General features: G+C 43.8%; 2 protein-coding genes across 3 annotated transcripts in view; one reads left to right on the top strand and one right to left on the bottom strand.

Annotated features, from left to right (window-relative positions):
• The window catches only part of KLHDC10 (kelch domain containing 10), a 62,560-nt gene extending 46,114 nt beyond the window's left edge, over window positions 1-16,446 (bottom strand). Inside the window, exon 1 of one of the 2 annotated variants that reach the window (XM_040343257.1) lies at window positions 16,323-16,446. In XM_040343257.1, the coding sequence (XP_040199191.1) occupies window positions 16,323-16,392 (70 nt within the window). In that variant the 5' untranslated portion in view covers window positions 16,393-16,446. The remainder of the gene's footprint in view (window positions 1-16,322) is intronic. The other variant, XM_040343258.1, reaches the window with a different exon arrangement.
• Window positions 16,447-25,801: 9,355 nt separating this feature from the next.
• ZC3HC1 (zinc finger C3HC-type containing 1) lies at window positions 25,802-63,487 on the top strand. Its single transcript, XM_040343256.1, has 10 exons — window positions 25,802-25,980; window positions 33,039-33,153; window positions 36,147-36,297; window positions 37,723-37,806; window positions 39,629-39,756; window positions 43,728-43,885; window positions 47,171-47,390; window positions 56,928-57,116; window positions 57,240-57,449; window positions 62,062-63,487. The coding sequence occupies exons 1-10, from the start codon at window positions 25,859-25,861 to the stop codon at window positions 62,128-62,130; spliced, it is 1,446 nt and encodes a 481-aa protein (XP_040199190.1). The 5' UTR covers window positions 25,802-25,858; the 3' UTR covers window positions 62,131-63,487.
• The last annotated feature ends 8,602 nt before the right edge of the window (window positions 63,488-72,089 follow it).

The raw sequence follows: 72,089 nt of genomic DNA, 5'->3' as shown, positions 1-72,089 counted from the left end.
GGAAGTGAGGATTTCTCAGAAGAAAGAAAAGGCAAAATTGAAGGATGAGGTAAGTGAAGGAGGACTGCACTAATGTAAAGGAAGCCATTTAAGGGAAACATTTTTATTTCCTTTACAACCCCTTTAATCCAGCTCTGAGCAATCCTTCTTTTTTGAGTGAGATAAACGGACAAACAGGAGAAAACTTTTGTCCGTTCTTTCCCCCTTGCTGTGAATGACAGTTTTTTTTTTTTTACACATCTCATGCACTAGCCTGAGACAGGCCTTATTTTTTAATTCCCACCCCCACTCCTTTTCTGAAGACATGTGGTTACTTTTCTGGATTTTGACTGGATGTTGGTGATCAAAGCAGAATTCAGTGTAAGGAATACACAGGAGAAAATGCATGTTGACAAGGGGAGTGTAGAGGTGGGCGGGGAGTCTACAGACATCACGACTCCACCCACCAAGCTCCAGACAACAGACCCACCCACAGAATCTGCAGTTTTTCAGTTTTGGAGGGGAGACATTTGACAGGTAAGGATACATGCAGGAGGCATGTATATCCTTATAGATCAGCACTATGGCAGGAGATTAGAAAGGATGAGAGTGGGATTACATCCACTTTAAATCAGGTGGTGAGGAAGCAACATATCTCCTCCTCAACATGTGCCAAACAGACTAGGATCCCTTTTTTGAGAGGAGCAGCAGCTTGTGAATGAGCATCTTAGTGCACTAAACTCGCAGGATATGATTGAAGACTATGGCTAAATGCAGCAAACCAGCAGGTACACTGCACCAGTAGTGTGGGGAAACCACAGCACGTCAGTGTGAAAGCAGCCCTATACGTATAGTATGCCCGGTGTATTGCTTCACACTGACCTAAGGATCTCTTCTTTCCTGCTGCTGGCACCACTCTGGAGAACTCTAGTAGGGATAAGAGGTGGAGTGCAGTTGGTATCGCTCCATATGGGACAGGAGCCAGCACTACAGAGGAGGCATCAATCAATGTGGCTCTTGCTCCCTACTACAAATTTACAAGTAGTGCCTCTGCATTGCACTCCGTTTGATGCTCTGGGATGGCGGGTCAGCAAGCCATGACAATAAGGAATAATGGCTTAGGTAGAGCAGTTCTTTAACCCCTTCCCTACCGGCGCATTGTAAAATGACACCGGCAGGAACCCTCCCTCGATTCGGGTGGACGTCATATGACGTCCTGTGTTCCTGGCGATCTAGGGCGCGCACGGCGGCATCGCTCGTGACCCGGCGCGGGTGCCCACGATTGCCGGTGATCACTGCAGGAGTGTGGATCTGTGTGTGTAAACACACAGATACACCTCCTGTCAGCGGTGAGGAGACCAAAGTGTGTTCCCAGTACAGAGGAACACACATCGGTCTCCTCCCCTTGTGAGACCCCTACAGTTAGAACACACCTTAGGGAACATATTAACCCTTCAGCGCCCCCTAGTGGTTAACCCCTTCCCTGCCAGTCCCATTTAATCAATGCATATTTATAGCACTAATTGCTGTATAAATGTGAATGGTCCCAAAAACGTCCGATGTGTTCGCCGCAATAAAAAAAAAAAAAAAAATTGCAAATCGCCGCCAATAGTAGTAAAAAAATTAATAAAATAAAAATGCCATAAATCTATCACCTATGTTGTAGACGCTATAACTGTTGTGCAAACCAATCAATATACGATTATTGCGATTTTATTTTTACCAAAAATATGTAGAAGAATACGTATTGGCCTAAACTGAGGAAAAAAAATGTTTTTTTTTTTTTAAAAAATTGATATTTATTAAATAAAAAATATTGTGTTTTTTTGTAAATTGTCGCTATTCTTTTGTTTATAGTGCAAAAAATTAAAAACCGCAGAGATGATCAAATACCAAACGAAAGCTCTATTTATGGGGGGGGAAAAAAACAAAGATTTAGTTTGGGTACAGTGTTGCATGACCACGCAATTGTCATTCAAAGTAACTAAAAATTGGTCTGGGCAGGAAGGGGTTGAAAATGCCCTGTATGGAAGGGGTTAAAACACATTTTATTGTATGCCTAAAAAAAAACATGCAGGAATATTACAGAATAAAAAATAAAAAAAAATACAATTCAATCCACTTGTTTTTAAAAATCTTCAGTGTGCTATTGTTGACTGATAAAAGGCAACCCCAAAGACATTCCCCCTGAAGCAACTGAACATAGGTTTTGCAATGACTATTCATTGCTTTTAGCAGAATAATAAGATCAACAATACAAGAGGGTACAAAAGTACAGCACTGTTGACACTAGCAGTCCACTAGACATACATTAAAAGTAAAAGCTTTTTTTTATATATACACACAGCGGCCCAAAAAAAAAAAAAGAAAAGGGGGGGGGGGGGGGGGGGGGTTTGTCATGAATAAAAGATGCCGCCAGGGTACTGAAAACACTGAAGGCATTTTACACCATTGCACAATGCAGACAACCCATTGGTTTATACCAGGCCTGATAGGCTTGCAATAAGATAAGCAATGTACAACATTCTACAACACCGTAACAGAAGCAGCGTCTGTATATCTAGTGAGCAAAATACACTGCACACAAAATGTTTGGGCTGGTCAAAATTAAAAATCCTTAGGTAGGTAAAGTAGGCATATATGCATCTTGCATTTACCTACTGCCTGGAGCCACGTTTACCTGAGCCCTATTCACACATACAATCTATAGTTTCTCGATAAAGCCCAATAACTCTATATTGCCTGTCACTTTAAAATAGTTTGTTATGGCCAAGCTGGCACAACCTATTTATTATCTCTGGTCGGTATGTTTAAATGTGCCCGGTACTGATCCGCCAGTTTACCAGGCAGGATGTGTATAGATGCACTGGTATCTGATAAGTATTGTGAATCAAAATTGTGCGGTGTCACAGCCGACGTATTGTGGCATGGAGACACGGGAAGCACGCAAGCGCATTAGTAATCCAGGTAGGAAGGCTGCGGCTCCAGGTGAGCACACTAGAACAATCAATGTCCACTCAGAAACCAATGGGTGCAGGCAATGCACGGGATATGCAAAAGAGGAAAGATATGGACAGCCGCACTCCAATTTCTTAAAAAGACGTGCCCTTTATTGGGTAAAGGAAAAATGCACTACAGGTATCAGCACACAATGGGAAAAACAGCTGACGCGTTTCGCATTGGATATCAATGCTTAGTCATAGCTACAAATGAAAATAAAAAATAATAAAATAACCAATATATACACACACACACACACACAATGGTTTATTCCCAATTTGACCCGCCCAGCATCTGATTGGCTCCGGCAAATTGCCGTTATTCAAAACACATGCGGGGGGGGGGGGGGGGGGGGGGGGGAGGATAAAGTGAAAAAGAATACACACAACAACCTTGCATGTAAAATAACAAAAATATATATATGCATTGTACAGGGCAACAATAAATGTTCCCAAAAGAATGACATTTTATGCATAAAAATAAGTATAAAATGAAATGACAATAGAAACATAATATATAATATATACGTGTGGCCCAAGAAAAGGGAGTAATAAGTATACATGTGGGTTTGAAAAAAATATGTGAATAATAATGTGTCATGGTGAAACGATATAAGTAAATATATATATGTGTTATACAAAAAAGTCATAAGAATCTCGACAATAATGTGAGATGCACGAGAAGTGAAAAAAACTCATATGTTTAGCATAGGAAAGTGAATAATTAAAGCGTTTTATTATGTTATGCTACATAAAACATGTGGATCCTTATCGTGGAGCATGTGATGTCATTTTGTCTTGAAGCAAGGACAAAATCGTGTGGCCAAAACAACAAGTCGCATTATACGTTATAATGTAGCAGAGTATAAGTGAATAAATGTAAAAAATGTGAAAATACATGTAAACGTATGTATAAAGTATAAAAATAACAAGTGTTTCATTATATAAATGCAAGATGGCGGTAATAATGTGTAATAAAGGAAAAAAGTAAAAATAACAAGATTTCGAAAGGTACATCACTAAGGGGATGTATGGCATCCCTCAATTATGTATATATATGTGTGTGTGTAGACATCCATTTCTGTGTGCTGTAAAAGAACCGACAAAGCGGTAAATAATGATGCACAAGACATATGAAGACTGTACATATATAAAAAAGAGGGGAAAGTGTACCAAAATAAATAAATCTTGAAACTGGTAAAATTACCATATATAAAAAAACTTTTTTTTCCATTTTAGAATTATGGGTAACATATACAAGTAGAACCCTCAAAATCCATATCTATAATAGGTGTACTTGGATATCATGATGTAATAGGGGAGTTATAGGGGTCATAACAAATGTACATATCTGTACAAAGTAAAAGGGTACCATGAAATGAGAAACCCCATAAAACATCAACTAATACCAAGACCCAAAAAGTGAATGGAGTAAGATCTAGTTTGCAAAAGTGTCCATCAACATGCATGCACGTGAAAGTATGCACCCATATGCCCATGATGCACATACATGTAGACACGCGTACGCATGCGGGGGGAGACAAAAGAAGATCAGGAATCTGGTTTGATCACACAAAAGCCCATAAACCCAGTAATGAAACATGTTTAATAATGAAGCATATGGGCATGCGAGCACATGAAAAGAAGGTGAAAAGTCATATATGAGAAATCGTGTATGGAAAGAACCATCATGTGTAAAATCACATGTGACAAATCGCATGCGAGGGGTCACAGAACATAATAGGTTGAACAAAGTTCATGGTCACAGAACATAATAGGTTGAACAAAGTTCATGAAGTGCGAGTATTGTATGAGGGACTAATTCACCACACATGGGAATACCAGCGCATGAATCACCTGTGGTGAATCGCTTGTGAAAAAAAATTACATTATCATAATGAACTAAGCAGACGTTTCATGAGGTGTGAATGTAATGAGCTGATTCGCCATGCAGTGTGATAGAGAAACCCGGTAGGCCGGTCAATCCAAAAAATGGGAAACATCCCATTCGAAGTTGAGTCCCCTGGGAATTCTTGTGTGAAGAGAGAATATCCAGAATACCTCTCTCCTACACAGGTTTCTGAATTTGTTCCCCCCCCCCCCCCTCTGATGGGTGTGATAATTTTTTCCATACCTTGCACAGCGAGGCTGGATATGTCTTTACAATGTGTGGTGTTCCAATGTCTCGCCACATTGGTATCATGATTTTTGTCAATGTCATATAGGTGATCGCGCAATCTGTCTTTCAGTCTGCGGGTGGTGCGACCCACGTACTGGGAGTTTACATATGCTGCAACCAATCGCATATATGACAAATTTATTATTACAATTTATGAAATGTTTGATTGGAAAGCTTTTCTCACTGGAACAAGAATGGATGTGTTGTCCAGTCTTAATCAGTTTACAATACCTGCATCCATTGGTGCCGCATTTAAAAGTACCCTGAAACTGGAGCCAATTCATGCTGGTATTATGACTTTGGAAAAGGCTTGGGGACAACTTGCTACCCAGGGTCGGAGCTCTACGGTCTTGATACCCTTCTCCAAAATATGTTGATAAGTAGTATTAGGAATCCCTTCCGCAAACGGGTGATGAGAGGGGTAGAAGGGGGGGGGGGCCGTGCCGTACAGCCAATCCCATGAGTAAGTCGGTATGGCAAAACATGTCGGGGCGTGGCTGTACGGCAACCATTTGTGACGTTGTTGGAGGGTGAGATTAACTGGCTACATCCTAGGTCCGCCGTGACCGCAATACACCGCTGCAAGCTTTTGTTGTCCTTAGAAGATTTGCCTTTGAAGTGATGCAAGTGCAATGGTTGAAGGTTACGTGTGCCTATTTTTACAATATATAGTTCTTGCAATACTTCACTATTGGAAGCACTTTTTCATTTTACAGAGCATTTCCTTTCTGGTGAACACCATTGGAATCGTTTATTTACCCTGGTGGGTTTATATAGCTTTTCTGCCGAGCAGGAGAATGCAATGCAGATCTTTCCGGTGAGTGGAATCACAGTCACAAGCGGTGTGGGGGAAGATTTGATCCAATGTTGTCTAAAGAAGATTATTTGTTTGCGTTAATCACTTGGAAACACATAAGAGCCCCATTCACACAGGGGCAACAAGACTTCTAGTACGACTTTGGGAGGCAACTTGGACACGACTTGAGTATGAATCATCAGGCAACCTACAAGGCAACTTCAAGTTGCCTCCAGGACAGTACAAGGCAACTTCAAGTCGCCTCCAGGACAGGAGGCTTTCCAGTAGCCAATCAAACAACAATCAGCTCTGTGGGAGGGAGGGGGAGGGAGGGGTTTGCCTGAGAAATGTATGTTCTCTTCCTGTATTGTTGCTTCAGTTAAGACAGTGATCCGACTTCTGAGGCGACTTCCATTGAAATCAATGGGTACAGGTCGCCTAGAAGTCAGATTGAAGTAGTACAGGAACCTTTTCTGAAGTCGGAGCAACTTCAGTAGTGTACATTAAGAGCCGGTTCACACTGGGGTGACTGGTCAGGCGGCTCAGCCGCCTGACGAGTCGCGTTCCATTCAATGCAATGGAACCATTCTAATAAGAGCGACGCAAGTCGCTCCGACTTAGAAAAGGTTCTTGCACGACTTCGGGGGCGGCCTGCATTGACTTCTATACAGAAGTCGTTTTGCAGGTCGCCTCTGAAGTAGTCTTCAGGATGACTTGCAGAGTCGCCCCCGAAGTCGTGCCGTGGAAAAGTGAACCAGCTCCAAGACGGCTCTCATTCACTTCCATTCATTTTCTAGACCGGGCAACTTGGGGGGGACTTAAAGTCGGATCCCAGGTCGCCCCAGTGTGAACCAGCTCTAACAGCTTATGGACTTGATTTTTTCACCCAATAAATGTTATGGATACTTTTTTTTGATTTTTAAAACATATACATGCAATTCAATTTCACGTGGTGTTTGATTTATGTGTTCATTTAGATTTGCTTAGACTTGATTGTATGAACATAGCGCTACTATTTTCTCATTTAAATGCACTATAGATATTTATTATCTCTACTAATTACTGTGGCCACCACCAGTGCTGTAGAATTTTATTTGTAGCATCAGCTATATAGAGTATGCAGGGCTGTGTTCCGGCAGTATGGGGTCTGCTGCAATTACAAAGTCAAGTTGTGGAGTTCTTCGTATACTTTCACTGGAAGCATTGTATTTTAATTATACACTTAGGGACCAAGCCCATTTCTAACACTTGTTGCTTACAAGTTAAAATAAGTATGGTTTTGGGAGAAAATTACTTAGAACCCCCAAACATGAGAGAAAAAAAAAAAAAAAAAAAAAAAAAAAAAGAGAAAAAGTATATATTCTATATATATATTTTTAAAGTGTATTTTGTGCGTGTACTCGAGAGAGGAGCCGGACTGCAGGAGTTGGGAGTAGGCAGGCTTCCCCCAGAGGCAATCTGCCACCTTTCTCCATGCCCCGGGTGGCAATGGCGGGTGTGTGAGGGGGTCCTCCCACACAGCCCGCCCTACCTGCTCCGCTTTGAAGCCCAACGGGGCAGAGGGACTCCCTATAAGGGAGTGAGAGGATCTAGCCCGCTCAACTAGCCCCGTTAGTCCTTCGCCTCTCTTTTTAGAGACCGCGTGGTCAAAGTGCGTGCATGTTAACCCAATTTCGAGTGCGTGTGTAGGTGTGGTGGTTTTTGTAGGAGGGGGGTGGGCATACTAAGCGCAGGCTTACCTCGCATAGCACACCCACCGGGAGCCGGGCTGAGACCACCAAACTCAATTCATATGTAGCCGAGACCGGGATCCGAACCCCTGGCTGCAGAGGTGAATGGCTTGTCAGCGCAGTGCCAATCGCGTTGAGCCACTGCAGCTCCCATATATATATATATATATATATATATATATATATATATATATATATATATATATATATATATATATATATATATATATATATAAACTCATATAGCAAAGACTTTGGATAATAAAATGTAAAATGGCGGTCATTGCAATATTTTAATGTCACATGGTACTTGCGTAGGGGTCTTTTAAAACACACACACACACACACACACACACACACACACACACATATTTAGCAGAGACCCTAGAGCATTTGCGGCCCGCGGACCAGTTATAAATGGCACGCAGGCAGGGTGTGAGGAGCAAAGAGCTGGTGCTATCTGGTGGTGAGCCGTTGGTATTACAAGTTATTACCACCAGATGTGAGCTGGCGCCATCTGGTGGTGGCCGTTGGTATTAGAAGTTAAGCATTACAAGTTAAACAGCAATTCTAATGTCATTTTACACTATTTTCACTGCCATCTTCTTCCCTCCAATTAGAACCCCCCAAACATTATATATATTTTTTATCCTAACACCCTAGAGAATAAAATGGCGATCGTTGCAATACTTTCTTACACGCCGTATTTGCGCAGCGGTCTTACAAGTGCACTTTTTTGGGACAAAATTACACTTTTAATTAAAAAATAAGACAACAGTAAAGTTATCCCCATTTTTTTTTTATATTATGAAAGATAATGTTACGCCGAGTAAATTCATACCCAACATGTCACGCTTCAAAATTGCGTCCGCTTGTGGAATGCCGACAAACTTTTTTACCCTTTAAAATCTTCATAGGCGACGTTTAAAAAAAATCTACAGGTTGCATGTTTTAAGTTACAGAGGAGGTCTAGTGCTAGAATTATTGCTCTCACTCTACCAATCGCAGCAATACCTCACATGTGTGGTTTGAACACCGTTTACATATGCGGGCGCTGCTCGCGTATGTTTTCGCTTCTGCGCGCAAGCCCGTCGGGACGGGGTGCGTTTTCTGGCTCCTAACTTTTTTAGCTGGCTCCTAGATTCCAAGCAAAATTTGTCAAACCCTGGCTTACACCAGTGCAGGTGGTAATAATGCGCTCACTGACACCAGTGCTGGGGGTTAATAATGTGTTCGCTGACACCAGTACTGTTGTTTTTGAAGTTTGAAAGTTTGCATGCGGCCCCCCATGGCATATGAAAACTTGTCTTGTGGCCCTCAGGTAATTTGAGTTTGAGACCCCTGCCCTAGAGAATAAAATGGTGGTTGTCACAATATTTTATGTCACACCATATTTGTGCATCGGTCTTTCAAAAGCAATTTTTTGGGGAAAAAGGTACACCTTCATTTATTTAAAAGAAAAACGAATCTGTAAAGTTAGTCTAATTTTTTTGTATAATGTGAAAGATGATGTCACGCCGTGGGAATCATGATCTTTATTCTAAGGAAGAAAAATAAATGTGATTCTCATTTTAGCCAGAATCATGCAGCTCTAGTGTAACTCTATACAAGGCATCTAACTGCTCTGGACAATGTTCCAGGTGATATTCAACTGTAAGCCATCTGTCTGCTATCAAAGTCTGAGTCACATAAACACTACAAAAAGATGTGTAAACAGAGGTGGTGTCTGTATACGCAAATCCCAAATTGTTCTACAAGGCTATCGACTTTTAACCCTTCACTCAGCACTAAAAACAAAAGTAACCGAGATCAGCTGAACTAAATGCAAGAAAACACGACCAATGTGTAATCATCACTGTACACCAGATCTGTGCAGGAACAAGTGCACACACCCTAGTAGATTGTATATCTGAAAACAAAAACTGGTTGCAACCAAAAAGCAATCCAAATACAAATCTAAAGAAATGGCATTGTATGTGTGTATGTTTAAGCTGCTTTCACACTGTTCTGCTGGAGAAAAAAAAATGCATATAAAACACAAATGCGTTTTCTGGGTGCCCATTACCCAGCATGCACCTGTTAAACATGGGCGTGCGACAAAAAACGCAACAGGTGTTTTTTGCCACATTTTTGGTGTTTTTTCCATTACAAAAGGAGGCTTTTCATCTTTGGTGCGGTTTTGAAAACCTGCACCAAATATGCTGCAAGCACGACTTTTCAAAAACGCACCACACCCGCAGCTCAGTGGTGTGAAGAATCCCGTAGGGAGGCAGATAAAATAAGCTTATGGATAAAATGATCAGTGAAAGGCTCATGGCGATCTGAACGGATTTACATTACAAATTCGGCAGCCATGGATATCACAGCTCCAACGATTTAAAGTGGTTGTAACCTAGAGTGCTTGTGCCGTGTAATTTGGACCTTTTCTATCATCTAAAATACTTGGCTGATCCGGCTTGGTGCTGCTCTCCCCTACTTTATAGATTTCCTCGATGATGTTATGTGCTATACATAAAAAATATGCTATATCCCTTATTTCACGTGACTGCCCACCGCTCCCTTCCTCCCCTTCTCTTGGTTGACATCAGAGGGATTCTTAGCCCCTCCCGCTGTGCTTCTCAGATCAGGGAGGAAAGCAGTGGGCAGTCACGTGAGCGCCGAGAGGCATTCTGAAATAAGAACATACATTGGGGCACAACATATCATTGAACAGATGGGGATCTATAAATACACAAATGGGGTCATTTACAAAAGGCACTTGGAAGTACAGTCGCTGTAAATCTGAGGGGAAGCTCTGCTGATTTTATCATCCAATCATGTGCAAGCTAAAATGCTGTTTTTTTTATTTTCCTTGCATGCCCCTCTCGGATCTACAGCGACTGCACTTTGAAGTGCACTTGTAGTGCAAAGTGAATTTTCCTTTAGCAAATAACCCCCAAAGTGTCTTTACAACCACTTTAAATGCTCTAGGTGCTCTTATTATAGAGTTTGACTTTTGAAAATCAATGGAGGTGACCGACGAGTGTTGATGCTCCATGAAAACGACATGCTGCTTGAGGCGAGTAGGGGGGGGGGGGTAAGGAAGAAAACGGTGTGGGGGGTGGGGGGGACAACAATCCCAGGGGATCTGCTTATCAGATAAATCATACAAATCTAAAAGGAGAATGGTTAATGTAAAAAAAAAAAAATATCTGATAGTTCCTGCCCCCCAGCCCCCCTTTTTACTTAGCTGAGCCCTGGAAAGTCCCACGTTGAGAAGGCGCTGGATCTTTGCCCAGGGTTCTAGACTCTTCATTGGATAGATTGATAGCAGCGCAGCCATTGGCTTCATCTGCTGTCAATCAAATGGCTATGGACGCCGAATGCAGGACTCGGGAGCACCGCCCGCAAGGTAACCCCCTTGGAAGAGCGCTTCCCATAGGGGGTTATCTAAAGTGGGGAGGAGCCGAGAGAGCCGCTGGGGACCCCAGAAAAACGGCGTTCAGGGGACACGTTTTTTTTTTTTTTTAAATAAACTGAACCTATAGTATCACTTTAAGCGTATTAGTGAAGCATTTATAAAGTGTTAGCTGGGTGCTGAAAGTGGTTATAAACCCTTTACAACCACTTTAACCTACAGGTAAGCCTAGGTTAAGGCCTACCTGTAGGTGCTTAAAATATCTCCCAAACCTTAAAGGTTTAGGAGATATTTGCAAAACATCGGGCGCAGACGCACTGAGCGTGCCGCTACTAACGGCATCATGCCGTTAGTGGCGGCTCCCGCGTACATGCGCAGGAGTGACGTCGTCGCTGCTCCGACCAGTCACAGCGCCGGAGCAGCGATACCCGGAAGTCACTCCGGGTATCATGGAGGCAGAGGAGGAGGCGAACGAAGGCCTCTGTGGGGACTTCAATCTCAGGTAAGTACTTTATAATGAGCTAGTGTGCCATTTTCCTTTACTTTTTGCCCTGGTGACATCAGTAAATGGGAGGAATATTCTACAAGTAAGTGGCAAGTAAGGTGAATTCACACTTTGACAATGCCCACCAGAACAGGTGTCCCCATTTTGCCTTACCTCTTCTGGTGACAACTATAATATTTTGGATTTCATATCACTTTCTGTTGTGGTGACAAGAGCCAACAGAAGAGTGAATCTTCCTAGTGAGGACACAAACAGCAATAAAGATTTGACATACGTTTTAATGTACCTGGCAGGTTTTTGCCAGCAGCCAGTACACTCCCCCTCTGGGAACTGAATTTTATCCCCTCCATTTCCTTGGATGGTGATTGATGTTCAAACCATCTCCAGGCAAGCCTCCCGGATAATTGTTTCCCCCTTATCCACTCTGAGGTCACTGGTAACGTTCACTACCATTTATTTTAAACTTTGACTGTTCATCTATTTATTTACTTTATGTAATAAATAGTGCTGTTTGTGCATACAGTACTACGTTATAGAATTTATTTGATCATTCTTTCAGAGAACTGCACTTTGTGTTTTTTCATTGATTATCGCATCTTTTTTCATGCTGTGCTGGCTGCACTGGGTCTGATTGCTCTTCATCAGAGCACTCTACTTGGCCCCTAGACTCGCAGCGCTCCAAAGTGTTCTGCCTTTTTCTGACTATCTCCTACCCGGTCCCTGAAAACCCTCTCTCTTCAAAAAGGCCTATCCTGCCTCCTAACAACTGTACTTTTATTTTCTCCCTCAGCTTATCCCCTACGGTTATTACCTTTTGGATTGCTTGACTCTCCCTTCTAGATTGTAAGCTCCAATGAGCAGGACCCAATGATTCCCCCTGTATTAAATTGTTTTGTAACCATTGTCTGCCCTCATGTTGTAAACTATTGGTGCTGTATAAATTCTGTATAATAAAAATAGATGTTGACCTTTTCCAAATTGGCACAACCAAAATAAGTTTGGACGTTAAATACACTTTAAATCCCTGAATGTAAAAAAAAAAAAAAAAACACAACATATACCAAAAACATAAGCAAAAATACTTAATATGCTGTAAAAAAACATTTCTGAACTCTGCTTCCTATAACCCAGTGGTCTCTAAACTGCGGCCCTTTGCTTGCCTTTTTCCGGCTCTTGGAGCACTATCCCTCCCACTGAAACGAGACACTATTCTGCCATCTGACACCGACAATGGAGCACCATTTCTCCCACTGACACCACTAATGGGGCAATCATCCTCCCTATGATAACAGCAATGGGGCACTATTCCTCCCCCTAATACCAGATGTTTACTCCCACTGATGCCAGGAAAATTTGCACTCCCGCTGGCCAAAGTCCAGCCCTCCAAGAGTCTGAAGGACAATAAACCGGCCCTTTGTTTAAAATGTTTGGAGATCCCTGCTATAACCAAATGGAAGACCCTGTAACTTCCATTTGCCACATCAGTAATTCTCAGCATGCCATGAAGTCTGTCAGTTTCCCCCACTAACCAAAATGTTGCAGAATTAAAGCAGAACTGAACCTTTATAATACTCGCCTCCCTCCAGCGATGCAACACCTGCAAGTTCCTGTGCCAACATTCCCCAGTTTTGTAAGGCCCCTTTCACACTGGCTTTCTGATCAGGTCCGCCTGTCAGTTTTTCAGGCGGACCTGTTTGGACCCTCCATTCCATGGTATGGAGCGGCGGTTGTCAACAGTGACACGCTGTCTCCCCCCTGCGCATATTCCTGGCATTCCGGTAAGGCCAACTGTCACATTTGCTTGGGTTCTCAACCAAACTGTCAAATCTCTGGTGTCATAACTGATGACAGTTGCAGATCAAACAGAGGCAAAGATGGCAGCTTTCTTGGCTGAACACGATAGGAGGGCTTACTTCCATTTGAAAGCGGAATTAAATCCTCCTATCTTTTACAGCCATGGAAGCTGCTTCTGTTTGAACTGCAACTGCCATGGTGCTGCACATGTGATCAGTAAGGCTGCATTCACATCTCGGCGTACAAAATCACAGCGTTTTGTCCCACGAATTGCGGCGACAAATAGCGGCGTTTTGTACCGCAATTTCCCGCGACAAAACGCCACGATTGTGAATGCAGCCTTCACCCCCTCTATGGAGATGGTTCACATCTCCTATGCCGAACGCCGCCTGAAAAAAAGGTCCGGGACTTTTTTTCAGTCGGCAGACGTACGGCGTTCGGCGTGGAGATGTGAACCATCTCCATAGAGGTGCATGTTAAATCATCCCTCTGGCGTCTCGGGGCTGCAGCGGCATCGCACTACAGGCGTATATACGCCTAGGTGTGAACGGGGGCTAAGCACACCAGACATTTGAGTCTTAGACAGTTTAGTTAAGGAAACAAGCAATTGGGACAGTTCGCAATCCTAGTATTCCAGGATTGTAACTTTGTTAGGCCCCTTTCAGACGTCCGCTCCGCTCGTCCGTTCATTACAAGTCCGTTTACGAACTTGTAATGAATCCCTATGGGATCGCGTCCGTTAGCGGATGGAGCATCCGCTAACGTCCACGACCATCCGCGTTAGTTGGGATCCGCTTTTGCGACTGGAAGAAAACATATTTTTCTTCCGTCCGGCGGAACGGATCGGATGCAGACGGACAGACGGTCCATCTGCATCCGATTCCCCATAGGGGAGAGCGGAGCAGAGACAGGGCGGTCTCTGCACTGTGTGCGGGGACCACCTATCCGCCGACAGCTCAGCGGGGATGACGGATGATCCCCGCTGAGCTTTGGCAGACACACGGAGCGGACACAGAAACGGTCCGCTCCGTGTGAAAGGACCCTTAAATTGAGGGATTAATTCCCCTTTATGATTTACTTCTGCTCAGGGGCTCTGGGCTTCAGCAAAATGGCAGAATCCAGCAAAAAAAAAAAAAAAACAGGAGCAATGCTGGAGGCAATTTACAGCACATACTAACTGGTAGCATAATTATTACTGTGGAATGTATGCTACTTGCTAAAGAACATTTTTAATCAAGCTTTTATGGGTAAAGCTCCACTTTAATCACTTGGCCTCTGGAATATTTTACTCCCTTCACGACCAAAGAATTATTTACTACCATTCAGCAATGTGCCATTTAAACTGCCAATTGCACGATCATACAATAATACTGTAGACGTATTAAGTTAATATTATTTCCACATAAATAGAGTTCTCTTTGTTATTGGTATTTGATCACCACTGGGTTTTGTTTTATTTTTTGCCAATTAAAAAAAAAAAAAAATAACTAAAATGTTGGGGGGAAAAAAAAAAAAACAACAGTATTTTATACTCTCGGTTATAAAACATATCCAATAAAATCTAATTTCTTCATACATTTGGGCCAAAATTTATACCGCTAAATGTCTTTGGTATAGACCAAATTGTGTTTTTGGGGTCACTACTATAGTTCTGATCAAGATACTGACGTGTACAGACACTATACTGTAATGGCGATCATCAGCAACTTACAGTGCGACTACGATAGGGTGGCGGGCAATCTGGCACCAACAGACACTGACTGGCTGAGCGGTTCACTAACTGACAAGCACTTTGCTAGTGACACTAATGCAGCGATCAGTGAAAATACTGATGGGAAGGGGCAATAAAGATGTTACCCGTGTACCTAACAAGCGGAATGTGTGCCGCTTTTACTCGCAGATCTGGTTGCCTTTTCTCCCTGAACTCAGAGTAGATTTCAGGGAGAACAGACTGCCATATTGCTTTCTGTGTACAGAGTTCTGTGTGTTGGTAAACAATGAACACTCCGTTGTGATTGGCCACAGCCGATTTGCAGGTTTCAGCTATAACTATACAACTAGCTGCAAGCTACAGTCACAGTATAGGTCAGCAGGAGGCGTGCGCATGCGCACTGCTTTATCAGGAAGACCCCGTGGCATATGGGTATGTCACTTTGCTAATGGATCACAGTAAATCTACAAGTGGTTAAAATGATAGTAAAGGTTAATTTTTTTAAATACCAAACAAGTTATACTTACCTGTACATAACAGCCCTGATCTTCCTCTTCTCGGTTCCCTGCTGGAGCTCCTGGCTCCTCCCCCCAATAGCAAGCTGCTTGCTATGGGGGCACTTGTGTGGGGCTCAATCATGAGCCACGCTCTGCGTGTTCATTGTCACACAGAGCTCAGATCTGCTCACTGACTGTGATTGACAACAGGAGCCAATGGCACCCACTGCTGTCTCTGAGCCTATGAGGAGGGGGGGGGGGGAGAGTCGCTGCTCTCCAGCACATCGCTGGATGAAGATGATCAGGTAGGAGGGGAGCTGCAGCAAACACAGCGTTAAATAATAATAAATAAAAAAAACCTTGAGAACCTCTTTAACCCTTGCAACCCTGCTTTAAGTTCAGGGCAAAGTTATGCTTCCAGCAAGCTAACATAAAAACGACTGTTGCCCAGAGCAACCAATCAGCATCCAGGTTTCATTTTCAAAGTGCAGAAACAACAGCTGCAAACTTAATGGTTGCTATTGGCAACGAGAGATCTCTTCCAGAGGCACCGCCCCCAACAACGTACGAAGCGGTACAGGTGAGCAATGTATAGAGAAGGTCACAATGTCTGCGGAGCGCTGAGGGTACAGTCCCCCCCATACACACTGGTCCTAGGAGCCGGCCTCCTACGTGCCCCTGACACCGCTGTGCCCTCATCACCACCTCCCCATTACCCCCCACCACAGCCCTCACCTGCAGCTCTGCCACTCAGCTTCACAAAGCGGACCAGCGGCTCCCCTCCACCGGCTTCCGCCGCCATCATACGCGGTGCACCAGAAAATTGTTCCACCCGGAAACACGGAGCAGCACAAAGTGGCCGCTTATCATCTGTACCCACAGGGGGCAGGCTAGAGCAGGGAATCCCAGGGATGCGCTTATCATCCAAGTGTGTCACAGGTGACCACGCTGGACGCCTCCTGACACCAATCAGCCCTGTCTGTGTATTTGGTACAGGAAATCATGCAGACATGGTGAAGGGGTTCAGACAGAGCAGTCTGGATGGGGAACTGAGGCCATAGTCCATAATAAATGGCTCTCACTTGGACTGCACCCCAAAATTGGTACCCTGAGGTCACAGGAGATGTATGACCTGAGAGGGGGGAAGGGACAGAACTGACCCTGGTTTTTCCCAATGGAAACCAAACATATCACAAGTTACGTCCCCACCTGGAAAGCAGATCACCCCCACAAATCACTCCCACAGATCACCCCCACAGATCACCCCCACAAATAACCCCCACAGATCCCCCCCACAGGTCACCCGCACAGGTCACCCGCACAGATCACCCTGCACAGATCACCCTGCACAGATCACCCGCACAGATCACCCCCACAGATCACCCCCACAGATCACCCGCACAGATCACCCTGCACAAATCACCCTGCACAAATCACCCTGCACAAATCACCCTGCACAAATCACCCCCACAAATCACCCCCACAAATCACCCGCACAAATCACCCGCACAGATCACCCTGCACAGATCACCCTGCACAGATCACCTGCACAGATCACCCCTACAGATCACCCCCACAGATCACCCCCACAAATCACTCGCACAGATCACCCCCACAGATCACCCCCACAGATCACCCCCACAAATCACTCGCACAGATCACCCCCACAGATCACCCCCACAAATCACCCCCACAAATCACCCCCACAGATCACCCCCACAGATCACCCCCACAGATCACCCCCACAGATCACCCCCACAAATAACCCCCACAGATCACCCGCACAGATCACCCGCACAGGTCACCCCCACAAATCACCCCCACAAATCACCCCCACAAATCACCCCCACAAATCACCCCCACAAATCACCCCCACAAATCACCCCCACAAATCACCCCCACAAATCACCCCCACAAATCACCCCCACAAATCACCCCCACAAATCACCCCCACAAATCACCCCCACAAATCACCCCCACAAATCACCCCCACAAATAACCCCCACAGATCACCCCCACAGATCACCCCCACAGATCACCCCCACAGATCACCCCCACAGATCACCCGCACAGATCACCCGCACAGATCACCCGCACAGATCACCCGCACAGATCACCCGCACAGATCACCCTGCACAAATCACCCCCACAAATCACCCCCACAAATCACCCCCACAAATCACCCCCACAGATCACCCCCACAAATCACCCGCACAGATCACCCTGCACAGATCACCTGCACAGATCACCCCTACAGATCACCCCCACAGATCACCCCCACAAATCACTCGCACAGATCACCCCCACAAATCACCCCCACAGATCACCCCCACAGATCACCCCCACAAATCACCCCCACAGATCACCCCCACAAATAACCCCCACAGATCACCCGCACAGATCCCCCCCACAGATCACCCGCACAGGTCACCCCCACAGATCACCTGCACTGCACAGATCACCCGCACAGATCACCCCCACAGATCACCCCCACAGATCACCCCCACAGATCACCCCCACAGATCACCCCCACAGATCACCCGCACAGATCACCCGCACAGGTCACCCGCACAGGTCACCCGCATAGATCACCCCCACAGATCACCCGCACAGGTCACCCCCACAGATCACCCGCACAGGTCACCCCCACAGATCACCCGCACAGGTCACCCCCACAGATCACCCCCACAGATCACCCGCACAGATCACCCGCACAGATCACCCGCACAGATCAGCCCCACAGATCACCCCCACAGATCACCCCCCACAGATCACCCGCACAAATCACCCGCACAGACCATCCCCACAGATCACTTGCACAGGTCCCCCCCCCACAGATCAGCCCCACAGATCACCTGCACCCCCATCTCACTACAATGGAATCCAATGGGCAGTAACTATATGTAGACATGTGCAGAACCAAAACATTTGTTTTATTTCGATTCCTTAGACCCCTTTCACACTGAGGATGTTTTTAGGCGTTTTAGGGCTAAAACTGCCTCCTATTCATTGCATTGAGTGCTATTACACTGGAGAAAGAGTGAGCAAAAGTCCTCCAAGCAGCATCTTTGGGTTGGTTTGGGAGCTCTGTATACACTGCTCCTCCACCGCCCCTGCCCATTGCAATGAGTGGGCACAGCTTTTCAGGTGCTTCGGAAGTGCCGCATCACGGGCTCCTTTAACCCCTTCTTTGGGTTTAAGAGTACCCCGTTACTACCTGAAAAGCGGTGATAAAACCCCGCTATAACAGCGGTAAAGCGCCGCTAAAACAAGTGCCGCTTTGCCGCTAGCGCCGGCAACGCCCCAGTGTGAAAGTGGCCTTATCATTTTGTTTAGTTAAATTTGTTTAATTTAATTTTGTTTATTCATTTTCAGATTTGATTCAAAATTTCCGAATTCAGCTGAAATTAATTTAATTTGACCAAATTTGGAAAATGTTAATCTAATTCAAATTTATCCTCTTCGAAAGTATATTGTTTCTATTTTTTTTCTATTCTGTTGTTAATTCTATTCAATCCTATTCAAATTCAAATGTATTCTATTTGAATTTCAGAAGACAGTTATATTCTATTTGATTCTATTCTATTGTTTTTTATTTTCTATTCTATTTTATTATTTTCTATTCTAATCTATTCTATTCTAATTCAAATGTATTCCATTCAAAATCTAATTTATTCTATTCATATTTCGGAAGACGGTTATATTCTTCCTATTTTGTTATATTCTTTTCTTTTTTATTCTATTCAAATCTATTCTATTCAAATTAATTCTATTCAAATTTCAGAAGACAATTGTATTATTTTATATTATTCTATTCTATTGTTTTTTTATTTTCTATTCTTTTCTATTCTATCCTATTCTTTTCTATTATATTAAAGCGGGGGTTCACCCTATCGATCTATTTTTATTTTACCATAAAATCAGGCATTGTAGCGCGAGCTACAGTATGCCTGTCCCAAATTTTTTACCCCCGTACTCACCTTGTTCTCGTAGATTGAAGATACCGGGGAATGGGCGTGCCTATGGAGACGGAGGATGATTGACGGCCGGCTCTGGCGCGTCACGCTTCTCCGGAAATAGCCGAAATAGGCTTGGTCTTCACGACGCATGCGCATAGCCTGTGCGCAGGCGCCGTGAAGAGCCGAGACCTACTCCGGCTGTCTTCGGGGAGAGTGACGTGCCAGGGCCGGCCATCAATCATCCTCCCTCTCCATAGGCACGCCCATTCCCCGCGGGAGCCGAAAAATACGATCTCCGATTACAAGGTGAGTCCGGGGTTAAAAAAATCGGGACAGGCATACTGTAGCTCGCGCTACAATGCCTGTCTCGATGGTAAAATGTGTCGGGGGGGGGGGGGGGGGTGAACTACCGCTTTAATTTATTTTCTACTACTTTCACTGCTATCCTTACCAAGGCAATATGGAGGCTTAGCAGTACCAGATATCTATAAATATTACCAGTCAGTACACTTGGGTCGAGTACTTGATTGGTGTAGACATAAGAACACAAAGATATGGCCAAACTTAGAACAATTACAATGTAAAGAATTACTAAGTAGAGCCCCATGGTGCTATAAAGTAGTTGCAACTAACACAAAAAAAAAACCAACAATAGGTACAACTTTAAGGATTTGTTATAATTTGTTCTCTAGGCAATTAATTTCTACGGATAATTCGTCTCTTGCACCAATACTGGGTAATCCGCAGTTTATACCTGGCATACAGAAAGGCCCCTTTTCGGCATTGATTGAGAAGGGGATATACCAGATTTCCCATTTCAGAAACGAAGGCAAGTGGGTAACAATACAGAACTTGATGGATAAAAATGGACCTTATCAGCTGGAGTTCTGGCAAGCAGCACAATTAACACATTTCTTAAATTCCCAAGTGATTCCATGGTACCGGGATCGGGAAATGTCACAATTTGAGAAACAATGTATGGAAGAAGAACCAAGTATACATACAATATCTAAAATGTATGCAATACTGAGTAGTCCATCAGGAAACTTCCAGTTGCCTTTTTTCCAGAAATGGGAATCAGACCTGGGTAGGATTTTTGAGGAAAAACAAAAAACTAAAATGATAAAAGCTATATTTAAGACAGCTACCTGTACCAAAATGCAGGAATGCAACTACAAAATAATTGCACAATGGTACAGGACTCCAGATAAGCTACATAGATACTACCCAAACATAAAAGACGAATGCTGGAGATGTAAGGCAGAAAAAGGTACGATGGTGCATATTTTTTGGACATGCTCTAAAATTAGGGGGTTTTGGGGAGGGGTCCGGAAGATTATACAAAAATTTAGCAAAAAGACTATACCAGAGGACCCAGCTTTCTTCCTGCTGCATCTGTCAGACATTTCCTGGGGAATAAAAGGGAACCAATTACTGTATCACCTGTTGAATGCTGCTAAAGCATGCATACCGCTTAAATGGAAACAAATACAACCCCCTACTTTGAGTATGTGGATTAGGAAGGTGGAAGAAGTAAATAGAATGGAGGATCTGATATGGGCAAGTAGGAAACAGGGAGAGGTTTATAGGAAGATTTGGACACCATGGAATGATTGGATTCAGTCTGAGGATGGAGGAGGATTGACGGGGGAGGAGTAGGGTATGTGGGGGGGGGGGAGGGAGAGATACAACTTCTTTTTTTTTCCTTTCTTTTTCCCTCCCTTTTTTTTTTTTATTATTATTATTTTGATTAACTTTGGAATTAGATGGGGGTGGGGTGGGGAAATTTGTGAATGTATATTTTAATAAGGAACGAGAAGGAACTATAAGTACCATGGGGGGAGAGAGCACTGGGAGTGGGTTAAAATAAAATAATAGAAGGGAGGGCATGGGATAGCGTCCCCCCATGCCCAAATATTAGGGAATTTGAAATTTTTGTTTGTTTATCAAATGCTATCCCTTACAGTGCCCTCCCCCCCTTTGTTTATGGATTCATTTTGGGAATCAATTGGCCATGCCTTCAACTCGGCGAGTGGGAGGATGGGAATTAAATAAGGGAGATGGAAAGATCCCAATTGTAGGAATGTGATCGTTTGGTTCCTTCTTGTTTTGTTTCTTTTTCCTTTTCTTTCTTTCTTCTCTTCCTCTCTTGAGAGGAGTGAATAGAGAGATTGTATTATGCTAAATTCTTTGGAATGTATTTGGATTTATTTACTTATATTTGTTAAGATGATTGCTATTTCCCATGTTTTGTACAAATGAAGAGGAAAATTTATTTTGAAAAAATAAAGAAATTGAAAAAAAAAATTTTTATTTTCTACTCTCTTACTTTATTTTCTATTCTATTTTATTAAATTTTTGTATCTTTTATTCTATTATGTTCTGTTTTACTCTATTGCTTTCTTTTCTATTTCATTCTCGTGGAATGGCACCAAACTTCGGTACTTAAAAATCTCCATAGGCAACACTTTAACATTTTTTACAGCTTACCAGTTTAGAGTTACAGAGGAGGTCATGGGATAGAATTATTGCTCTCGCTCTAACGTTCGCATGTGTCGCTTGAACGTTGTTTACATATGCGGACACAACCTACATATGCGTTCGCTCCTGTGTGCGAGCATGCACGGACAGGGGCACTTTAATATTTTTTTTAAATATTGTTTATTTTACTTAATTGCTTTTTTTTACACTTTCCCTTTATAAAAATATTTTTTAATCACTTTTATTCCTATTTCAAGGAATGTAAACCTCCCTTGTAATAGAAATAGTGCATGACAGGTCCTCTTTACGGAAAGATGTGGGGTCTATAAGACACCACATATTTCCTCCAGGCTGGAAAGCCTGAGATCCAAAAATAAAAACGATCTCAGGCTTTCCAGTCGAGTCCCCGGCATTGTCTACTTCCACCGTCCCAGACGTCATAACGTCACACCCACGACTTTAAGGATCAGAGAGACTGCTGGGGACCATCTGGCCCATGGTTTTCTCTATGACTAACTTCTGACGCCAACGGATTCCTTCTCCAGCTCGCTGATCGCATGGGTGCAATTGTTGATTCTATTAAATTCTATTCAAATTCAAATGTATTCTATTTGATTTTCAAAACAGTTATATTCTTTCTATTTGATTCTAATCTATTGTTTTTTATTTTCTATTCTATCTTATTATTTTCTATTCTAATCTATTCTATTCTAATTCAAATTTATTCTATTCAAATTTATTCTATTCATATTTTGGAAGACGGTTATATTCTTCCTCTTTTGTTCTATTCTATTCTTTTCTTTTTTATTCTATTCATACCTATTCTATTCAAATTAATTCTATTCAAATTTCAGAAGACAATTGTATTCTTTTTATATTATTCTATTCTATTGTTTTTTTGTTTTCTATTCTATTATTTTATTTTCTATTCTTTTTCTATTCTATTCTTTTCTATTCTATTCCTTTATTTTCTACTCTCTTACTTTATTTTCTGTTCTATTTTATTATATTTTTGTATCTTTTATTGTATTCTGTTCTGTTTTACTCTATTGTTTCTTTTCTATTTAATTATATTCTATTTCTCTATTTTCTATTCTATTTTCTCATATTATGTACCCCCAAACATTTTATATATATATAACAAACAAAAAAAAAACTGTAAAATTAGCCCAATTCTATAAGACCCCACATATTTCCTCCAGGCTGGAAAGCCTGAGATCCCCCCAAAAAAAACGATCGATCTCAGGCTTTCCAGTCGAGTCCATTGTCTACTTCCATCATCCCAGACATCATAACATCACACCCGCGACTTTGAGGATCAAAGAGACTGCTGGGGACCATCTGGCCCATGGTTTTCTCTATGACTAACTTCTGACGCCAACAGATTCCTTCTCCAGCTCCCTGATCGCACGGGAGCTGGATCAGGGAGCTGGAGAAGCCACTATGATTGTTCTTACAGTGAAGGGAATCGCTGTCTAAAAAATATATATATTTTATGATGCCTGCAGCTGCAGTATGGAAATGGTTTAAGATGTTAAAGTTAGAGTTGTATTTCTCATTTTGGGATAAAAGTTTTAAATAAATAAAAGCTGATAATTGTGAGGACCCCTGACAGTGTTAAATAGTTTGTCTCAACCCTCTAGCTGCTACTTTGTCTGGACAGCTTGGTCTGTTAAAGAAAGTTGAAAAATCACAGACTTACTGGCAGGATTATTAGGTGAAAAAGGAGAAAAAAAGCCTAAAAAAGAAAACAAATGCTGCCACCACGTCTAATGATGCTCTTACCTTGGCAGTTGGACCTTAAAATTAAAAAAATGCAGGTTCCCTTTAAAAATCAGCCGCGATAAGCTGCAGTTGGAATGTGGTTTCTGATTCCAATTTTTAGGACCAGAACTCGGAATGGTATGCTTAAAGAAAAAAAATGAAATACATAGTGCTCACTGTGTTTCAAAACAATGTTACTTTATTAAAATCACACTCACAAATATTCTGTTAAGAATCACTCATGTGCTACAATCAGGCCAGGGAGAACTGCACACCCCTACCGTTGCTTGAAAGTTCTGGCTAGAGCAAGTTCTCTTCACTGCCTCACTGAACTGTCTCTCAGCTCCGCCCTACGCGTTACGTCACTAATCAACCTTGTCTGGGGTACAGGGCAATCTAAGAATTGGTTAGATTCAACAAATGACATTTTTGGTTTTGGGTTTAATACTGCATTAGGGCTCATTTACACTTGTGATTGGGGGGGGGGGGCGCTAAGCACGCAAGGTTGAGCCACATTTTACCACCCCCCAACTGCTCCTCTTTAAAGGGGTGGTTCACCCTAAAAACTACTTTTTTTTATTACACTGGCCCCCCACATTACAATACGATTATAATAGCCTTAATCGTATTGTAATGTGGGGGGCCAGTGTAATAAAAAAAAGTAGTTTTTAGGGTGAACCACCCCTTTAAGCTGCAAAGACAGTAGAGGGGTGTGTACACTGCAGAACTGATTGTATTTTTGTGGATGTGTTTCTTGTGGTGTCGATGCAGAAGCAAATCAGAAGACAGAAGGTGTAAACGCCACACCTCAGAGTCCAGCCACTATACCGAAAGGTGGAGATACAGCTTCAGCCTAAGCTCCTCCTGACTACACCCCTTTGACATGTTTTGCCCCGCACATGGGGCTTAATCATAGAGCGCTATGGCTGGGCTCACACTTATGTGAATTGGAATGCGGATTTCCAGACCTGAAAAAGAGGAAAGGAAGAGAGAGCGCCCCACAGTGGCATTACTGCACAGGCACGCGATCGGGAGGTGCATGCTGGGTAGCCAGCTGCACTGATTCCCAGAAGAGGGCTTCAGATGTCATGGAACCCGCCTGCTTCTGGGATCTGGTATAGTATTCCACTATCTTAAAGCGGTAGTTCACCCACAATCCCATGATTTTACCATCGAGACAGGCATTGTAGCGCGAGCTACAGTATGCCTGTCCCGATTTTTTTAACCCCGTACTCACCTTGTAGTCGTCCATCGTAGATTCCGGCTCCCGCGGGGAATGGGCGTGCCTATGGAGAGGGAGGATGATTGACGGCCGGCCCTGGCACGTCACTCTCCCCGAAGACAGCCGGAGTAGGTCTCGGCTCTTCACGGCGCCTGCGCACAGGCTATGCCCACGCGTCGTGAAGACCAAGCCTATTTCGGCTATTTCCGGAGAAGCGTGACGCGCCAGAGCCGGCCGTCAATCATCCTCCGTCTCCAGAGGCACGCCCATTCCCCGGTATCTTCGATGGACGACTACAAGGTGAGTACGGGGGTAAAAAATTCGGGACAGGCATACTGTAGCTCGCGCTACAATGCCTGATTTTAAGGTAAGATAACATTTTTTTTTTTTTTTCCCGTCGATAGGGTGAACCCCCGCTTTAATAAACTACAAGGACCACACATATGATATTATCTAAATGTTGCTGTATATGTGTAGACAAGTACAGAGGAGTGTTTTAAAAAAAACTATTTGGTGGACTGGAACTGATACTTTATGATGCTTTTCTTTTCGGTTATAAGAAGAAAAAAAATCTTTCAATTTTGTATTACATTTTATTATTGTGCACATGACTGGGGTGAGGTCGGTCAGTGGGGTGCTGATGACAGACTGTCAGGTGATGTCTGGCTCTGTACACTCTGTACTGTATGGCAGTGTTTCTCTGTCCTCTTCTTTTTCACACCACTAGATGGAGCAGCTACAGCACAACACCACCCAGGACCCGCAGAGGCTTACTGACCCGGAAGTCACGTGAGAGGTCCAATGACCTCATTTCCGGCTAGGAACGACACTTCCGGGTTATCAAGATGGCGGCGTCCTGTGAAGAGAGCACGGGGACTCAGCTTAGATCCCCTGTGGGGACACCGGGAAAAGTCCGAGATCTGATCAACGAGGGCATAGTGAGCGAGGAGCGCTGCGGTGATAGCACGTGAGCGGTCATTTCCTCTGTTCTGTCACATTAGGAATGATTTACAGAGCACAGTATGAGGGCAGTGCATATTGACACTCTCTATCACATTTGTATTACCCTATGAGGTCATGTAAAAGGGATTTTCCCCTTTCTAGCCATGGAAGACTGAATGTATATTGCTGCAGTGGTTGGTGTGTGTGCTTCATGTAACCAATTCTGACATTCCTCCCCTACATGGATGAATCCCCAACCATTTTATTTATCCACTTGCTGTCCTCCATATAGAAAAATGACGTCGGCAAAGTGGTTGTGTTATCCTGATCGGACGTCTTATGACGTTGTGGTGATTGTTGTTGTGGTGTGTCAGTCTGTCACATCGCAAATACTATCTAGGTAAAGAGTCTCTGACAGAATCTCTTTACCACGTGATCAGCCGTGTCCAATCAAATGTGCACAGCGAGAGCCGTTGACCGGCTTTTCCTCACTTGCGTCTGACAGATGTGAGTAAAGGATAGCAGATCGACTGCTTTCCTGACGGGGGGGTGTCTGCGCTGATTGTTTAACAGTGCAGTCCCCCCTCGGATGCCTGCCCAGGACCACCAGGTATGCCACCCTAGATCACCAGGGAAATGTCAATCAGTGCCAAAGAAAAATGCCTGCCAGTCAGGGCTGTGGAGTCGGTAGATAAATGTTCCGACTCCGACTCCTCAGTTTTATGTACTTCCGACTCCGACTCCTCGACTCCGACTCCTCTGTATTAATATGCGAATGTATTTTATACATTCCTTGAGGGAAAGAAACGCAACCTACCACAGGACTACTGGCTGGGAAGCCAACAGTCTACTGTATTGCACAGTTTAAGCAAAAGACAAACACAAAGGAAGGGGCATTTATTCTAAAACATGATTTTCCTAGGAGAATCCCATAGTCATGTTTAAAGTTTAAGCTAACAATCGGAGTTTACAAGTTTTTATAGCCTTAGCTAAATGACAGCAGTTTTTCCAATGGTTTACAGCTTCAGTCTTGAACTATTGGCCCTCCATTCCCTTCACTTATACAAGTGTCTCACTCTCTAGTCCTGCAAAAAACATATTTATTTAATCCCTTATCAGTGAGAGGCTAGGTTACACATGGATGCTGCGTTCCCTGTAAAAGCAGAACACAACACTATGGAAAGTATAAGTATTGCAGCTCCTAATTGTGCGTTGCGTGCCATATAGTGAAGCACATGAAAAGCGCGCTTCTTCACGGTCACTTAACGTGTTCGTTTTGCGGTTACGTGAGGCACTGCATGCATTGGTCTTTATTCTTACAGTAGAGAAGTCATTAATTATAACTTTTTGTGAATTGGGACATTTAAACTTGCTTTTTTTTTTTTTTATTCCAATCTAAATTTAGTATAGGAGTCGGTGCATTGTTTGCCGACTCCAGGTACCCAAAATTTCCCCCGACTCCTCGACTCCGACTCCACAGCCCTGCTGCCAGTGCCACCAGTGATGCTTATCAGTGAAATCTTTCAGTGCCACCCAGGCCCGGACTGGGACAAAAAATAGGCCCGGGCATTTTTAGACTGAGCAGCCCGGTCACTGGGGGGGGGGGGGGGGGGGGGGGGGTTGTCGACTTTCATGGGGGTGGCTGGTGTCGATCCTCCACATTATAATGGGCAGGGACACTGTGATATAAAGGGGACTGCACTGCAAAGGGGCCCTGCTATGATTACAGTGCCCCTTTACAGTGCAGTCCCATTTTTATCACAGTGTCCCAGTCCTATTTTGGCCATACAATGCTATTACTCTGTCTCCTATTGTCCCCACACTGCCCCGTGACACTGACCTGCTCTCTCTCTGGTGGTGCTGGACAGCATGGCGCTCTCTCTGGTGGTGCGGGTACAGCGTGGTTCTCTCTCTGGTGGCGCGGGTACAGCGTGGCTCTCTCTGGTGGCGCGGGTACAGCGTGGCTCTCTCTGGTGGCGCAGGTACAGCGTGGCTCTCTCTGTTGGCGCAGGTACAGCGTGGCTCTCTCTGTTGGCGCAGGTACAGCGTGGCTCTCTCTGTTGGCGCGGGTACAGTGTGGCTCTCTCTGGTGGCGCCGGCACAGGGTGGCTTTCTCTGGTGGCGCTGGCACAGGGTGGCTTTCTCTGGTGGCGCAGGCACAGCGTGGCTCTCTCTGGTGGCGCAGGCACAGCGTGGCTCTCTCTGGTGGCTCTCTCTGGTGGCGCAGGCACAGCGTGGCTCTCTGGTGGCGCAGGCACAGCGTGGCTCTCTGGTGGCGCGGGCACAGTGTGGCGCTCTCTGGTGGCGTGGGCACAGCGTGGCGCTCTCTGGTGTTGTGCGGGTACAGCGTGGCGCTCTCTGGTGTTGTGCGGGTACAGCGTGGCGCTCTCTGGTGTTGTGGGTAAAGCGTGTCGCTATCTGGTGGTGCGGGTACAGCGTGTCGCTATCTGATGGTGCGGGTACAGCGTGTCGCTATCTGGTGGTGCGGGTACAGCGTGGCGCTCTCTGGTGGTGCAGGTACAGCTTGGCGCTCTCTGGTGGTGAGGGTAAAGTGTGGCACTCTCTGGTGATGCTGGGGCTATTTGTTCCCCCAGCACAGTCCTCTTTCTTTTTCCATGTCTCCTGTAGTAGCTGCTCAGCCTATTTCCTGGTTTTCTCTTTCCCCCCAACAGAGTGCATGCTGGGGACTGTAGTCTGCTCCCCACTGATAACAACTGGGCCACCTATCTCTGGGACTACATTTCCCATGATGCCCTCTCGTTTCTGTGATTGGTCTCCGCTGTGGCCAATGGGGAGGGGAGAAGAACGGGCTGGAAATACTTCTCTTTTCATGCTGCCGACATGAGAAGGAGAAGGAGAAGGGGAGCCAGCGGGGGAAACATTCCGGACTGCAGCTCTCCCCACCTGTGCGGACGCTCATGGCTGGACGAGGAGGAGTGGAGAGCGGAACTGTCAGCGCGGCTCTGAGGCTGAGCTGTGTGTGAGAGAGACACACAGCTCAGCCCATGCAGCCGCTAGTTCCGCCAGAGATGACAGGTATGGCCGCATAGCGGTAGGCGAGCGGCAGCCGCGGCCTGTGTTAACCCTGTCCAGGCCGCGGTCGTCGCTTAACTCCCGCTGTGCGGCCTGATCAGCAACATGTCATGGAGCGGGTGGCCGCAGCCCACCGGGCATTTGCCCGGTCTGCCCTATGGCCAGTCCGGGCCTGGTGCCACCCATAAGTACCCATCAATGCCATCTCATTGGTGCTGCCTTATCAGTGCCCATCAGTGAAGGAGAAAACTTATTTACAACATTTTATAACAAAGAAAAACTTTTCAGTCTTTTTTTATTCGTTTAGCAAAAAAATAAAAACCCCAGAGGTGATCAAATACCACCAAAAGAAAGCTTTATTTGTGGGAACAAAATGATAAAAAATTTAGTTTGGGTACAGTGTAGCAATCGTCATTTAAAAAGTGACAGCACTGAAAGCTGAAAATTGGCCTGGGCAGGAAGGTGCGAAAGTTCCCAGTATTGAAGTGGTTAAATAAACACAGTGGGGGTCATTTACGAAAAGCAAATCTACTTTGTACTACAAGTGCACTTGAAATTGCACTGAAAGACCCGAGGGGGACATGCAAGGAAAATAAAAAACAGCATTTTAGCTTGCACATGATTGGATAATAAAATCAGCAGAGCTTCCCCTCATTTCAAAACTACCCCTCAGATTTACAGCGACTGCACTTGTAGTTTGCACTGGTAGTGCAAAGTGGATTTGCCTTTCGTAAATAACCCCCAGTATCTCGCAAACGTTTTTGAAAATATTTTATTATATCTTTTTATGTGACAACACTGAAGAAATGACACTTTGCTACAATGTAAAGTAGTTAGTAATGTAAAGTAGTGAGTGTACAGCTTGTGTAACAATGTTGTCCCCTCAAGATAACTCAACACACAGCCATTAATGTCTAAATAGCTGGCAACAAAAGTATGTACACCCCTAAGTGAAAATGTCCAAATTGGGCCCAAAGTGTCAATATTTTGTGTGGCCATCATTATTTTCCAGCACTGCTTTAACCCTCTTGGGCATGGAGTTCACCAGAGCTTCACAGGTTGCCACTGGAGTCCTTTTCCACTCATTACGGAGCTGGTGGATGTTGGAGACCTTGTGCTCCTCCACCTTTCGTTTTGAGGATGCCCCACAGATGCTCAATAGGGTTTAGGTCTGGAGACATGCTTGGCCAGTCCATCACCTTCACCCTCAGCTTCTTTAGCAAGACAGTGGTCATGTTGGAGGTGTGTTTGGGGTCCTTCTCATGTTGGAATACTGCCATGTGGCCCAGTCTCCGAAGGGAGGGGATCATGCTCTGCTTCAGTATGTGACAGTACATGTTGGCATTCATGGTTCCCTCAATGATCTGTAGCTCCCCAGTGTTGGCAGCACTCATGCAGCCCCAAACCATGACACTCCCACCACCATGCTTGATTGTAGACAAGACACACTCGTCTTTGTACTCCTCACCTGGTTGCCGCCACACACGCTTGACACCATCTGAACCAAATACGTTTATCTTGGTCTCATTAGACCACAGGACATGGTTCCAGTAATTCGTGTCCTTAGTCTGCTTGTCTTCACCAAAATGTTTGCAGGCTTTCTTGTGCATCATCTTTAGAAGAGGCTTCCTTCTGTGAGGACAGCCATACGGACCAATTTGATGCAGTGTATTGTCTGAGCACTGACAGGCTGACCCCCCCCCCCCCCTTTCAACCTTTGAAGCAATGCTGCCAGCACTCATGCGTCTATTTCCCAAACACAACCTCCGGATTTGACGCTGAGCACGTGCACTCAACTTCTTTGGTGTACCATGGCAAGGCCTGTTCTGAGTGGAACCTGTCCTGTTAAACCGCTGTATGGTCTTGGCCACCATGTTTCAGGGTCTTGGCAATCTTCTTATAGCCTAGGCCATATTTATGTAGAGCAACAATTCTTTTTTTCAGATCCTCGGAGTTCTTTGCAATGTTAAACTTCCAGTGACCAGTATGAGAGAGTGAGGGCGATAAAACCAAATTTAAGACACCTGCTTTTCATTCACACCTGAGACCTTGTAACACTAACGAGTCACATGACACTGGGGAGGGAAATGGGTAACTGGGCCTAATTTGAAAATTTTCACTAAGGCCCCTTTCAGACTGAGGCAGGAGCTGCGGTTGCGGTATAACGCCGCTAAATATAGCGGCGCTATACCGCCGGGATTACCACGGGATTCGGCCGCTAGCGGTGCGGTATTAACCCCCGCTAGCGGCCGATAAAGAGTTAATATCGCCCGCAATGCGCCTCTATAGAGGCGCATTGCGGGCGGTATTGCCGCGACTTCCCATTGTTTTCAATGGGAAGGAGCGGTGAAGGAGCGGTATACATGCCGCTCCTCTCACCGCTCCAAAGATGCTGCTGGCAGGAGATTTTTTTGTCTCCCGCCAGCGCATCGCCTCAGTGTGAAAGCCCTCGGGCTTTCACATTGAGTCTGCAGTGCAGGAGTTTTTCAGGCGGGATAGCAGCGCTATTTTTAGCGCTTTACCGCCTGAAAAACTCCTCAATGTGAAAGGGGCCTAAGGGGTGTACTCACTTTTGTTGCCAGTGGTTTAGACATTAACCACTTAAGGGCCCTCACTGTATATATACGTAATTTTATTTAAAGATGGATATCTGTGTAACGGCAGCAGCCGCTGCCACAACCGAGATATCCATCTTTTCAGTGAGCGGTCTTCTAAACAATAACGGTGGTCTTCGCGGCGGATTCGCCGCAAGATCACCGTTATCGGCGGCAGGAGGTGGGCCCCCCACCGCTCTCCCACACCCTCCACCGCTTACCGGAGCCGTCGGCAGCGGTGGAGGCGATCGGCTCGGCTGGGATACGAGTGAGGGCAAGATGGCCCCCACCCGTCTCCATAGCAAGGCGGAAGCGACGTCAAAACGTCACTTACGCCCATGCTTTTTAAAGGGACATGTTCTTGTTGTCATTTTTTCAAATGACACATTTTTTTATTTATTTTTTGCATTTTAGTCTAAATATGGGATCCGAGGTCTTTTTGACCCCAGATCTCATATTTAAGAGGACCTGTCAAGCTTTTTTCTATTACAAGGGATGTTTACATTCCTTGTAATAGGAATAAAAGTGACCCATTTTTTATTTTTAGTGTAAAAATAAATAAGAAATCAAAACAATTTTTTTTAAAGCGTCCCGACGAGCTTGCGCGCAGAAGCGAACGCATACGCGAGTAGCGAACGCATATGAAAACTGTGTTCAAACCACACTAGTGAGGTATCACCTCGATCGTTAGAGCGAGAACATTAATTCTAGCCCTAGAACTCCTCTGTAACTCAAAAGATGCAACCTATAGAATTTTTTAAACGTCGCCTATGGAGATTTTTAAGGGTAAAAGTTTGACTCCATTCCACGAGCGGGCGCAATTTTAAAGCGTGACATGTTGGGTATCATTTTACTCGGCGTAACATTATCTTTCACAGTATAAAAAAATTGGCTAACTTTACTGGTGTCTTATTTTTTGAAATTCAAAAAAGTGTTTTTTTTTTCCAAAAAAAGTGCACTTGTAAGACCGCTAAATACGGTGTGAGAAAAAGTATTGCAATGACCGCCATTTTATTCTCTAGCGTGTTAGAAAAAAAATATATAATGTTTGGGGGTTTTAAGTAATTTTCTAGCAAAAAAAATGTTTTTATCTTGTAAACACCAAATCTGAAGAACAGGCAAGGTCCTTAAGAGGTTAATGGCTGCGTGTTGAGTTATTTTGAGGGGACAGCAAGTTTACACTGTTATACAAGCTGTACACTCACTACTTTACATTGTAGCAAAGTGTCATTTCTTCAGTGTTGTCACATGAAAAGATATAATAAAATATTTACAAAAATGTGAGGTACTGTGTATTTAATTTTTTTTAAAAACAGTATTTATTCTAAACAAAAGAACCGTGATTCAAATTTTTGCCAGAATCGTTCAGCTTTAATGTATGTTACTATAGGTAGATTTTGATTGTTGCTTAATATAGTCTCCACTGCTTTAATCCCCCCCCCCCCTCTTTTTTAAGGAAGGACAGCAGTTTCTTGTCGGATGGAAACCACAGCTTTGATGCTTCACCTGATGTTGACACTTTGGAAGCCACAAGTAAAGAAGCCTTTTTCACCAGGGTAGAATCCTTCTCTATATCCTTTTGAGACATGACATTACAAGTAGCACTGGAATAAACACTAATAACGTAATTGAGATATTGAACACGGTCATCTATTCTTCTCACTATGTTTCCTCCAGTCGAACGGGAGCATCAAAGTGGTTTGTTGTTTTCCTTCAGGCTCTTGTGCTAGTTGCAGGGGCCTAATGATCAAATGAATATGTGAAATGCAATCTGCGCAATCTGAATTTACCAAATGTTACTGTTTACAAAAACAATAATAAACACAAAATGCCAACTAACAAGTAGCCTGCAAAAAATCTGTAGGGTTCAATATAGAGTTGGCCTACCCTTTTCGACTTTTCTGGGAAGGCTGTCCACAAGGTTTAGGAGGGTGTCTATAGGAATGTTTGACAATTCTTCCAGAAGTGCATTTGTGTGTTCATCCACTGATGTTGGACAAGAAGGCCTATCTCGCAGTCTCCGCCCAATTCATCTTAAAGGTTCTATCGGGATGAGGTCAGGACTCTGTGCAAGCCACTAAAGTCCCTCCACCCCAAACTTGCTCATCCATGTCTTTATGGACCTTTTTGTGCACTGGTCCAAATCATTTGGTGGAAGGGGGTTTACGGTGTGGGGTTGTAGTTCAGGTGTTGGGCTTGGCCCCTTAGTTCCAGTGAAGGGAACTCTTAAGGCGTCAGCATACCAAGACCTTGGACAATTTCATGCTCCCAACCTTGTGGGAACAGTTTGGGGGTGACACCAGTACACTAAGCAAGGTCCATAAAAACATGAATGAGCCAATTTGGGGTGGAGGAACGTGACTGGCCTACGCAGAGTCCTGACCTCCACACGATAAAACACCTTTGGGGTAAATTAGAGCGGAGATTGAGAGCCAGGCCTTCTCATCCAACATCAGTGCCTGACCTCACAAATGTGCTTCTGGAAGAATGGCCAAACCTTCCCATAGACACACTCCTAAACCTTGTGTACAGCCTTCACAGAAGAGTTGAAGATGTTATAGGTGCAAAGGGTGGGCCAACTCAATATTAATCCCTACACACTAAGACTGGGATGCCATTAAAGTTCATGTGCGTAAAGGCAGGTGTTCCAATACGTTTGACAATATAGTGTGTGTCCACACCCTGTGTCTCCTGCAGCATGCCTTCCATCTCCAACTGCACTTGCAGAATTTAAACAAAAATGTAGAGTTCCCTGCAAGTCCTAGGTCAGGTCACTCTCCTAAGGATCCGGGTGCTTAACGCTAGAGATGGCTTGTCCTGTGTGCCATAAATTGCATACGTTTAATAAGGAAAAAATAGCATTTTTTCCAGTCTCCAATTACACCTCTATTGGGTGACCAGTCTTTCACAATCTTCTATATAGCTTTACAAATCTGGAATACTATGTACACCCCCACAGTGATGGAAGGGGCTGCAGATTTTCCAGCCTGGATACCCCATTGAGTAGTAACTCAATTACTACCTTAAGCAGAATCTTTGCACTAGTTACAGTTTCACACTCTATTATGCTGGCAGGTACAAGGACAAGAAGCCCGTTGTAAACTTTAAGTCAATCTAGTAGTGGTCTATGCAGGGCCTGGGACTCTCTTCCTGCTCACATATGACAACACTGAACCAATCAAGCACCACTATTGTCAAAATAAAGGAAGTGTTGTTTCTCAAATGCTCCTCCATACATGGACGGGCTGGCTGTTTTTTTTTTTTTTATATATATAGAGTTCATAAAAAAGGAAAATAAGTTATAGATGTGTGTGTGTGTGTGTGTGTGTGTGTGTGTGTATATATATATATATATATATATATATATATATATATATATATATATATATATATATATATATATATATATATATATATATATATATATATATATATATATATATATATATATATATATATATATATATATATATATATAAAGATAGTGGATGTAAAAAGTCTACACACCCCTGCTAAAATGTCAGGTTTCTGTGATGTAAAAAAAAATGAGAGAAAGATAAATAATTTCAAACTCTTTTTTTCCACCTGTGACCTATAAACTGTACAACTCGGTTGAACAATGAACTAGTAGAAATATAAAACGAATCCTGTTTGCATAAAGTAATACTTTGTTGAAGCACATTTTTGATTTTATTACATCACTTAGTTATTTGGGTATGACTCTATCAGCATAGCAAATCTTGACTTGGCAATATTTGCCCACTCTTCTTTGCAAAAACACTCCAAATCTGTCAGATTGTGAGGGAATCTCCTGTGCACAGCCCTCTTCAGATCACCCCACGGATTTTCAATCGGATTCAGGTCTGGGCTCTGGCTGGGCCATTCCAAAACTTTAATCTTCTGGTGAAGCCATTCCTTTTATTTGGATGTATGCTTTGGATCGTTGTCATGCTGAAAGATGAAGTTCCTCTTCATGTTCAGCTTTCTAGCAGAAGCCTGAAGGCTTTGTGCCAATATTGACTGATTTGAAACTGTTCATAATTCCCTCTACTCGTTTTTTTATTTTTTTTATTTAAGATACATTAATAATTTAGATACATTTAATTTAGTTTATTTAGCATGAAATTGAGCTTGGTTATGTAGCATGAGGCTGTATATTCTGCAATATTTACATTTTTGATAACCTAATTCAATGAATGCAAGCTGAGATAACATGCACTGCATTGATGCATTCCCACAATTTTACAGTAACTATGAAAAACCAAAGTTCAGGAATATTCCTTTATCCCATTATTTTGCAAATCTCTTTTTAACATGAGTTTGAATGTGATTGCTTAATTTTGAACACAGCTACATCCCCAGTTATAAGGGTGTGCACACTTATACAACCACATTATATTTATTTTTTATTTTTACATGAGTTTTATAGTTTTATAAGTCACATTAAAGGTGGAAAAAGTTCCTCTGTGTGTGTGTGTGTGTGTGTGTGTGTGTATAATATAATAAATATATTGACTACTACACAACTTACACTACTAGTGATATCATTCCTTAATTTGAGAACTCTCTGAAGTGGGCTGGGAAACCTTCAGCGTTATGTCCTCTATCTTGTGCCAAGTACGGATGGGCAAACATCGAATGTGATATGCTGAAGTGTTGTAGCTGTAATGCCTATCTGTGTGCCAGGCTGCAACCAGCCTTGGACATCAATAAGTGTAAGTATTGTTTGTATGTTCTGCATTGGACCAGAAGATGAAAACAATTGTAATGTAAATATTTTGCACAAGAGGGAAACCTTATCTGTGCCATGTAACTTATACTTTTTTTATTTTTTTAACGCTGTATTGGTACTTCTTATCCATTCATCATTTGTTTGCAAATTCCCAGTGAATTACATTTTTATTTATGTATATCTTCTCTCTTTTTTTTTTTTCTTTCATTAATATGACCCTAAACTCGCAAAGAGGCCCCTGTCTTCATCAACATGGGGACAAGGTGTTTTTCCAGAGGGGTATACCCCCATGTTGAGGGCATGTGGCCTGGTATAGTTCAGGAATGGGTGTTGGGATTATACCCCCCTTCAAATTCATTCCAGACCTAAAGAAGTTTGTTTTCTTTTCCATGAATTCTATAGTGAGGAGAAAAAAGTATTTGATCCCCAGCTGATTTTGTACGTTTACCCACTGACAAAGAAATTATCTGTCTATAATTTTACTGGTAGGTGAAAAGTGTTTGATCCCCTATCAATCAGCAAGATTTCTGGCTCCCAGGTGTCTTTCCTACAGGCAACAAGCCGAGATTAGGAGCACTCTCTTAGGCTGGATTCACAGCTATGCATTTTTAGTACTTTTTGCAAATTTGCACAACAGTCCATTTAACATGGTTTCCTATGGGTCACGTTCTGTAGTGCGAATCTGCAAAATGCTAAAAGCACAAAAAAGAACCCAGTGAAGCCCATGTCTGGATGAATTTGGTTCCCTCGTTGGGGATCCATGTTCACTCCACTAGAGCTCTTGCAGCCTCTTGGGTCGAAAGGGCTGGTGCCACCCCAGAACAAATCCTGCAAAGCTGCAACATGGTCAAGCCTAGCCACTTCTGTTTGCCATTATAGATTGGATCTTTTGTCTGCAATGCATCGGGCCTTTGCCAGAAAGCTGTTGTCCCTCCCTAGAGTGGTAAGTTCTTGTTTATCCTCTCGGGTGCTGTCCTGAAAGACATTTTGAGAAAATTCAGGTGAGACCTAACGGTAACTTGTTTTCCATTTTCCAGTAGTCTTTTCGGACAGCAACGATTGCCTGCCCTTATGTTGTATTTTATTGTGCTTATGTGTTTTGGCTTGGCTGGAGGTACTCTACTACAACCGAGGATCATTTTAAGGTCTAAAGTTGAAGTGTTTCCTGTATCTGGTGGGAGGAGCTACAGTCTCTCAGGTGCTGTCCTAAACGACTACCAGAAAACAAGTTTCTATTAAGTCTATCTATTGTCCGTGAGAGGTTTATATGCCATCCATTATTTGATTTTGTCAAATGTAATCTCGTTTCATTGTGAATTTGTGTTTTATGTTGGACCAGGGATGCTTTAAAGTTTTTGACAGCATACATAACAAAAAAAACCTGTACTGAATTTGATTTTGTGTTCAGATAAGCAGCGTTGTGTGGAGTTACAAGAAGAACTTAAGACCTCTCATGAAAAGTTCTGCTTTTGGCCAGACAGTCCCTGTCCAGGTAGGACTTTTGGTGGAATTTTGTGTGCATCCAATACATAAATGTGTCCCCAGTATATAAAAACTAAAACTTTTTCAGATAGTCGCTGCTGTTTTCAAATGATCCTCTCCTAGTATGGTGCCAGTGTGGCGAATTTACTTGGCTAAAATTGTTTATAAAATCACAGACCTTTTTTATAAGTGTTGATCATTCTGTAAAAACATGGTGTGTGTGTGTGTGTGTGTGTGTGTGTGTGTGTGTGTGTGTGTGTGTGCGTGTGTGATAATGATGTGCAACTGTTCGATGAATAATAGGGCTTTGAGTATTGCATAGCTTTGCTTTTTACGCTATGTTTATTTACTTCCTATGGTGCTGTGATATATTATTTAAAGAGGAATGTCCCCATTCTCCTAAACATTGCAACAAAAGCACATTTTAAATATTTAGTAATGGCAATCTACAAACCTGTACTTATAAATAATTGCAGGCTTTTCATTTTTTCCCTATCTAATTTTTCTTTTCCTTTCCATTGCTCTCATTGTGGCCATTTTTACTAAGGGTAGATGAATCCATCTCCCATTTTGCTTCCAGGAACTCGGCCTTTAACTCTGAGTCTGCTTCCTGTAACACAGGGCAGGAAGTTCCCAGGATGCAGACGAAAGGCCAGGGTGACATCAGCAGTGCCTCACTGAACCTGGAAGTGGAAAAAACTGTAATTGTACATGAAAACAAAACATTTTAGTTTAAAGGGTTAGTTCATCTTTACAGAAAAAAATGTAAAGGTGTACACCCTCCCTACCCCCTGGCGACCAATGTACTTGCCTCCGGAAAAGCTGAGCTGTTAGAGCCCACACAAGCCTGTCCAGAAAACCGGGGATTTGAAATCCCAACTCTTGTCTGTGCAGGATAGACAGAGTGATTCACTGTCCGTCCTGGAAGCACTGCATAGAGAAGAGTGGGGATTTTGAACCCCTGGACCGGCTGCGTGGGCTTTGACAGCTCGGTTTTGCAGGAGGCAAGTACAGTGGAGATCCAGGGGAGGGTGTAAAGGCGAACTAACATTTTATGCAAGAAAGATTAATTCATGTAAGCTGCAGTGATAATTTTGTTTTTGTTTTGTGAAAGTGGGAAAAGATTAATTTTAAAGAGGAGCTCCAGCCCCCCCACCAAAAAATTAAAGGTCAGCAGCTACAAATACTGTAGCTGCTGACTTTTAATATTAGGACATTTACCTGTCCAAGGATTCTGCAATGTTGACACCTGGCCATTTTTTCAATCAGCCCTGAGCTGCCGCCGCCATTCCTTGTAAGGGAAACCGTCAGTGAAGGCTTGTGCCTTCACAGTCGTTTTTCCTACTGCACATGTACGAAGTGCGCTGCACTTTGTGAATGGCCCGGCGGCGGACGAAGGAGGATGGGGGATGGAACCTCCTGGGGGAACCTCGCTGTGGGGAGGTCTCCAGGAAGTAAGGAACGAGTACCTGTCAAATGGGGACCCCCCCCCCCCCAAAGATGCGGTAGCTGAGGGGGAGGAAGCGAGCAAGCGGAGCTTTCTCTTTTTGGATAGAGCTCCACTTTAAGTACTGTTATTGCCTCCTTGCTTTCATAATTCTTATTGTTCCAGATAGTGATTTTTCATTGTCTGAACCAGAAAGACTTACACAGTTCTTGGATTCTACAAATTTTAGGGTTCACAAAAAATCTTCTGGTTCTTTTTCATGGAAAAAGCCATGGCTAGGACTATGTCTAGGTCCTCAATTGCAGGTGCCCTTGGCCCCTCATGTTTTCACATCCTGGGTGGATCAGATTTGCTAGTTTTACTAATTCTCTGTTTCTAATTGCAGAACACTTCTGGGCTCTTCTAGTATGTGAACCATCATCCGTGCTTAGTGACTTTTTTGAACGGTTTCAAAACCTTTGTCGATTAGAGTTGCAGCTTCCAGCTCTGAGACAGGACGACTTGAAAATTATGGTAAGCTTATTTTCCTTAGGTCTGCTTAAATCTGAACTCCAGCCTTGTGAGAAATATGCCACCTTCTCTGAAATACTCATGAGCGCTGTCAGCCTGCGGAAAGTTCACCAAGTCCAATAGCTGCCAACTCGCTTCATGGTTGAATGACACCCAGCCTCCCTTAGCTTGGTAGTCTGACAGTTATGGCTCCATACACTGAAGGATTGTGGACTGCACAATGTTTAGCCAACATTGCTAACTTTTGTTTTGCTAATCCAATCAGACAGAATAAGTATGCACCCAGTGAAAGTCCACACTCCTGATCTGATACTTAGTCCAGGATACTAAATTAGCAGTTGCAGTAGGTCAACAGTAGCAGCTTGATATGCTTTACATGACTTAATCTTTTAAAAGGGGTGTGGATCTAAACTGTTCCAGTACACCCCCTTTCTCATTACTTGCGCCTTTGAAAAAATTTAAAGGAATGTATGACCATGTATCAGCCCCAGTGAAAACAGATTGTCTACATCCTTCAGTTTACAATTCAGTTTTCTGCATACATAAAGTGTGCAAGTGTGTCAAGCTTTATAGTTACAAGGTTTAGCTATGGTACTGTATATATACTTCGATGGTGTGAGGTCAACTTTTCTAAGATAAGTTTTAGCCTTTTAGTTTGCTATTAAATAAGACATCTGGGTCTTGGAGACCAGGATCCACTTCATTGCTTTGGGACCTAAAGAATACGTAAACCCACAGTTTCATATTTCTGATATGTGCCTGCTTGTACCATGTACTGTGCTTGTATGAAAAAGTCTCTCTGGCCAGGGTGATCTTGACTGGATAGATTGATAGCAGCGCACCCATTGGCTCCCACTGCTGTCAATCAAATCCAATGATACAGGTGCCAGGGGGCATGGCCGAGTGTGGCATCCTGTGTCTATGGACTCAAAAAATCTGGACTCGGGAGCGTGCCAGAAAGGGTACCCCCAAGGATAGCGCTTCTCCTAGGACCCCAGAACAGGAGGATCACGGCCACTCTGTGCAAAACGAACTGCACAGTGGAGGCAAGTATGACATGTTTGTTAAAAAAAAAAGGGGTTTAGTAACCCCCTTCATGACCAGGCCTTTTTTTTTTTTTTACTTAACACTGTGCTACTTTAACTGGCAATTGCGTGCTCATGGAACACTGTACAGGCATACCCCACTTTTAAGTACACAATGGGACCAGAGCATGTATGTAAAATGAAAATGTACTTAAAGTGAAACAATACCTTTTTTCACTTCTAGGGTTTAGTAGGGGGTCAGGGGCTGTATTTGGGGTGTCAGGAGCTGTAGTTGAGGTCTCAGGGGCTGTAGTGGGGGTGTCAGGGGCACACTGGAACAGGGCGGACTATGCTCTCGAAGCTTCAGCTCCTTCTAGTGCGGCTGCAAAATGTCTGTACAGTACTTGTAAGGCACTTTACACTCGGGGGTATGTCCTTACTCGCGAGTGTATGTAAAGTGAGTGTACTTAAAGCGGGGTATGCCTGTACACAAATAAAAATGTATATAATTTTCTTCACACAAATTGAAATTGGTGCTATTGGATCACTTAATCAACTAAAAAATGTTGCAAGCTACCAATCCACTAACCTAAGGATCCAATATAACAACTCTCACGTGAGGAGGTGTCTTGATTACTTTCAGCTGCTAGCCCCAGACACACTCCTATAAACTGTGTTGAAAAAGATAAATAAAATAAACCTATGCCGCGCTGTGTATACCTGTTGCGCAAATATTAAAGCGGAGTTCCACCTGTTTTTTAGTTTATTAAAGGTCAGCAGCTACAAAAAGCATAGCTCCTGACTTTTAATAAACCGACACTTACCTGCCCCACGGTCCAGCGATGCGGAGGCTCACTCTTCTCCCCTCCTCTCCTTGGCGCCGTCATATCAACTGTGGGCTTCACTCTGCTATTGGCCAGCCGATCTTCTGGGACAAAACTGATTCCCCCACAGTAGTACAGTGTCACTACTCTGATGAAGGTATGTTAAAAAAAAAAATGTTAAAGTTTAAAAAAAAAAAATGTTTAAAAAATATGACATTTTTATACTTTCTTCAGTCAGTATTCCTGATCACCGTCATACCAGTCATATGATGATGCTGTACTGCACTGGTGACAGTATGTAAAAAATAAATAAAAATACAAAAAATTCAAAAACTTACCATGCTGCTTAGTAAATACCTTGGACTGTCGTTTTTCCAAAAAGGGGTAATTTGGGGGATATTTATACTGTCCTGGAATTTTAGGGCCTCAAACAATATCGCAGAAATTTAAAAATCCAGTGATGATCAAATACCACCAGAAGAAAGCTCTATTTGTGCGAAAAAAATTATAAAGATTTCATTTGCATACCGTGTAATTGCCAGTTAAAGTGGCAGTTTTGAACAGTAATAAATACCTCAGTCATGAAGGCAGTAAAAACTTTCTGCAGGTCAAGTAGTAGAGACACAGGAGACACAGCAAGGCTGAATGGGGAAAAAAAACTTGCAGCGCAGGAGCCTTGCTGTAGTAACTATCTGACATCGGTACAGTGATCTTCCCTGCTGTTCCTTTGTGTTCTCAAACGCCAGAACACTCCGGTTGGCGGCATTTTACGGGGCACAGTGGTGGCGTTTTGATGGCACAGTGGTTGCGTTTTGATGCCACTGGACTGCAGTACACACGGGCCAAATGACGGCCGGTTTCTATTGAGCTGGCCAATGCTGCCCGACATTCGGCCCGTGTGTACTAGGCCCCAGGGATTTGTATTTAATGACCACTTGCGCCTCATTTTTTTGTAAAAAGCCTTTGTGCACGGTGTTGCTCCTCATTATTCCCTTTTGTATGTTCATTGAAGGATAAGTCCAGACAAAACCTAACTAACGCTAGACCAGCTCTGTGCCACATTCTAAGCCTAACCTATCTAACCCTGTAAAACAAAAATTGCTGTACTTGCCTGTTCTACACCCGATCCGGGCCGGTCTCCAGCAGCGAATGCTGTGTGCAGGAGAGGACCGACAACAGCTGTGAAGGAAGTGACATCACTCATAGACTTACTATGGGGCTTCCGTTGTCTGATGCCTCTCCTGCACAGTAAGTATAGTGATGTTTTTGCTTTACAGGGTCGGATAGATTAGATTTAGAATGTGGCACAGAGCAGCTTTAGCGTTTTTTTTTAGTTTAGGTTTTGCATGAACTTCTCCTTAAGGCCCCTTTCACACTTGTACGACTTGTCCCACGATTTGGGACTGCAAAGTAGCATGACAAGTCCATGATTTCCAGTCACAACCATTCATATTAGTATGACTTCAAGTTGTTCTGACTTCAAAGTAGTAGTCCCTGCACTACTTTGGTCCGATTTTGATGCCAGTTACACAGGCATTTCCTGAAATTGCGGCAAAATTGCACGACTTTGAAGTCGCAGTAGTGCGAAAGGGGCCTTAATGAGAAATCAAGGTCACCTTCCCTTCAGCCTGTTTTTGGACAATGAAGTAGTAACAGCACTTTGCCCTTCTGCTGTCTGCTCCCGTCGGCACATTTCTTATCATATTTACATGCAGAAAAACTGGTTTGCTCTTGGTGTTTCTCCTCATTCTCCCAGCCTGAGTAGTGCTGTAAAGAGAATTACAAGAGTCTGACACTAAGTCAAAGTCAGGCGCTGACATGAACGTGTATAATTGGTATTATTGTGTTTTTTTTTTGTTTTTTTTATATCTGTATGGTATTGAGCTTTATTTTTGGAAAAAGTTTTAGTTTACCAATGTAACTTTACACTGATTATAATTGCATAACCACAGATACTTGCCAATATATCTACTTGTTAAATGATCTTTAAACGGCTGCTACTCGAGGGTAGTACACTTAAACCAAAGCCTTGTCCTCTTCCTGAAGATGGGAAGTAGTTGTAGTTCATTCTTCATGATATTTATTTATGAGGGTTGCCCTCCTTCTGTACATTTTCTTTTGTCAGGATCTCAGTGAAGATACTGTAAGTCTACTCCTGCGGTTGATTGAGGATGAACTGAGACCTGTAGAAGGGAGACAGAATGCTGCAATCAGCTTGCCCAGTGACTCTCTGCAAGTCCACATCTCAGCCTGTATTCTAGCTCTTTGTGGATGGAACAACAGGTTTGTTGAAAAAAGGAATATGCCTTCCCTATGTCTGATTAATGAAAATTTTAAAAGCATAGTTGAGGTCAAATTTTTTATTTTTTTTTGGTTTCCCACATATTTTCAGTTTCAGAGCAAAGCAGGTTCCAGCTCTGGTTAACTTTATCTCATTAGATATTTTACTTTGGTTACAAATAAAGAATGTGGTCTCTGCAAAACATTGTCTAGCTGGCACTTGAAGCCATTAAAATGATATTAAAGGCAATGTGTGTTTTTTTTTATTTTTTATAAGATAACAAACATGTCCTACTTCCCTGCTCTGTGGAGCGGTTTCGCACAAAGCAGCTACAATCCTCCTCCTCTTCTTGGGTCCCCCGTCGGTGCTTCCAGCCGAGTGCCGCCAGAGCAAACGTCTTGCTATGGGTGCACCCAAGCAGACTAGCACCAAGCTGCCGCTTTGTGTGCACATTTACACACAAAGCCACGGCTCGGCAACGCCTCTCTCTCTCTCTCTCTTTCTCTCTCTCTCTCTCTATCTATCTCACTGGCTGTGATTGACAACAGTGGGAGCCAATGGCTCCTGCTGCTGTCTCAGCCAATAACGAGGGAGAGTTGTCGGAGAGCTGAGGCTCTCATGTACATTGCTAAATCGCAATGGGGCTCAGGTATGTATTGGGGGGGCTGCTGCACACAGAAGGATTTTTTTACCTTAATATATTAAATGCATCAAGGTAAAAAATAAACCTGCCTTTTCAACCACTTCAAACAGGGGACTGTGGTCATGTGTGCACTTACTTGCATGCTCTTGGCACGAATTCCTGAAGTCCACAGAGCTCTCCCTGACATCTTGGACTAAAAGGGTGCTGTGTTGTGTCATCTAATGTGTTGCACATTGCCTTTAAGGATGCAGAGCTTTTTTTTTTATTTATACCTCTGTAGTTTGAAAGAGAACAGATTCGAAAATTAAGACAGGGAATTTTAAAACATGAAAACTGAATACCACGTACACCGCATACAGTATCTCACAAAAGTGAGTACACCCCTCACTTTTAGTAGACCTTGCACTACTCCACCTTCCGTTTTGAGGATGCATCACAGATGCTCAAGAGTGTTTAGGTCTGGAGACATGCTTGGCCAGTCCATCACCTTTACCCTTGGCTTCTTTAGCAAGGCAGTGATCGTCTTGGAGGTGTGTTTGGGGTTGTTATGTTGGAATACTACCCTGTGGCCCAGTCTCTGAAGGGAGGGGATCATGCTCTGCTTCAGTATGTCACAGTACATGTTGGAGTTCATGGTTCCCTCAATGAACTGTAGCTCCCCAGTGCCGGCAGCACTCATGCAGCCCCAGACCATGACACTCCCACCACCATGCTTGACTGTAGGCAAAACACACTTGTTTTTGTACTCCTCACCTGGCTACCGCAACACACGCTTGACACCATCTGAACCAAATAAGTTTATCTTGGTCTCATTAGACCACAGGACATGGTTCCAGTAATCCATGTCCTTAGTCTGCTTGTCTTCAGCAAACTTTTTTCAAAATGTCTTGTGCATCATCTTTAGAAAAGACTTCCTTCTGGGACGACAGCCATGCAGACCAGTTTGATGCAGTCTGCAGCATATGGTCTGAGCACTGACAGGCTGACCCGTCACATGCCCCTGGGAAGGGAAAATGGCTAATTGGGCCCAATGTAGACATTTTCACTTGGCTGTGAGTTTTTTTGAGGGGACAGCGAATTTACACTGTTAAACAAGCTGTACACTCACTACTTTACATTGTAGCAAAGTGTAATTTCTTTAGTGTTGTCACATGAAAAGATATAATAAAATATTTACAAAAATGTGAGGGGTGTACTCACTTTTTTGAGATACTGTACATATCTGTAAATGCTCTATCTGACTAATCCCAGAAATTCTACCTTGTATCCTTGTAAATGTGTCATTAATTTGTCAGTTGATGTAAATTTGAACGCCAGCCTTCCATTCAGTCTTGCGTAGTTGTAAAGGCCCCTCTCCTGTACTAAATTGCTTACTCTGATTTCTCTGCACACTGAGTTTCTCACAGTGTGCATTACAAGATTTATTCAGGTAGGACCTTCATTTCCTGGCTGGCGGATGTTCAGCTCTTTCAATCCACCTATCGAGGCATTTTCATATTTGCTTAACTCCTCCCTGACGTGATTGTAGCCCCCCTCAAGTCTTTAGCTCTCCCTCTGTCTTATCTCACTAACTCTGATGTTATCTTTATTACCATTGATTTGTATGTGTTTGTATGTGTTTGTTTTTTTTCCTTTCCCTCTGAGATTTTTTTTTTTCCTTGTTTTGTTTTAACATTCTGCCAAAAAATTGTGAATCAGTACTGCTTGGACCTTGAAGAAGGGGTAACACCCCGAAAGCTTGTCCTGAAAAATTGTATGTTAGTGCAAATAAAAAAAGTATCACGGACAGTACTCAATTTTCTCTTAACTCCCAAGCTCACTGCTTGCATTAGGATTAAGGGCTCTTGAGAGGAGGGAGTACTGAGGCAGGGTGCTATGTTTCCAGGAAACTTTGTATAGCACCCATACACCATCCATGATCTGTCTGCATTGCATAGTAAAGCAGACAGATCCAGTGTGTAATTAAAACAGGCTTTAAATAAACTAAGATTCAAAACCATTTCATATTCTAATGCTTTATTTTTATTTTTTTTAATTCCTTTATTTTATATAAAGTCATGGAAAGTACAAATATCAACGAGATACATATTATTATGACATCAATATAATCTTTAGCATAACAAGGCTAACAGACAGCTAAGAAGGATAAGGGGGTTGTAAAGGTTTGTGTGTTTTTTTGTGTTTTTTTTATTCTTCTTTTAAATAGCAAACATGTCATACTTTGCTCCTCTGTGCAAGGGTTTTGCACAGAGTGGCCTCAATCCTTCTCCTCTTCTGAGGTCCCCCAGCAGCCCCCCTCCTCTTCTCGAATGCCCCCATGGAGACCTTCATTCCCTGGGGGCACTCGTGCGTCCATTGATACAGACAGCAGGACTCGGGCCCCGCCCACCGGCTTCCATGTCACTGGCTTTCATTGACAGCAACGGGAGCCAATGCTGCTGCTGCTATCAATTCAGCCAATAAGGTCGCTGGAGATCGGGTTCAGGTAAGTAAAAAGAGGGGGCTCTGGGGAACTGCTGCACTATAAAAGGTTTTTCACCTTAATGGATGGCATCCATTTAGGTGAAAAACCTTGAGGGTTTACAACCCCTTTAATGCTTTATTGTGTGTGAACTTATACCCTGTCCATTTTTTTTTTTTCCAGCCCTTCATCTGGATCTTTACCTCTGTCAATCATAAGTTGTCCACGCTGTATGAGGAAGATTGGATTATGGAGCTTCCAGCAGCTGGAGTCTGTGGATTTGGACAATTCCTTTGGACCGCCTACTACTCCGATATCTCCAGGAGAGGGTGCGGGTGATAGAACACCTTTGGGAGTGGTATCTCCCAACAGAAGAGTCACTAGAAGCAGAGATCTTGAACAGGTATACCAAACTAATAGATAGTAATATTGATCAGTTAAATATAAATGGCTACTGCTTGCTTTAGAAGTGTATTTAAACAATGGTCTTTTAAAAAGCTGCAAATTAAAGGACATCTATGGTCAAAAATCATCATATATTCATTTCCACATTGTATTACAGTCATTTCTAGACTACTCAATTTGATTTAAACCGGTGGTGATGAACTTTCTTGATATGAGGGGCTTTAAATGCATCCTTCAACATTACCAAAGGGCTTCACACATACAATTCAGTGAAGATTCAGTATCAGAGACAGCAGACATACACTAGGACAGCCCTCAAAAATTCCACTCGCCTACTCGCAAAAGGCGAGTGGAATTTAGTGCAGGGCGAATAAGGAGCAGGGCTGGACCAGTCTGACAGCTTCCTCGCTGATCTCTTCTGGCAGTGCAGGCTTTTTTTTTTTACTGGACACCAGAGCGGCCGGAGGGGGATTCCCTGATCGATATAGGCTTGCTCCGGTTGATGGATCCCCTCCCAGCGCCTTCTGCAGCCTGGCCGACCTCCCAGCATGAATGTGATTGCCCGCCCGTGCTGCCCTCCTCCTGTCTGCCTGGATAGGAGGAGCTCCGGTGGATGGATCACATCCCGGCGCCTGCTGCTGCCTAGCCGACCAGTGAGAAAGTGAGTGCCCGGCCGTCCCGGCATCCTGTGTGCCTGGATAGGAGGAGCTCCGGTGGATGGATCACATCCCGGCGCCTGCTGCTGCCTGGCCGACCTCCCAGCATGAATGTGATTGCCCGCCCGTGCCGCCCTCCTCCTGTGTGCCTGGATAGGAGGAGCTCCGGTGGATGGATCACATCCCGGCGCCTGCTGCTGCCTGGCCGACCAGAGAGAAAGTGAGCGCCCGGCCGTGCCGCCCTCTTGTGTGCCTGGATAGGAGGAGCGGCGGGGACAGCTGCACGTGGAGGAATTGATCATTCCATATTTTTTCTGCAGCCAATGAACGCCCGCAGAAGAAGCGGTCATTCAGCGGCTGCAGGAGGAATATGGAAAGATCAGTTCCTCCATGTGCAGCTGTCCCCGCCGCTCCTCCTATCCAGGCACACAGGAGGGCGGCACGGCCGGGCACTCACCTTCTCTCTGGTCGGTCGGCCAGGCTGCAGCAGGCGCCGAGATTTGATCCATCCACCAGAGCTCCTCCTATCCAACTTTTTACTGCAAACGTGCTCCCTAGTTCCTCCTGCGTACCCCCTCTGCTCCTTGGCTCCTCCCCAGTGCTCTCTGGCCCCCGTGCCCCCTGGCTCACCCACTGTGCTGTCCAGTCCCCCCCCCTCTGTGCTCCCCCCCCCCCCCCCCACAGTGCTCTCTGGTCCTCTCTGTGCTCCCCCATGCTACCCCCACTGTGCTGTCCAGTCCCCCCCCCCCCCCCCACTGCTGCCCCTTAGCTCCCTTGTGCTCCCTGGCTCAAGAGATGATCAGAGACTGAGGTCATGGTATGAGAGAAGGTCAGAGTTGAGGTGTACCTATGATGACAATTACAGGCCTCTCTCATCTTTTTAAGAGGGAGAACTTGCGCAATTGGTGGCTGACTAAATACTTTTTTGCCCCACTGTATACTGCAGGAGACTGTCAGAGATTGTGCATGTTCTATAGGAGTTGTTGGATAATGGGGATTTGCTTCAGGAGTCAAGTCATTGACTGGAGACCTATTACATGAGACTGCTAGAAATCATTGCTTTAACAGGTCAGTATGGAAACACAGATTGGCGTCTTCAGGTGCCTAGATGGCCGCACAAAAAGTGCCATAGAGCCGCATGTGGGGCACCAGGGATCTAAATGATCTTGAAATTTGTAAGCATACTTTGTGAAGATCCCCACACATTTACTCCTTGAATTATGTGACATGTATTCACTATACCTTGTGAGTAGGCACATCTGTGTCACAAAAATTCAGAGCTTGCCTTCAGAACTACAGAGCTGCTAAGAAGAGGAGTTTGAGAGACTGGCGTAAATGGAGCACGAGAAGTAAAGGCATTCTGAATGTAGCCTTGATAGAAGCAGGCTATAAAGTCCACGCCAGATGGTACTTGGTGCCAGAGAGCTTGTCAAAAATGTATCCAGGTGCCTCAGCCAGGTGCTTCAGGGGTTGTGGTTGAATTGGAACACCAATACATATGTGGTGGGCATGCCCTAAGGTCCGCCACTTTTGGATAAGGGTACAGGCGCTTATTTCTTTCTCGTACATCACGGGACACAGAGCGGCATATTCATTACTATGTGGGTTATATGGAGTACCTTCAGGTGATGGACACTGGCAATCTCAAACAGGAAGTGCCCCTCCCTATATAACCCCCTCCCATAGGAGGAGTACCTCAGTTTTTTCGCCAGTGTCTTAGGTGTTGGTCATGGTTTAGCTTACCTCCACATCCTTGGGATTAAGGTGGGCTAACCGGTTCTGTCCAAAGGCCTCAGTGCTAAAGTGGTCAGCAACCGGACCCCAAACCATTGGGGTGTAGCCCATAATGCTTTCTGTTCAGAGAGCTGGACCCTGGGCCCAGAACTTAGAAACCTTTGGGGGCCTAATGTTTCTGTTGCCAGGGTGCTATATGGGCCCAGGACAGTGGCTCCTTCATAGGAACCCAGGGCCTGAAGGTCTAGACGCCACCCACGGAGATGGGGGAAGATTGGACCTCTTGCTGTGCAAAAGTCCTGCGGCATGGAGCAGGTAAGTATTGGGGGAGCTTGCGGAACTTGGTTCTTAGCAGGTTCCCTACAGGGGGTGCACAGGGGGACAGGCCTGGGTATGCTCTGCATTGGCAAGGAATCACTATGTCTATGACAGAGACAGGATGATTCAATCTTTTTTCCCCAGTAATATGTGACCTCCCTGGTAAGTGTTGTTTAGCTGGGCTGCTGGCGCTAGGTGTGGGATCTCTGTAAGAGGGGAGTCTTTTCCCATGCTAAAAGGAGGTCTGTGACCTACCTAAAGGGCTTACCTGCCTGGGTGCCTGCGCTGCTCCGTCCTCCTCCATGTGTGATGGCCCCCGCCGACGGGCGCGTGCCCGAGATATAAACGATTTTCGCGCCGTTTCCGTGGTGGGGGCGCGTCCCGGTGGGCGGCGAATCACAAATAAAGGAAGGGGAGGTCCTTCCATTAGCTGCCAAGAGCTCAGTGTCATCCTCAGCTAGAGGAGAGGAGGACACAGAGCGGAGCACGCCGAGGACACCCGGTGGCGAAAGGAAGAATTGCAGTTTTTTTCTAAGGACTGTCAAACCTACAGATAGGTTTTCTTTTCCTTTTTTCAGCAGATGGCTATTGGCAATACTTAGTGGGAGACAGAGTGGTTTCTTTTCCTCTTCAAAAAAAAAAAAAAAAAAAAAAAAGAAGGGAAAGAACTGCTGATCTCCCTTCTCAGTTTGGGCGTTAGTCTCTATCGCTCCCAAACCGACAGATCCCCTTAGCTACGTCTGTGGCTGGGTGATAGTAGGTGTACCTCGGTATTGTACCATGCCTTCTGGGTCAGAGGGTACAAAGGGTGGGGATTCCCCCGCAAAATCCGAGGGCTCAGACACGGCAATGCCGCTGCTCTCCCCACAGGACATATCAGGGCACGCCTTGATGGGACCTGGGGGATCTGGTGCTGGGGCTGATCCAGGTCAGTCCAACCCCGGCTTTGTCACTGAGAGAGTTCTTGCTGTTTCTTTAGGTGAACTAGAGAAAAGAATGGCAAAAAGGATAGCTAAAGCTATATCGGGTAGAAAGCGGACTAGGTCTCCGTCACCCGAGCAAGAACCCTCAGACACAGAAATCCTTTCCCTAGGGGAATTGGATAGACTTGACGCTTTGGACCAGGGTGGTTCAGAGATCGAGGATCTGGATACTGAGGGGTCTGGTTCAGCCTCCCAAGGGGAAAGTTTGTGGGTTCAGGCCTTAACGGACATGGTCCATGAGGCATTTAAGTTACCCATACCAGAACCTCAAGTATCGGCGGTTTCAGCTTTAGGCTCTTTAAGAACGCCTCAAAGCAACGCAGTTTTCCCGATCCATCCTCTACTCGAGGAGGTCATGTTTCAGGATTGGATTAAGCCAGATAGAGTCTTTTTACCACCTAAAAAATTCTCTGTTTTATATCCTATGGAGGAGAAATTCTCCAAAAGATGGGCGCCCCCGGCGGTGGACGCAGCCATCTCCTATGTGAACAAATCTTTAACTTGTCCGGTGGAAAACGTACAGGTGTTTAAGGATCCGGTTGATAAACGTTTGGAAACATTACTGAAAGCCTCCTTTACTTCAGCAGGGGCGATAGTTCAGCCCGCTGTGGCTGCTATTGGAATTACCCAAGCATTATCAGATAAGACTAAGCAAATGCTTAAACTTATCCCTGCCCAGCAGGCAGAGGAATTTTCGGATATACCGAGGGCTATACGCTTTACGGTGGATGCTATCAAGGACTCCATCCAGAAGGCATCACGTTTATCCTTATTTCTAATCCATATGAGAAGGCTCTTATGGTTGAAGAGTTGGGAGGCCGAGCCCCCATGCAAAAAGCTCCTGGTAGGGTTTCCCTTCCATGGAGGACGACTCTTCGGAGAAGATCTGGATAGATATATTCAGACTATATCAAGCGGCAAAAGCACTCTCTTGCCAGTCAAGAAGAAAGCCAGAGGGCCCGCGTTTAAGCTCCAGCCCTCCCCGGGACAGGGGCCCTCTAATACCAGACAGTATCGACGGCCTCCTGCAAGATCAGGCTTTAACAATAAGCCACTGGGGGCAAGAAGCAGTGGTACCGCAAGCCTGCGAAGCCAGCCCCCAAGTCGGCCTTATGAAGGGGCGCCCCCACCCACGATGGTGGGGGGAAGGCTACGTCTCTTTGCAGAAGTTTGGGAGGCCAGCATTCCCGACTGCTGGGTACGGTCTTCCGTGGCCACGGGCTACAAACTAGAATTTTCAGAATTCCCTCCTCCTCATTACCAGGAGTCAAGAGTACCAGGCGACCCGGTGAAGGGAGCCGCGTTGATGGCGGCATTGAATCATCTGCTGTGCCAGAAGGTGATAGTAGAAGTACCAGTCCAGGAACAGGGCTTGGGGTTCTACTCCAACCTGTTTATCATCCCAAAGCCCAACGGCGATGTCAGGCCAATTTTGGACTTAAAGGGAGTAAATGCGTACCTAAAGGTCCGCTCATTCCGGATGGAAACTATTCGGTCAGCTGTCGCCGTGCTCCAGAAAGACGACTTCATGGCGTCCATAGACATAAAGGATGCTTACCTTCATGTGCCAATTTTTCAGCCACATCAGGTATTTCTACGTTTCTCGGTGGCTCAGCGTCATTTCCAATTTGTGGCGCTCCCCTTCGGGTTGGCTACGGCCCCCCGGGTATTCACGAAGGTCCTAGCCCCAATCCTAGCCAATCTAAGGACCCAAGGGGTCACGGTCCTAGCTTACCTGGACGACCTCTTGGTCGTGGACCACTCGTTTCCTGGCCTGGAACGAGCAGTCGCCCTCACGGTTCAGTACCTCGAGAGGTTCGGCTGGGTCCTAAATCGAGACAAATCAGCATTTCGGCCCACAAGGCAGCTGGAATATCTCGGCATGAGATTGGATACAGAACAACAGAGGGTGTTCCTACCTCTATTAAAGGTCAAGGCCATCAAAGAGCTAATACAAATAGTTCTGAGCAAGAGAAAGCCAACTGTTCGCCTATGTATGCGGCTACTAGGCAAGATGGTGGCCACCTTCGAGGCGGTACCGTATGCTCAGAGCCACACTCGCATCCTGCAGGCAGCCATCCTGTCAGCATGGAGCAAGAGGCCTCAGGCCTTGGAGATTCCTTTGCCACTCTCACCAAGAGTCCGGCAAAGTCTATCTTGGTGGTTAAACCCTCAGAATCTCCTGAAGGGAAAGACGTTCAGTCCTGTGACCTGGAAGATAGTAACCACAGACGCCAGCCTGATCGGCTGGGGAGCAATTTTGGATGGTTGCACTCGCCAGGGCACTTGGGCAGCGGCAGAGAAGCAGTTGCCCATCAATATCTTGGAGCTCAGAGCTGCCCGACTAGCCCTCAGGGCTTGGACGTCCAAACTGCAGGGGTTCCCGGTGAGAATACAATCGGACAATGCCACGGCGGTGGCATACATAAATCACCAAGGGGGAACCAAGAGTCAAGCCGCTCAGAAAGAAGTGAGCTTGATTTTCTTGTGGGCAGAAGCCCATGTGCCCTGCATATCGGCTATATTCATTCCCGGAGTGGACAACCTACAGGCGGACTTCTTAAGTCGCCAGATTCTATTGCCGGGGGAGTGGTCTCTGCATCCACAGGTCTTTCAGACACTCTGCCAGAAGTGGGGAGTGCCGGACGTGGATATCATGGCATCGAGACTAAACAAGAAGCTAGACAGGTTCATGTCCCGCACAAGGGATCCCAGAGCCTGCGGAACCGATGCGTTAGTTTGCCCTTGGCATCAGTTCAAACTTCTTTATGCATTTCCCCCGCTCCAGTTACTACCCCGCCTGCTGCGCAGGATCAGGGTGGAGCACATACCAGTCATCCTGGTAGCTCCAGCATGGCCCAGAAGGGCATGGTATTCACTAATCCTGAAGATGGTAGTGGGAGACCCTTAGACTCTTCCTCTACGGCCAGACCTGCTATCGCAAGGTCCGATCCTCCACCCTGCCTTACAGCATCTAAATTTGACGGCCTGGAAGCTGAATCCCTGATTCTCAGGGGTAGAGGTCTGTCTCAGAAAGTAATCTCTACCCTAATCAGAGCCAGGAAACCGGTCTCTAGGGTGATTTATTACAGGGTCTGGAAGGCCTATGTAGGCTGGTGTGAGTCCAAGCGATGGCTTTCTCGCAAGTTTACCATCGATAGAGTATTAAGTTTTCTCCAGCTAGGAGTGGATAAAGGACTGGCATTAAGCACAATCAAAGGACAGATTTCAGCTTTGTCAGTGTGGTTTCAGCGGCCGCTGGCCACCCACTCGCTAGTTAAGACCTTCCTTCAAGGGGTCTTACGTATTAATCCTCCAGTTAAATCCCCGCTTTGTCCGTGGGATTTAAATCTTGTTCTGTCAGGTTTACAGAAACAACCTTTTGAGCCGTTGGCTGAAATTCCTTTGGTTTTACTGACAAGGAAGTTAGTATTTTTGGTTGCCATGGTTTCCGCCAGAAGAGTATCGGAACTGGCAGCCTTATCCTGTAAGGAACCATATCTTATTTTTCATAAGGACAAGGTCGTTCTCCGCCATCATCCTTCCTTCCTACCGAAGGTTATATCCAGTTTTCATCTAAACCAGGATTTGGTATTACCATCCTTCTTCCCTAAACCTACTTCCAGAAAGGAAGGGTTGCTGCATACCTTGGATATTGTCAGGGCCATGAAGGCCTATCTTAAAGCTACAGAGAAGATCCGGAAAACAGATGTGTTGTTCATTTTACCGGATGGGCCCAAGAAGGGGCAGGCAGCTGCAAAATCCACCATCTCGAGATGGATTAAACAGTTAATCACTCAGGCCTACGGCTTGAAAGGGTTGCCTCCTCCGTTATCATTAAAGGCTCATTCTACTAGGGCCATGGGCGCCTCCTGGGCAGCACACCACCAGATCTCTATGGCTCAAGTTTGCAAGGCGGCAACCTGATCTTCTGTCCACACGTTTACAAAATTCTACCAGTTGGACGTAAGAAGGAATACTGATACAGCCTTTGGGCAGGCAGTGCTGCAGGCTGCAGTTTGAGACCCTCGGATTCCGGGGGCTCCCTTTTGAGTTAAATTTAAAATTTAAAATTATTTTTTCTCAACTAAGTTGGATTTATTATGATTTAAGTATATCTCTAAATTAAATCCTTTTGTCTTGGGAAGATGTTCTCCCTCCCCTCATTGTAAGCATTGCTTTGGGACATCCCACATAGTAATGAATATGCCGCTCTGTGTCCCGTGATGTACGAGAAAGAAAAAGGGATTTTTAATACAGCTTACCTGTAAAATCCTTTTCTTGGAGTACATCACGGGACACAGAGCTCCCACCCCTCTTATGGGGACCATTTTGGGAGGCATACTGCTTGCTACAAAACTGAGGTACTCCTCCTATGGGAGGGGGTTATATAGGGAGGGGCACTTCCTGTTTGAGATTGCCAGTGTCCATCACCTGAAGGTACTCCATATAACCCACATAGTAATGAATATGCCGCTCTGTGTCCCGTGATGTACTCCAAGAAAAGGATTTTACAGGTAAGCTGTATTAAAAATCCCTTTTTTGTCGGTCACGATGGTCAATATCCCCAAAGAAGCGAGTATAGCCTTAATAAATAAGCCTGTTGAAAATATCCCTCGACATACCCAAACCCTGATTTATTTCATGTTCCTGGCAACTAAAATCGCTATAGTCACAGCATGGAAAAGCCCTGTCATAAATATGGCCCTGATGAAACACAAACTCAGGTTTGGGGGCAAGTGATGGCACTGTGGGGGCAAGTGATGGCACTGTGGGGGCATGTAATGTAATGGCACAGTGAGATTTGATAAATGCCTGTTTCTGTCAGCGGTTCTGGCTACCCCTCAGCTTCCAGAAAGACTAGTAGGAAGGGGGTAGTCTTATATGGCGAGTATATCCCAAAACCAAAATTTTTCTTGGAAAATTAGGGGGTCGTCTTATACGCCCAGTCGTCTTATACGCCGGCAAATACGGTATGTTCATAACCCAAAGATTACTTTTCTCGTCTACTTCTTTTATGCCCACATGTTCCACTGAGGCCTTACTAAAGACCTAACAGGTCTACCAAGCACTTCCCCTGATGATTCCATACTCTCCTCCCCTCATTTGTTTTGTACCAGTTCTTGTATGATTCAGAGCATGCAAAGATTGTTTGCTGCTCTGTACAGTCTTCAATTAATCTGCATTTTCTTAATAATACCAATAAAAATGATTGAAACAGAAGAGGAGGCAGAGTCAGACCAGGTCCATCGCTTAAAGCAGTGATGGGGAACCTTGGCACCCCAGATGTTTTGGAACTACATTTCCCATGATGCTCATGCACTCTGCAGTGTAGTTGAGCATCATGGGTAATGTAGTTCCAAAACATCTGGGGTGCCAAGGTTCCCCATCACTGGCTTAAAGGCTGCAAAGTACCCAGGGATATGTAGTCTTAGAGATTTGAAAATAACCCGCAGATGAAAAGCTGCAAAGCATGTAGGGAAACCGGGAAGTTGTGGAAAGAGATGGCCAGAAAACACTTGCAACATGAAAGGATTTTTGAAGCTTAATGCCTTTATTGGATTGTCATTAATAACTATTGTTTGCATTGCCATTACAATGCTGATGTTTTATAAATAGAGTGTATGTTGTGACCATAGATTTCCTTTAACTTGTATCAATTCCTTATTTATTTATTTTTTGTTTGTTTGTTTGCCATATGTAGATTTAACGTTGGCCCCTACATTTGTTCAGGTCTGGATAGACGCACTTTGGAAATGTACCTTTTTGCATAATGGTTTTATCCATCTAAATAAACACCTAGCTTATAAATGTGTGATCTCCTAATTTTTTTAATACTGCTAGAGTCCTATGGCAGCTACCACCCAATCACTCAGTGGAAGCTCTACAGGATCATCGGAATCTGATGCTGTGCGAAGCCGGCCAGTGACCCGTAGCATGGGACATGGAGACAACCCAGGAGTGACATCTGAAGTCCAGTCCAGTCCTCATCGTAAAGCCAAACGTCCCAGGCTCTGCTCCAGGAGCAGTATAGTAAGTTATTAAATCTTTTTGCTAGGGTAATCTATATGTAATGATCTTTTGATTCAATTCCTTGTATGTCTTTATTTCCCTGCCGTTTAAAACTGTATCAAAACTAGTTTGTTTTTTGTCCAGGATTCTTCTCCAAAGAGCTGCTTTGATCCACTGAATCAGCACAGAAGTTGGTGCCCATGGGTCACTATTGTTTGTGCAGACACTAAAGGAAATGCTGAGAACAAGGAGAAAGAAAATGCAAATCAGACAAAGGAGATTGGATGGAAGGAGGTGCTACGAGTGCTGCTATCAGAGGGGAAATCCAGGATCCCATCTGATGGAGATGCTACAGTAAGACATCTAAATTACTTACATCAGTTCAGTGGTTCATGCTGCTTATATATTAAAAAGTTTTCTTTATTTTTTGTTTACGCCAATCTTTAATTATAATAATCTTTAATACCAGACTGCAGCATTTAACTACTATTGTTTTTTGCCCATTCCATTTGTGGCTGTGAATTGGTAGCCCAAAATCTAAAGTAGCGTGTCTATATTGACCATATTCACTTATCAGAGGCCCTTGTCACTGGCTGGAAATTTCAAAAAATAATTTCAACAGCGGTTATCTTCACACCACTTCCCCAACAAGCCCCTAAAATTATCTTTGTATGGGAGAAAAATTTAATTTTATGTCACGTTTGTTTTAGTGTCAAACATTCTGTGATGTTGCAGAATGTGGAAGCCACTTTTGGCAAGTACAACATTTTATTTATTTTTTTAATTGCTGCGACTTTGAAAATATTTACGACAGAGGATGTTTGTGAGATCTGGGCAATTTCACGCACAATCCTCTGCACAATTTTAACACAATGTAGGGGAAAATAGTGCTTAAAAGGGGCTCTTGCAACACCAGAATGCACATTGTTTGAAATGCAGTTTGCATTTTTTTTATTTTATTATTTTGTTTTAATTAAAGTGATTGTGAAGGCAGAAGTTTTTTTTATCTTGATTAATTTTTTGCATTAAGATAAAAAGCCTTCTGTGTGCAGCAGACCCCTTTATACTATCCTGAGCCCCATATCGATCCAGCGTTGTTGCAGGAGGGACTCTGCTGTCCGGGACTGCCAATAAGGAAAGAGAGGGGGCAGGGCCTAGCTGCAGCTCCATGTCTGAATGGACACAGGGAGCGGCGGCTCGGGTGCCCCATAGCAAGCTGCTTGCTATGGGGGGGCACTCATCAGGAGGGAGGGGCCAGGAGCACCAAAGAGGGACCCAAAAAGGGGATGATCTGGGCTGCTCTGTGCAAAACCACTGCACAAAGCAGCTAAGTATAGACATTTTTGTTTTGTGTTTTTTAAGCAAAAGAAAAAAAACAGACTTTAGTATTACTTTAAATAGCAAAATTCTCTCCCCCCAATACATACACGTACAACAGGTTGAAATGAATGGACTTGATTTTAAAATGATAGATCTCAAATTACAAAAGACAACGGAAGACAACATAACTAAAGATCACCACACATTACAATATGACTGCACAATCTTCTTTTATTTTTTCCAACATGTATGTAGTGCAAGGTCCTGATTGTTTAGGTAGGTCTTCATAATATGTAGTTTTGGTAAATCTAAGGTTGAATTGACAGCGATTTGTATGGTCAGATTGTAATGTGTATGGTGAGCCCAAAGTAAATCACAAACTTTTACCAAAAGCATGCATGTTTCACTAAGCAGAACCAGCAACAGAATAGCACAGCCATGCAGACAAAGAGCTAATCCTTTATAATTCACTGTCACACAGCAGAAATGCATGTGTAACTTTCTTTTTTCTGCAGCTTAATAAAATGCTGCTGGACCATTCTTGAAATTCATCTCCTAACATTATTTATAATTCTTTAAATTAAAATTTAATAAAAAAAAAAATCCTCCACAAAGTTTTATTGAGGTATAGCAGGTAGAATATGGGAAAGGAAAGGGGGCCCAAATGGCCATAACATACAATATGAAAGTTAAACAAAACACCTGCATAGAAAAGTCAGTATAGCATATCAGAAGCGGTTACAATTTGTGTAAGAAAGAGCACATTCAGGTTAATTATGTAAATACCATATATAAGCAACAAAGATGTAAAATGAAGGTCACTGAAAAAGGGAGAGAGGGGCAGACTGAGGTTGGTAGCGTCATGCAGTGGGCTGTGATCCCAATGCAGTGGGGGCCCATATTACAGCGAGAGGGCAGGGCATCAGGTAGCGGCTTGATGGTCCGTGCGATGAAGGGAGGCGTCTGAGACTTTAACTGTGCCAGAGGGTTCTGGTGGCCACTGATGGGAGGTATGGGATGAAAGGGGGGAGAGATGGGAACAGAAGTCAGAGGCCTGGAAACAAGCATAGAGAAGCAGGTACAACTTAAGCCTAAATGTTTTTTGATTTTGGATATTGTTGGAACCTCCATCAAAGTTTTATTGTTTTCTGAATGCTAGTTTGGGAAATGTACTTTTGCTTCCTATTTTGGTGACCACAGTTATGTAGAGATGTTGTCATCACCAGCAAGAAAACTGGGGGGGAAAAAACATGAGAAAAAACCAACAGAGATTCTAACTTACTATAATTATAGGTTGAAATGTGGAAATAGTGCGCTTACCAAATTAAATAAAAAAAGAGCAGCAAACTCAAAAATGTTATACAGACATAAATATCATAAGCAAAAAGGTGGAGTTGCGCTTAAAGAGTGAATATGCCTTATCAAGGTCATGTAGAAATATGTGAAAGGACCATAAACATGGATGAAATATAGTCCAATTAGTGACACAATAAAAAGTCCAACAGCATATCAAATCTGTGTAGTGTGAATACTGCTGCAAAGGTGAAGAAGTCTGGAACCACCACTCAATAGAAATGCTGACCCTTACCAGAATATGAGATCCTGACGGATCAGAAAGTGCAGAAATGGCCAAATCACATGAATTGCAATGAAGTCAGCCTCTTGATAAAAAATAAGCAACACACTTACAATTAAGAAGTTTAAAATCAGCATAAGTAAGAGCCGGCCGGCATGTCAGAACGGATTCATCCTCAGCGTGCGGTGACGTCAGCACGTCGCCTCCCGACGTTTCGTTTAAGATAGACTTGATCACGGGATCAAGTCTATCTTAGACGAAACGTCGGGAGGCGACGTGCTGATGTCACCGCACGCTGAGGACGAATCCGTTCTGACATGCTGGCCGGCTCTTACTTATGCTGATTTTAAACTTCTTAATTGTAAGTGTGTTGCTTATTTTTTATTAATTTTTTTATGCGGTATCACACTATTGTGAGTTTTCTTCCCTATGAACATCCTGCTATTCCTTGGCGAATCTGAGGACATTACTATTGGGACGCTCCGTTTTTTCCATGCTGCTTACATCCCCTCTGCTTTACCTGATCCCTAGGGATCAAAGGCTCTGGTAAGGGTCAGTGTGTACATTGGTGGTGGTTCTCCTCTTTATTTCACACTGTCTGTTATCACTCACTGGTGGATGTCCTGTGTGCATTGATCACCACGCAGATTTACACTATGTTAGTTTTATTTTTTCTGACTGCCCGATTGGTGACTTCTTGGAAGATCGTATCAAGAGGCCGACTTCATTGCAATTCATGTGATTTGGCCATTTCTGCACTTTCTGATCCGTCAGGATCTCATATTCTGGTAAGGGTCAGCATTTCTATTGAGTGGTGGTTCCAGACTTCTTCACCTTTGCAGCAGTATTCACACTACACAGATTTGATATGCTGTTGGACTTTTTATTGTGTCACTAATTGGACTATATTTCATCCATGTTTATGGTCCTTTCACATATTTCTTCATGACCTTGATAAGGCATATTCACTCTTTAAGCGCAACTCCACCTTTTTGCTTATAATTATAGGTTCTCTTTGTCCCTAATGAATAGAGTTCACTCATTTCCTATTTTTAATAATGAAACTGGGAAATTCCCTCAAAAAGTGTAAGACTGCAAAATAAAACTTGACAACGGCTAAATACTTTCTCTCCAGTGCAAAGGGGAAAGGGTTTTGGCCGGAGTTCCTCTTTAACCTAACCATAACTCATTTTATATTGCCTGTTTTTTAGATTTCACTGCCTAAAACAAACCTGTGCTCTACCTTATTTGTCTGCCCACTTGCTTCTAATATTAATTTCTTCTCGGCTCCGCTGCCACACTGTTTACCTGTCTGCGGGAAATTACATACTTTTGTACTTCCAGGTATGGAGGGCATGTGACCCTCTCTCTTTTTCTCCCATGATAAAGTGCGGTTGCCCAAACAGCCAGTCTCCAGACCTAAGTGTTGTGACATGTGGGCGAAGAGAGATGCCTTAAAGTTTAACTAAAGTAAAACGTGTTTTTGTTTTGGATGTAGTGAAGAGGTATTAGAACAACTGACAGTGTTTAATGCTTTCTTGGAGATTCACCCTCTCTATTAGTCCTGCTTACCATTATCAATGACAGTAAAAGAAAATTCCAAATATTGGGTTGTCCCCAAAAAAATTAGAGGGGAAATCTTTCAATGGAGACATTAGTTCTGGTGACCTAGCGGGGGTCCCCAAGAAATTTCCTTTAGTTGCAGGGATTTCCTCTCACTTCCTGTTTGGCTATGGGACAGGAAGTGAAGGGAAATTTCTGGAATGGGACACAGATGGCAAAAAAAAAACTTACAGGAGTTATAACCCTCCATTGCTTTATCCAAAATGTAGAAAAAAAGTTTTGCCTATGGTTCTACTTTAACACTATGTAAGCTCCAAGTCAGTCTTGACAGAGCTTACAGATTTTCTTTTTGCCTCAACCAGCGAAAAGATTAATATAAGCAGAGCGTTGGGCAAACAATTAAAGGGCTGTTGCTTTGCTTTTGTATTGTTAATAGGTTCCGTTTAATAGTATAGCTATTTTTTAGACTATTGATTATCTTGCTAATACTGCCTATTTTTGTTACAGAATGTGCCAGAGAAATCTCGCAAAGTCTTTCGAATATTCAGACAGTGGCAGGCAAGTGCTTCCTCTTGAAGACAAGAGTGTGACCACTATATGGAGATTTCCTGATTCATGTCCAATCACCAATTAATCAGCTGACATTAAACTGATGTGTGTGCATTATGTTGTAGCAGACTCTACTGGAAGCTATCTGTTTAATGTGCTGTACTATCAGAACAACACATTTAGGATTTCTGTGTCTACATATTTGCATTCAGGTAAACAGTAGGTCACAAATGTGTGGCGGAGTCGTGTGACCAGTGAAAACGTTGTAACCGTAAGCTCCAAGATGTTACAGGTCAGCCTAATACAAGGTATCACTTAGAAAAACATTCCTGATAGTGACACACTTATAAGAAGTTTTACAAATACTGTTTATAGAGTCATTTTTATTTTATTTTTGGAGTTGAAAATGCTTTTGTAATCTTTCTTGGGATTTCTAGATTTTCCGTTTCAACGGCAGACTTCAGTTTTCTTTTTAATCCTTATGGTTTTGGAGATTTTAGTAACTAAATCCAAATGTTGTTGCAGATCAAATTTAAAGAACAAAAATGTTGGTATAATGAATAAAGTGTGCAATCTGTTATTTTGCAATATTTTCTGATACAAGTTCTACAATTTCTAAACACTGAAATTAAATTTATTTTTCATTAAAATGGATTTCAGCCAATCGGGGATGAGCTCGGGTGCGTTTGGACACGAGTCGAAACCCACCTGAGTTATCCCACCAGGAAGCTGTCATAGCCAACAGCCAATCATAGATGGTAAATGCATTTCCTGCCCCACATATACACTCCCCTTGCATATCTATAGCTGTGGAGTGGGGAAATGCTGCTGTTGGCTTTGACAGCTTACCGCCAGGATAGCATGGGCACATTGGTACTGGTGTCTGACTATGCCTGAGCTCATCCCTACAGTCAATCGGCTTTAAATGTTAATTTTCTAAACTGTGTGAAGGATAGAAGTTGATTGGTTAATATGGCTAAGGCACCAGTTTAGATAGAAATAGAAGTCTCAGATACGTCAAAATTCCCCCCACAGGTCTAAAATCTGTTAACACTTATTAATATCAATAAGTCTAGCCTTCACAGAATATATAAAGGAGAGAAAAGCAAGAATCGGTTTGAAAAATATATATTTTTTTGGTGCATGATGAACAATGTGCTAGCTCTTCTAACATTGTCTATAGAAGGAGAGAATCCTTTGTGTGTTTGATGTTATTGATTGAAAGCAATCATTTACATTTGGTCTCTTTTAGATCTGCATTTATTCTAGAGATTGATTTTGTTTGTGTTGGTGGATCAAAAGAAAACAGCACAGAATTAATACACTGCTGTTTTTTCTTACATTTGTAACTAGTAAATATCACAATAAAGTATTTTCATCCCAATTCATTTATTGGATGTTTTGTAGCAGTAGAGTACAAGTTTTATTTGTACTACAGGAATCTGCAATTATTTTTATCCTATTTTTTTTTTTTTTTTTGGGGCATGAACCATAACCGTAGACACACTCAGTGTGGCAAACCTGCTAGTTGCCCTGCTGTAATATTTGTCATTTAGCTCCAGTACTTCTATCACTAACCTAAAAAAAAAACTCTGCATGGCGCGCAGCGGAGATGATCGTCTAACCCGGGAGCCCCAACAGAGCCGCAGCCTTAACCCATCTTTCTGCTCCCAATCCGCTCAATAATGAGCAAAAAGCACTACGGCACAACCTGCACCAGATCCCGGAGGCTATCCACAGCTTATCAAGGGCTGAATATCTCGGATCTCTTCAGGAATCCTCCGGCGGCCCGGAGCAGCTTGTCTGGAGGCAAGATGGCGACGCCGCGCGTTGAGGAGGATTTCAGTGAAGACTCGCAGTCGGCAGCTGAGGATAATGGTAGGGGACTTCCTCACCCTGATCTCCCCCTCACATATGCCGGGATGTCAGGCTTTGCTGCTGACACCAAAGCAACCTTCTCTGCGGCCATCACCGACCTCAAACATGTACATTAACAATTGCAACATGTCATATGTGTTGCAATTTTACTTTCTTTAAAATGGTTTTGTACCTACTGATCTCGGAAACGGGCAGGTTCCATTTAAGCTGTGGGCAGCTGAAGCCCTCCTGTCTTCATTTCCGGGATTTCCTACCGATTTCGCGCATGCGCACTAATGCCGCTGCACGGCTCTCCGTCTTTCTGACAGGTTGCCATAGCAATGTAGGCTAAAGGTCTCGCCCCATTGCTATAGCAACCTGTCAATTGGACACGTTCGCGTCATTTACTGTCTGTAAACGCAAGATTTCGTCAGTAAGCGGACTCGCAAGGACTCCTGGGATACATGACGCCGCTATCCCTGTAGCCCTTGTGAACCGCCTAGGCGTGGAAATGCCAGAAGTGCGGGTGAAACCCTAGAATAAAGGTATTTTACATGCCAGAAAAAAAAAAAAAATGTCCATTAGTTAAAGCATGATCCATGGGTATGCAATTGAAATAAAGTAGAAAAAATGGGTGGAACTCCGCTTTAACTTGCTGCATGCATGTTCTAGGTCAATAGAAAAATTCAACCTGCAAACCAAGTTACTAGCATTTTTAGAAGGAGTTTGACAATGAAATTACCCTTATATTAGCTGTGGTTGATAAAATATTGTCGTCTTGATGAGATAAATGATTGAAGCACGGACATCCTGGTAAATGGTCACATGTTTTGGGTAGTAGTCTTAAAAGCACCCCTGAAGTGGAATATATCTCTAATTCAGCACTGTCAACACATAGCTGACACCCCCAGATCCTGTTTGTTTACCTTCATTTCTTTCATATGTGTGGATTTATTGAGTTCTCGATCCTGCCCCTCCTTTCACCTCCTCCACTTTTGGCCCATTACTATAATGGGCAAATTCACTGGTCAATATTGAGGTTGAGCCCTAGTTCACATTTTATGAGATGCGGGAAGTGCAGCAAATCCTGTGTTTCCTGCACCACATTGCAATCACACGGCGTCCATGTGATCTGCTGTGTGGGTATCGGTGTTATCTTAACAACACCCCGAAACAAAAGGCAAAATGCAGTGCTATTGCCAGAATCGCATCACATGGGTGTGAACAAAATAGGCTTCTGCACAATTTTGGTGTGGATGCAATGCAATTTCAACCAAACAAAATTCCTGTGCTAATCGCATGCGGTGTCTGCATCATACAAGCTTGAACCCAGGCTTAAGAGGCAAGTGGGGAGCGGTTAGGCTCCTAATTGACTAAAAGTAGCGAAGGCTGCTTTCACACTGATCTGCTTTTTTAATGCAAAAGCTAAAGAAATATGGAAGAAAAATGCATGACCATGCAACCCTATGAAACTCTTCACACTGATTAGTTGTGGGTCAGTTGCACACCTCCCTATTGAAATGATTGGACAATGCATCAAAAACGCACACGGGGTTGCATTTTTCAATTTTTTTAAATGTATGTCTTTTTTTTTTCACGGGTGAAAAACGCTCCGCAAGCGTGGCAAAAACGCATATGCCTTTTACGGCGTGTTAAAACTGACCCACAAATGTGTAAAAATAGCCTTTCTGTGTGTTTTTTTCTTTTGAGTGGGGTTTTTTTTTCATTCTTTTTAAGTTTTTTGACAATACAGGGTGAAGAATCTCACGTGTTAGGAAGGGGTATTTAGCGACAAAAACAAAGACAGGAAGTAAATTGAAGCTGAAGCATTTGTTATGGTTTCATACAGGCTCTATTCACACTTGGGCTTTCCGGATTCTCAATTCCTGAATCGCAGCAAAACACAAAGACAAGAAGACGCAAGGTCTTTTGGGCGACTGGCTGTGATTTTGGCGCGACTTGTTAGGTAAAAATCATGGCAAAATTGCGCCGTGATTGGGGTGCCATTGAAAATAATGGGATCGCAAGTGTGTCCCATGTTTTGCGGCTCTTCGGGAATCGTGGCGATTCCGCCAGTGATTCGAAATGCTTGGGTGTTAACAGAGCCACAATGTCAAATAAATGTACTGCCCAGAGTATCAAGGGAGGCTTGTGAAGAGAAACTAAAACTAGAGCTGGTCAGATAGCAGCATCCAAACAGACATGCGTTTATCCACATATACAGTCTCGTGACTGATTTGGTCTGTCATGTATTCCTCCTCGCTAGGTCCCAAAAATGAAGTCGGGAGTAGAGCATGGAAGCGCAGAAAAGCAAAGACCTAAGAAAACCGTCTGCTTGAGGAGGGAAGTAGAAAAGAGAACATTTTAACTTGCAGCTTACAATTCTTAAAAGGAGGTAGCTGCATTTGTTTTCTTCAGGGTTTTTTTCCCCTTTTTTATTTTCACCTGGTGATCCCTTAATTTCCTTTTACAGACCAAGCTGTCCAGACAAACGTAGAGAGAAACCATTGAAGACTGACAGAGGTGCTTACAATATGAGCATTTGTTATTTTATGTAAAACCGTTATCCCAAAATGGAAACAAACTGTTTGCTGTAATTGCTTATAACGTCTTAGCTAGGATTCAGCTCCAATTTATTAGTCAAGCCTTTCTCCATACTGAAAATGTGCCTGTCCAAAGGTACCTCCTTTACTACTACATCCAGAATGCAGACACCGCAAGACTTGTTTTACATGGGCTTTAGCTTGTATAAGAGCAATGTGAGAAGTAAATGTATTTAGAGCTTCCATTAAGGTTTGTTGAGGCTTTTAAAACACCCTCCAGCTCCAGTTTGTAAATGTTAAATATAGTGTGCCAATTGTCATTTTAAACAGGCTTCGGCACTACTTGAAGCTTGTTGAAAGCCTATTAAAGCCTGCTAGAAGCTTGTTCAAAGTGACAATTGGCACTCCCATTAAGATATGTGTATTACAGGCATGCTCAGCCCGCAGAGCCTTCTGATGTGGCCCATGACCTAAAACCTATGGCAACCTGCACAGCCTTCTTCGGGTGCATGACAGGAATAAAGAAGTATATTTCTGGACAGCCACACTCCGAACAAACGTTGCCTTTATTAAAGTAGAACAGCACTACAAGTCACAGCAAAACTGGACAGCTGACGCGTTTCACTTTATTCCTAGTGTTTAATCATAGCTTCTTGGGGTGCATGCTGCTCTACTGAATGATTGTCGGCCCTTCATAATACCGGCGGCTGTCCTACACAAGCTACTGTTGAGGCCTGCCCCCCGATGAGTGCATTAAATCTAGTGGCATCCATGCAAAGGTTCTGAAGGTGGATTATCACAGTTGTGTGATGAGCTTTGATGGTTTTCCATGAGTTTCTGAGTGCTATATTGTGTCATTTATTATTTGCTTGATAAAGAAGTTTTTTTGCACTGCTAGGGCATGCATGCGCTTTCCGGTCTATTGTGTTTTTTTGGGGGTTTTTTTGCGTAGAGTGTCCTCAGTCCTTGTTTACACAATTCATAGGAGGGGTTCCAAAGTCCCTGATATAGTGAAGGCTTCAACACTGGTGCGGAGCTTTTTTAGCTGGTCACACCCGAGTGCGAGAGTGGGGATTAATGGTGATCTGGTTCCCAAAGGTGATTTTTGTGACGGTGAGTAATCGTACAACAGGGATTGGTCCTACGAAAAAAACAATGGTCCTGGTTGTTTAAAATTGTCGTCATGCTATTCAAAATAAAATAAAAAATTTAATTCTGAACCATTTCAGAGTAATGCGAATGAATGCCTACAAGTTCTGTCATCCTTTGTGGCTAATGGCTTGTATTTCCTAATGGATCTGCGAGGGCGTAGATGAGCACTTTTGTAGTCCATTGAGGTTTGTGGACTAAAGTAACTGCCTACCCATATCAGAGGGCAGACGGCTATTTTATTTTGAGGTGTGCCCCTGCCTCATTAGGAAACTGTTTACAAAAAAAGCTTGAAGACCAAAAGCTTGGAGTCCAAAACTTGGAAACAACTGGGCATTGCCACCAAATGTGGAGGTGCGTTTCCCTGGTCCTGGCAGTTGCAGAAGCAACTGAGGGGTAAGTGGATATATATCTAGCGATTCTTGTAGAAACTACGTACCATTTACATAATAAAAAAAGTCTCCAGTGCACCAACAATGGGTGGAACAAGATTTAGTGGCCAGCTATATATGTTGCCATACCTCCTGACTCAAGGAGACAATCAAGGTCTTGTTGCCATTTATCCATATATGAAAGGGGAAGGAGTCGTAAAAAAGAAAAATAGGTAAATGATTGACTGTGGGTCATCGTGGCATTTAGGTGGAATCGGTGTAAGAGCAGTTCTAGAGGTTCCGCAGATATATTCTCTATATATTTTATTTATATTTGCTAGAGAGACAGTTGGTAACTTGCTGAATTTTTGGTCAGGGTGAAGTGGTTTTGGTAGCTAGATTAGACAATGGCTTCAGGTGGTAGCTATGCGCAGTGGAGTCTTTTTCATGGCTAGCTGCTGTTGACGGCGATAGACTAGTGATAAGAATAGTGTAGGTGTCTACGTTTTATTCTGTAGCATAAGAGAGACAGCGGGGAAGCTACACCTTACCAAGCTCTTAGCCATTTTTGTCTCTTGTCTCACAGAAAAATGCAATGTGATGGAGCTCCATTAGCATCCATTAGGATGGTCGTTTTTCTCCTTCCATATTTCTTGGAAACACTAAAAGCTCTATTGAGATCTGTGTATCCTCAGTTAGCCATGCAAGCCTAAGAGGATTTCAACAAGGTTATAATACCTTGTGTGAATACAGTAGTACTATCCCTGGCCCGGTAAATGCACAGCTGGTCTAGAATCATTACGCCAGCTATTAATACTCCTTATAAAAAGATAACATGTTTTTTATTAAATATATTTTATAGTTCTATTAGTTTCAACTGGCCTACTTGTCTAGGCTGCCCAATTTGATGTATGGGTTACTTACCCTATTAACTACCACAGATCCGCGCTAGAGGCGAATGACAACTACATCGCGGACCTAATTTGCCGGGAGGGCGTCCCTGGATGTCCTCCAGTTCTCGAGCCATGGGATCTGAAGGATAAATGTTATCCTTATTTCCCGTTTCTATCTACGGGAGGGGGGCGCAGGTGCAGGAGAGGTGTGAGGGCCACCTGAAATGGCCTGGTGTGCTGGATGCAGCCTGGGGGCCTTGTGTTTGACACATGTGGGTTATGTATTGGCTGTAGTAGGTTTATGAATTGCAATATTATGATCTGAGGCAGTTTACTGGTTCTTAAAGTGGATGTAAACTCACTCTCATTCTTTCTAAACTACTGCCATAGTGCTGATCTATAAGGATATAGATGCCTTCTGCATGTATCCTTACCTTTCAAATGTCTCCCCTCTGTCTGTTATAAGAACTGAAAAACTGCAGATTCTGTGGGTGGATCTGTTGTCTGGAGCTCTGTGGGTGGAGTCGTGATGTCAGTAGACTCCCCACCCTCCTCTACCCTCCCCTTACACTAAATTCTGCTATGATCACTTGCATTCAGTCAAAATCCAGAAAAGTAACCACATGACTTCAGAAAAGGAGTGGGGGTAGGAATTAAAAAAACAACGCCTGTCTCCAGGCTAGTGCATGAGATATGTAAATCACTCACAGCAAGGGGGCAGAACGGACTAAGGTTTTTCTTCTGCAAGTCCTTTTTATTTCACTGAACAATACAAGGATTGCTCAGAGCTGGATTAACTCTGTGTGGCAAGACTGGGCACAGATGATAGGAAATCTTATACCCTACATTGTGACTCCAAAAAAATAAATAAAACATTTTGGATTTACATCCACTTTAAGGGCCAGATTCTCAGAGGAGATACGACGGCATATCTCCAGATACGCCTTCGTATCTCCGAGTCCGGCCGGTCGTATCTATGCGCCTGATTCTTAGAATCAGTTACACATAGATATCTATTAGATCCGACAGGCGTAAGTCTCTTGCGCCGTCGGATCGTAACTGCATATTTACGCTGGCTGCTAGGGGCGTGTATGCTGATTTACGCGTCGAAATATGTAAATCAGCTAGATACGCGAATTCACGAACGTATGCCCGGCCGACGCAGTACAGTTACGCCGTTTACGTTAGGCTTTTCCCGGCGTATAGTTACCCCTGCTATATGGTGGCGTAAGTGTGGCTTACCAATGTTAAGTATGGCCGTCGTTCCCGCGTCAAAATTTGAAAAAGTTGCGTCGTTTGCGTAAGTCGTCCGTGAATGGGGCTGGACGTCATTTACGTTCACGTCGAAACCAATGATGTCCTTTCGGCGTACTTTGGAGCAATTCACACTGGGAAATTCCACGGACGCCGCATGCGCCTTTCGGGAAAAACGTCAATCACGTCGGGTCAAGCCTGATTTACATAACACACGCCCACCTTTTTACAATTTGAATTAGGTGGGCTTATGCCGGCCTATTTACGCTACGCCGCCGCAACTTTTTTTTTTGAGAATACGGCACTTGCCTGTAAAAGTTGCGGAGGCGTAACGTAAATAGGATACGTTACGCCCGCACAAAGTTACGCCATTCTACGTGAATCTACCCCTAAGTACTTATGCAGTAGCTGTGTACCATAGTAGATAAAATATTTGCTTTTAGGTTTCCCTCTCTTAGTATTATATCCCTTGAATCTTTCAGGTGCATTGGTAAAGGATTTAGGAAAACTAATTTTGCACGTTCTTGGAAATGCTCTTTCTTTTTAATCCCTCAAAGCTGGTTTACATTTTCTCTCCCTACTGTCTTTATAATATGAGGACACAAAGCCTTTTACTATTTTTATTTTTTCCTTATTTTTTTTTTTTTTATCATGCTCCTACTTGCAGACAGTGCTATCATTCAGGTGTATTGGCTTTCATAATGTATTTTCCCCAACATAAACATCCTACAGTAATCCAATGTTGTGTCTATAAATGAGTTTCACTCTGCCAGTAACCTAGCTTATTGATGGATTTTTCAGAATTTGACTTACAATAAAGATATGATTTGTTAAGCCTCCAGCCAAAAAGCAAAGTATGCAATTGAAATAGTAACATGTGAGCTGCTTTATCTGACAAAGGATCTTTCATTATGTTCAGTCCCTTTAATCTCCTTATCATTCCTGCTTGATAGCATAGTCAGGTTGTGGACCTACACTGCAGTGCCAACACACCATGTTCCATAACACACGTCATCACTATGCTGTCTGTACTGCCTTCTTTTTATTATTATGTTCCCTGTCGGCACTAATGCATACAGAAGAGATTGATTGGTGGCTCTTATTTAGTCTGTATCCTGCTGAAGAGGGGATAACATGAGGCTTATTAACACTAGCTGCATTTATAAATACATTTATTTTAATGTAAAGAATTTAATACCTATGTATAATGTGATGTGTTACTGCGCCAATCCTACACTCTTATTACTATAATGGTGAACCCCAAATATGTAACATTCATAATATACGCAAGAAAACCTGTGAAAATAATACTTATAACAAATTTCCAATATCAGTGATATACACGTAGTTGCACGGCGGCGTAACGTATCTCATTTACGTTACACCGCCGCAAGTTTTAAGCGCAAGTGCTTGATTCACAAAGCACTTGCCTGTAAACTTGCGGTGGCGTAACTTAAATCCGTCCGGCGCAAGCCTGCCTAATTCAAATGGGGCGTGTATCATTTATATTAGGCGCGTTCCCGCGCCAAACGTTCTGTGCATGCTCCGTTTGGAAATTTCCCACCGTGCTTTGCACAAAATTACAGCGCCCCGATGTGTTTTTTGAACGGCGACGTGCGTTACGTCCTTTAGTATTCCTTGACGTCTTGCGCAAAAAAAAATGTTTTTTAATTCGACGCGGGAACGACGGCCATACTTTAACATGGATGGTCTAATTTTACACCACCTAAATAGCACTCATAACTTTACGACAGGAAAAGCCGACTAGTGACGACGTAACAGAATGCGACGAACGCGCGTACCTTCGTGGATCACCGTAAACAGCTAATTAGCATACCCGATGCGGAAAACGCGAACTCTACCCAGCGGGTCCCGGAGTATTACACCTACGATCTGAAGCCGTACGCCTGTCGGATCGA

Source organism: Rana temporaria, chromosome 3, assembly GCF_905171775.1.
Source record: "Rana temporaria chromosome 3, aRanTem1.1, whole genome shotgun sequence".
NCBI classification, from domain to species: Eukaryota; Metazoa; Chordata; class Amphibia; order Anura; family Ranidae; genus Rana; species Rana temporaria.
The sequence above is the reverse complement of the archived record's forward strand: the minus strand, read 5'-3'. Positions and strand labels throughout refer to the sequence as shown.

What these genes read in the sequence shown, in the direction of transcription:
- ZC3HC1 (XM_040343256.1), top strand. Translation starts at nt 25,859, where the DNA reads ATGGCGGCGTCCTGTGAAGAGAGCACGGGGACTCAGCTTAGATCCCCT. An exon ending in GCCAGACAGTCCCTGTCCAG is followed by an intron (nt 37,807 to 39,628) that starts GTAGGACTTTTG and finishes TTCTAATTGCAG; the next exon opens with AACACTTCTGGGCTCTTCTA. An exon ending in AGGACGACTTGAAAATTATG is followed by an intron (nt 39,757 to 43,727) that starts GTAAGCTTATTT and finishes TTCTTTTGTCAG; the next exon opens with GATCTCAGTGAAGATACTGT.